At 45.8% G+C, this 60,948-nt stretch overlaps 5 protein-coding genes and 1 non-coding gene across 9 annotated transcripts in view; 2 read left to right on the top strand and 4 right to left on the bottom strand.

Moving 5' to 3' along the window:
- Positions 1–5,274: 5,274 nt before the first annotated feature.
- Positions 5,275–10,241, bottom strand: LOC117862048 (bZIP transcription factor TRAB1). Its single transcript, XM_034745558.2, has 4 exons — positions 8,970–10,241; positions 8,627–8,698; positions 7,686–7,715; positions 5,275–5,542 (listed from the first exon to the last, which is right to left on the bottom strand). The coding sequence occupies exons 1-4, from the start codon at positions 9,873–9,875 to the stop codon at positions 5,468–5,470; spliced, it is 1,083 nt and encodes a 360-aa protein (XP_034601449.1). The 5' UTR covers positions 9,876–10,241; the 3' UTR covers positions 5,275–5,467.
- Positions 10,242–13,191: 2,950 nt separating this feature from the next.
- Positions 13,192–18,052, top strand: LOC117862047 (protein DJ-1 homolog C). 3 transcript variants are annotated; one of them, XM_034745554.2, is made up of 9 exons: positions 13,192–13,512; positions 13,590–13,790; positions 14,090–14,239; positions 14,323–14,502; positions 14,975–15,052; positions 15,496–15,696; positions 16,340–16,477; positions 16,555–17,022; positions 17,769–18,052. In XM_034745554.2, exons 1-8 carry the CDS (start codon positions 13,207–13,209, stop codon positions 16,765–16,767), a joined length of 1,467 nt encoding a protein of 488 aa, XP_034601445.1. In that variant the 5' UTR covers positions 13,192–13,206; the 3' UTR covers positions 16,768–17,022; positions 17,769–18,052. The 3 variants fall into 3 exon arrangements, with proteins under 3 accessions (XP_034601445.1, XP_034601446.1, XP_034601447.1); XM_034745555.2 differs by having other exon boundaries at positions 17,736–18,052; XM_034745556.2 differs by lacking the exon at positions 17,769–18,052 and adding an exon at positions 17,134–17,187.
- A 264-nt stretch (positions 18,053–18,316) lies between these two features.
- Positions 18,317–23,650, bottom strand: LOC117862046 (uncharacterized). 2 transcript variants are annotated; one of them, XM_034745553.2, is made up of 5 exons: positions 21,202–23,650; positions 20,558–21,015; positions 19,383–19,456; positions 19,037–19,261; positions 18,317–18,581 (listed from the first exon to the last, which is right to left on the bottom strand). In XM_034745553.2, exon 1 carries the CDS (start codon positions 23,487–23,489, stop codon positions 21,264–21,266), a length of 2,226 nt encoding a protein of 741 aa, XP_034601444.1. In that variant the 5' UTR covers positions 23,490–23,650; the 3' UTR covers positions 18,317–18,581; positions 19,037–19,261; positions 19,383–19,456; positions 20,558–21,015; positions 21,202–21,263. The 2 variants fall into 2 exon arrangements, with proteins under 2 accessions (XP_034601444.1, XP_034601442.1); XM_034745551.2 differs by having other exon boundaries at positions 20,558–20,906; positions 21,202–23,649.
- Positions 23,651–27,265: 3,615 nt separating this feature from the next.
- Positions 27,266–31,623, bottom strand: LOC117861189 (uncharacterized). The gene is made up of 7 exons (XM_034744701.2): positions 31,153–31,623; positions 30,420–30,504; positions 30,139–30,267; positions 29,267–30,064; positions 28,583–28,940; positions 27,781–27,862; positions 27,266–27,697 (listed from the first exon to the last, which is right to left on the bottom strand). The coding sequence occupies exons 1-7, from the start codon at positions 31,330–31,332 to the stop codon at positions 27,491–27,493; spliced, it is 1,839 nt and encodes a 612-aa protein (XP_034600592.1). The 5' UTR covers positions 31,333–31,623; the 3' UTR covers positions 27,266–27,490.
- An 18,484-nt stretch (positions 31,624–50,107) lies between these two features.
- Positions 50,108–50,178, top strand: TRNAG-GCC (transfer RNA glycine (anticodon GCC)). The gene has a single exon. It is a non-coding gene; the product is annotated as a tRNA-Gly (tRNA).
- A 9,742-nt stretch (positions 50,179–59,920) lies between these two features.
- Positions 59,921–60,948, bottom strand: part of LOC117861481 (uncharacterized) — a 1,262-nt gene continuing 234 nt past the window's right edge. The window contains exon 1 of the mRNA XM_034745047.2: positions 59,921–60,948. This exon is cut by the window's right edge and continues 234 nt beyond it. Coding sequence (XP_034600938.1) covers positions 60,288–60,948 — 661 coding nt within the window. The 3' untranslated portion in view covers positions 59,921–60,287.

The following is a 60,948-nucleotide window of genomic DNA, read 5'->3' as shown; positions in this document are numbered from 1 at the left end:
TTGAATAAACTTTTCCTAAGGAAAAAGAAGGCTGGCAGAAGAATTATACATTGTACGGTCCAATCAGGGTGATACAACATGTACGTGCGCTTTTGTTTATGTTTTGACTAGCAAAGTGTCAATTCAATATTGCTCCATGTGAGCCGGCAAAGAATTGGTATAACACTACTAACATGTCTTTCTTTTTTTCTTTTTTGGAGGAAGACAGGTCTGACATGATGTGAATATGTCCGTGGAATTGAGTTTATTAGGACAAACATTATATTATATTGTTGATATTAATATGCAATCATCCTCCCTGTTTTTCCTTTTAGAAAAGAACAGAAATGTTAAGGGTCTGTACATAAAATACCTGTGCCAGAACTTTTATTTGAGAAGATATTTTTCATGAGATCTGCGCAAATTGTATTATAAGATTTTGCTATTTACCGTTGAATCATTGTTTGAAATTGGGGTTTTTGGATACAAAGCCCTGAGATTCAATACAAACTAGAATTAAATCATTAAATTTCTGGGGGGAAACCCGGTCTCTTTTTTTTCCAAAAGGCTCTTAATGCTGTACAATTTCAGGAAAAATCGTGCTAGATTTCTCTCAGGAAAAAGGAACTTGTTGTGATAGAGAGATGTGCATACAAACTACAAAGTGTTGGTTATTCACTCCTGGGTATCGTGCATATGTTCCTATATATGTTTGGTACACCATGGTCCATGCATGTGCCCTTGCCATATGCAACTAACCACCAATGGTGCTGGTAACATGCATCGTTATGCCTTGATCTCGCCGCAAGGCTGGATGATAACCCCCCATCAAGCACATCATTAAGCAGAAGTACAGCCGTACAGGACAGATAAGTTCCTGCATCCGGTTATGACCATGACAAACCACCGACGATCGAGAGCCTATAATTCTGTAAATCCCATGTGAATCACAGTGCTAGCTTCTGCTTGCTTCTTCAGAATTCAGATGGCTGAGCAGAGCCAGTAAGGCATGTGTTCCTTTCATCTACCAAACAAGAACTAACGTTAGTCACTTAGCCTATGCATCAGGAGAACAGAGGGGTGCATCTCGTCAGTTCTGTGGTAAGGTTGGTGAGAAAGGGATGTCTGGTTGACCTAAACTTGGATCAGATTGCTACTGCTGAACTGTTGTTGAAAGTTGGCTCCAACTACTCTACTCCGACAGAGAGAGAGAGAGAGGAGTAGCCAGCCTACACATTGTTCGTCCCAACCCTACGTGCGTGCGAACATGCTCCCTTCCTGTCCCACCAAAAATTTCATAGGCTCACAAGAATATTTCCACAAGGAAGTCTTGGGTCTTGACCCTGTCGGCCTTGAACAGACCCTTTAAAAATTTCAGCTCGACGGCTCTGTCAGCGTCAGTACTCAGTAGTCGTACGCACGTACGCGCTGAAAACTATACACGGGAATGATTGTCCAGTACTTCTACGCAGTAGTGATCTGGAGAGAAAAACACATGCAGGAATAATTGGATTACTTACATAGCAACCTGAGAAATATCTTGGGACTCCGTCCGGCCTCGTCGTCCGGAAAGTTTCAGTACACGCTTGGAGGAACTCGAGAGATGCAGTCTCTGGTTTCTGCCACTGGAGTTACACGTGCATGTTACGTTGGTGATGCCATGCCAAGAAAAGTTGCCGAGGAGCTTAGCCTCCTGATTAAGCAATGGATCTCGGTCGTAATAAAGATGTAACCGATCTCAGCTAAGGTGTTTGGAAGAGGGGTGTTAAAGTTTAGCACCCCACCTTAATCCATTTTAGTCACTTGTGCTCCCAAACAAGAGAGCTAAAGTTAAGTGTTAAAATTTAGCATCCCATAATCCATTAGTCACTTGGGGGTAGCTAAAATGGACTAAATGAGCCAAAAAGTGGTCCTCGGACCACTTTCCTCCCCTGCCTCCCTTCCTCTCTCTTCTCCCCGCACTCTCTCTCTATCTCCTGACCTCCTTCGCCCGACCCCGACCCCACCGCCGCCTCTGCGACCGCCACCGCCTACGCCTCGCCTCGCAGGCCCCGCCACCATCACCGCCGCCGAATCGGAGCCCAGCCGGCCCCGCCACCGCCGCCGCCGCCGGATCCGAGCCTAGGATGCTGCACCGACTCCACCCACCTCCTCCGGCCGGATCCGCCGCCTGCCTTGCAGAACTGCTGCACAGCGGCCTCGTCGTGCTTCTGGATGCGTCACCGCCGAAGCCGCCCAGGGACATGCCCACCATGGAGCCGCCCAGGGACATGCCCAGGTATCGGTGGTGATGAGGACGATGATGCCGAGGAAGGACGCGAGCGCGAGCTTGGCCACGGAGGGGCCGGGCTTCTTGGGGTGGTGGTCGCTGCCGTCGTCGCCGAGGAGGCCGAAGCAGGAGGCCCGCTTGCTAGGGTCAGCCCCAAGGTGCGGCTACTTCTTGGCGTCCCCAGCGGCGAGGGATAGGTGGTGGGGCGGCGAGAGGTTCTACTTGGGGCTGGGCGCGGTGTGGCCTCGCATGCGCCCCTGTTGGGCGAGGGCGAGCTGGTCTCGCGCAGGGAGCAAGGAGGTCACGTTGGATGGGATTGCCGGATTGGGATTGGCGGCGAGGCGAGCGCGAGCGGTGGAGGATTTCGCTTGGGTTTTTGGACCAATTGCACGAAGAAGTTGAGAAGGAACAAGCAGAGGAGGGGTAAAGGAGAGGAGAGAAAACAGGGGTAAATGGATCTTTTGTCAACACAAGTGCTAAACTTTAGCCCCTCACCCAAACACCCCAAGGGCTAAACTTTAGCCCCTTCATTTGAGTGGGCTAAACTTTAGTCGACGGTTAAATTTTAACCCCCTCCTCCCAAATAGGACCTAAGGCTAGTCCCAATGCAAGGTTTCATTGCATTGTTTCTAAGGATGCCACATCATTCCATAAGGTTTATTCTCATGAATGAAACAGGGAGTCCCAGTGCACAATTTCATTTCACGATTTCATATGCCATGACATTTAATTGTGAGGCATGTGATTGGATATGGTTAGATGAAATGAAACTCTATAGCTCCCAATGGAAGTTTCAATAGGTTTCATAATCTTGGAAACAGTGTATACACAGTTTCATCCTGATGAAACTCCTTCCCTCTCTCACTTCATAACTACCATGCCATGTCATCACATATGTTGATGTATCACCGTATTTAATGTGTATGAAACCTCTATGAAATTTCCACTGAGATTAGCCTAAGATGAGTGCTGCTGGCGAAGTCTCAGAGTAGTTATGATGCCATGCCAGAGACCGGAGATTTATTTCTCAGTCCCACCGGAGCCCGTGGGAATCTTGGGCCGCATGCTTCATGGAGCTTTGGCCCAACTTCATAGGACACTTTCCGTGTTCCCGTTTTTGCGCGCTAACCTGGATAGCAGTAGACACTGAGGCGGACAATTCGAGGAAGCACGTAACTGCATTCTTACCCGGAAGGCACAATCACACAAGCTGGAGCGTTCCCAACTCCAAAAACCCAATGGCTACAAGGCAGGGAGGGGGTCGAAGCATCGACGTGACCGCGACGACCCGATCCCCTCCGCTACCGCGACGCCGATGCACTGCTCTGGTTGCTTCAGACTTCGAACCTAAAACCTCCAGCTTCCAATCTAAATACCAACAGAAAGAGATAGCCAGTGGCATCATAGGTTGCATACTGGAATACTTGTGCATGCTAATTGTATGACAACGAGAAGCTTCAGTCTAATGACAAGAACCAATATTTCGACTTCCAACCCCTAAATTTTACAACTTCCAATTAAAATATCAACAACGAGCTTCAAATCTCACCGCCAAAGAGTCCCTTGTGAATTGAACTCGACTACACATTAGATGCTTCACCGATATTCCTTAACAAGTAAATTGCACTCACCATACAACAACTTGTCAGATAGGTGCAGATTGATCAAACAACTTGAAGAATGTTTAATATAGTACAATAACTTGCAAGGTGGGTGTACATTGGTCAAACAACTTGTAAAATGTTCAATTTAGTATATAACTTGATATGTGGGTGCAGATTGGTCCAAGAACTTGTAGAATGCTAAAATTAGTGCAATAAATTGGTAAATTGGTGCATCCATAGTTTAAATGCTGTAACAAGCAATATATTTGCTAATGCCGGGTAGCCAGAATATATTCACATCGGAATAAGTTATTGAGCATTATTTGACTATTGATATTAGGGTAAAATATTTGGCACAGGACTAGAACCTTCAGTGTTTAGAAAATTAATGTTACATCTTCGTATTAATTATTCTTTATACAATGGTTTAATATTAATTAGGGATATTTATTCATCCTCACTGTATTACATTTTGATTATATGCATTTTTGTTCAACTAAAAAAACACCAATATATTAAAGCATACTAACAATACCTTTTAGAAATTTGGAATAAATATGTTTTTAAAGCCACATGTTTAGAAAGTAAAGATGAGCTAAACTAGCATAAACATATATGCTTCTCTCCGGTTGTTGAATACATGGGCAGAAGCATAGAAAAAAAACCTAAGGTCATAGGATCTCTCTTGTGGACTTTAGTCTTTCAGTGATGCCAATAATATAATTCTAAAATTTAATTCAATTTTAACTAATGAACAAATAAGTCATGTACACATGATCAATGATTTTTATTGACAAAAATAAGAATTATTGATCGGAAAAAAATTCACATGACCATCTAACGTTTAAACTGTAGCTTACAAGTTGTTGCTAAGTTATTGTACTAAATTGAGCTAAGCTATTGTACTTAGATTGAATATTTGTAGGTGTACCAATTTACCAAGTTATTGTAAGAATTTTACAAGTTGTAAATTGAGCTAAGTTATTGTATTTAGATTGAATATCTAGATTGAATATTTTATAAGTTGTTGAACCAATGTATTTTATAAGTTGTTGAACCAATGTGCTTAGATTGAATATCTAGGTTGAACCAATCTGGACCTACCTACTGACCAATCTGCACCTATTGTAATTATTGTAATTATAAGCTCAATCTTACGACTTGAACCAGAAGGGTTCGGACTTAATAATTCTGAAGCTTACCACTTCGAGCCCTAAATTATCGGATTGAGCCCCCACCTTCTGGAGCGGATAAAATACAACGCCATTTCTAGTAAGCATCAATTAGCTGCAAGATGCCCCAGAACTTCTCTTAGAGCACCGAGCACGCGACGGTAATACCCATCTACATTCCTATGAAATCATACCACAGGTGCTAGGACCATCACTCATCAGGGTATATACGGAGCATGAGGGCACGGAAGAGCAATAAAGCCAGCAGACTTGAAGAACGAACTCAAGGAGGCATAGTGACAGGATAAGAAAATTAAGCACTAGTACACTCGACTCTGTTGATCGCTAATATACAACAGAAATTCGGGTTCACCAAATCCTGACGATATGTACAAGTACCATAATGTTAAATATCTTGTCAAGTTCGAGCATCAACAACTCAGTTACCAGGGACCTGTCAATGTTCTTCGCAGGCAGCGTTTCTTCTGTGCATACGGATTGCTGACCACTTCCAGGACCTGTTCAGAGATAATAAGTCTTGCGATCAGTCATATAAACAAATCTAAACAAGACAATAGTACCATGTACATATATATCTCCAAGAGGATTTGCAAAGAAACAGCACGTGTAAACTTTATGCGCAGTACAAGGATTGAAAAGAAAAACTCTACAAAACCGAACAACCACAAAACTGATATGCACGCAAGAGCCATGCTTCATGATGCCATCAGACCTATTTATTTACAACTGGGCTCTGCAACGAGACAAAGCAGCTAGGTTGATCTAATTACCATGATAACCATACCACTTACCAGGATACATGGACAGCATGGCTACTAATTAGAAACGAAACATAGCACAGTGTGTGATATGTCCAAAGCTTTATGCATATAAGCAGCTCGGGGATATATCAAACCTCCTAGCTGCATTAGGTGTTCAAGTCAGTGGGATATTAAAACAAACCAAACAAAAAGGTGACCTAAACTCTCGATGACTTCTACTGGAACATGGTGTAACATATACTACATTGAGAGGGAGAAGGAAGAAGGTATAACTATTAATGATTAATCAATGTTTCAAAACACATCAAATATTAATGATTTTTGGTACGGCTGACATAAGGTAAGGAAGCAATCATTTAAATATCTGCACTCGAGGCATTACAGAGTCTAAGTACCCATTCAAGAAAAAAAAAAGAGAGAAAACACAAAGTCTGCTATAGTCAATTGAATTTAGCTCTTCCATTAAATGTGTTCACGGATTGCATGGCATCATGGAAGTTATCAATATGATGCATTTATTCAGTAAAAACAAAAATGTGAAAGATAGTACAGTTCCAGTTTTCAGCTAGCAGTGCTGAGTGAATTTCTGAGAACTAAATTTTTGCTCAAAATTATTGTCATGCTACACCTTTTGTAGTCATTATAAAAAAAATGACACACACTTTGCACATATCATCAGAAACTATACTCATTGGCATGAGCTGGTGCGTCACAAACAAAAGTCAGCCACCCTACAGCCAGCAGAACCACATAAGCATGACACATGGGTTCCAGTTGTCAGTACCTCCTAACTGTGTAATAGGATGATAATATGTGTAAAATATGACTAATGCCATCATAAGACTTGTGAATATGTAGTCTTGTGATAATTTTTAGCAGACTAAAGTAATTGAAATTTACACATAGATTCTCAAGAAAGATTCCATTCTGAATCATTCTGTGATTTTTGCTTTGTTTCACGAGTTCCAAGTGGAATGAGTGAACCATAAATCCATAAACAGAAATTGGTATCTAAAACTCCGTCCATCAGAAGTGTAAATAAACTGCACAAAATTTTATATAGGGCACATCAAAAGTGGTGCTTATCCCACCTTCCCTGACTTCTGTGGTAATTATCTAGGAATGGCCAAATCAACCAGAATCCTAACAAGCACGTTTAGGCTGCCTACATAAACATGATTGCCTTTATTGCCCCTGACATAATTACTTGCTCCCCATCACCTTCAACAAAGGCTGCTGCCTCAGGTACGTCACAAGAACACAAATTCCCTAAGCCTCTGGTGAAACAACCGATGGGGCTGTTCCACCAGTGTACGGCTGTTGCATTGCTTGGATGCATTTGTCCAAAATGCTGTTTTGAGAGTTACACCCTCCGCAAAGTGCTCACGTTCAATGTGTGAACCAAACTCTTAGCGGACCGTAAACAAAAGACCTCCGGCAGGCATCACAAGTTTTCATGCCATAGCTTATACTCTAAAGATCACTTTTTAGTTACAAATTATCTACCTCCCTTTAAAAGAAAAAATATAAGCGTTCTTGTTCTCCCTGATAGATTCAAGTAGTGATAAAGTTACATGGGTTAACTTTGGTCAACTAACCCATAAAAAATATAGATGCAACTTTCTGGATGAATGGTGCTATTCTTTACTGGGTTCTGAGTTTTAAACTTTTAATACCACATCTACATTATTTTCCATATGCATGGTTCACAAAACTAGTTCAACCATATGCTCGTGTGATGGACAAAAAGACACAACAACCTGTTTTCCATCAGTTTTATAACTGAGAGAAAAATACTCTTGAATTCAATAGTTGAAAAAAACAGGAATGCATGGTGAAAATAGGACATAAAAAATGGAAGTTTGACCCAAAAATCTACCTGGTTTTTCTGCATTTCCATCATTTCATCCTGCAATTTGAGAAAACAAAAAAATTACAAACCTCCAAAAATGCTAATGACATTCACAGAAATATGCTTATAAGTTATAAAGATAACAATGACACGAATTTTGAGTAGACATTGGAGAACAAATAATGGTTCCTGAAGATGTGTCTAGCATGTTCATTAAGGCACATGAATATTAATAATTGAAGTTGTTCATTCCAAATTATGATTAAAAAGTAACCACAATAGAAGTGCCATAGTTCAAATTTTACAGGATAGCACTGTGATTTGTCAATTTTAACTTGGACAGTTATTTTTGGAGGAGGAGGAAGACACATTAGTTAACAGCATAGAATGACCAGAACTCCATAAGACCATAGAATAGGATCATATTTTATTGCCTTTGACTCAGTGGACAGGACTGAGTGAAAAAACAATTTGGAATTGGGATGGGTCGGTAGACAGAACTGAAGGGCAAGGGTATATCTGGTGAGAAGAAAGGCACAAAGTGCTTCTTCTTTCAAAATTGTTGGGTCATTTCAATTGAAATGCCACTTCAATTCTTAAAATGCTTTCACCTTTTCAAATTGTTCTACAGCTCAGTTGTGCTCCTATCAATTGTGAAAATCTCAACAAATTGTTTCAGTGAGATCCAACATGACACTTCTTCAAACAAACTTCAATAAAGAACTGAACATTTTAAAAGTTGAACAATTCAATGAGAACATATTTCTCAACTCCTCCGTACCCAAATTCAACTTCCAAAGCCATAGGACAAGTCACTGTAAATACTTCACTAAAGGACTAAGCATTTCTATTTAGCCAAAATCAGTGAAATAACTGCAGAAATCAGCATTTGGACAGTTGTGCAAATGTAATCAGAATCCCTTTCAATGAAACGATAGAAAATACTAATTGTACAGCATGAAACATACCTGCTTCTTCTGCAATTCCGCATTTAGTTCCTTGAGTTTCTGAACTTCAGCTTCCAACTCCATGGTATATGCCTATAAATAATAAGAGATATCACTGAAACATAAAACTAGAGCAAAAACTTTTGTGCCAAAGTTGCACACAGCAGTATGCTAGGACAGACGTGCCTTTACCAGTTACTACCTTATCGAGTATCCATCGTTTTCAACATGGCATAGACAAGGGCAATGTGCTGATTTATCAGAATTGTAATACAATATTTTAGCTCAGCAACTTGCAATAGGAAACAGCTACTACTTAGTATGCAACACATACACATGCAGAAACTCAGGACAAGAGTATGACCTGCTTCCGGGCACGGGATCTAGCAGCAGACTCCCTGTTCTTGATCATCCTCCTCTGCCGCCGCTCCACCACCTTCTCCACACCTGCACCGCTCCTCCTCCCCCTTATCACTCCCTCAAATGGGTATGGCACCGGCGCCATGGGCGAGGACAGGTCCCCGTTCCCGTTGCCCACGGAATCCAGCTGGGCCACCGACGTATCCACGGGGCTCACAGTGACAGCAGCACTCGATATCCCGGCCACCCCAGGCATGAGCCCGTTGCCCATGGCCTGATCCCCAATCCCCACCGGCGCGAAACCCATCGCGCCCGTGCCGGCGTCATTGGCGGCGCCGAAGTTGCCGAAAAAGATGGAGGCGCCATTGCTGACCGCCTGAATCGGCCGCGGAGCCACCGGCTGCGCGGGGACCGCCGCCGCCGCCGCCATCGCCGCCGCGGTGGGGTTATCCCGGACGACGCCGGCCCTGACCAGGAACTCCTCCAGCGTCATCTCCCCGAGCGTCGGCTGCCGGTTGGGCTGCGGCTCCGCCCCGCCGCCGGCCGCCCCCGGCGCCGGGCCCTCGCGGACGAAGTCCCGCCAGACCTCATCCACCGTCTTGACGCTGAGCGTGCGCGGCAGGGTGAGCGACCCCTGCCTCTGCAGCGCGGCGCCGTCCTCCCCCGCGGCCCCCGCCGCGGACGCGGAGGCCGCGGCGGACGCTGACGCCATGGCCTGGCTCTCCTCGGCGGTCCAGATGCTCCGCAGCAGCTCGTCCATGTTCATGGAGCCGAAGTCCTTGCCGAGCCCCCCGCCCATCCCGCCGAGCGTGCTCTGGAACTCGTCGAACGTGAGCGAGTAGATCGACCCCTGCCTCGACAGCGGGCCTGGCCCCGCCGCCCCCCGCCGCTCCCCGTCCTTCAGATCCATCCGCCCCCCTCAACCTTCCCGCTGCGGCGCGGCGACGGGGAAGCCGGGCGGGATTCGCGGCGCTCTATATAGGTTGCTTCCGGGGCGGGCGGGCGGAGACGGCAAAGCGACGGGGGCGCGCGTGCGCGGGCGCAATCGATGCGTGGGACGACCGAATTGGAAGGCAAGGGACTGTGCTGCCGTGCGCCTCCGCCTCCTCCGCCTCGGTGGTGGTGGTGGGGTTCGGTGGGCGGAGGCAGGCAGCTGCTACCTGTCTCGCCTAGGCGCCGCCGGGGCTAGCCTTGGTGCGGGTGCTCTCGCTCTCCCGCGGCGTGGGCGTGGGCGTGGGCGGGGAGGTCAGAGTGCGGCGGAGGACAGGTGTCCCCTCCCCGCGGCGGTGCCTATAGTGGCCGAGCCCCCCGAGATCCTCTGCGCCCACCCACCAACGGCCACGCCGCACCTGTCGGTTGCCGCAGAGAAGGACGCTCCCGCAGAGGATCCGGGGATGTGCCGAGGCAGTGGAGTGGGGAGGGCGCGCTACGTGGCGGCCCAGTGAGGCCCGGCGCTCGTCCAGCCAATCAGGGCGCGCGACGTGGGGGCAGCAGCCATTTTTTTAAACCCCCGCCAAGAACAGGAGTCACCCACGAGGCCACGAGGCCGCCACCCTCCCGGCGGGCGCCGCCGCCGGCCGTGCGGCCGGCGGGTGGGCCACGCCGCGGCATGGGGCCGGGCGATCAGCTGGTCGCTTTGGTGTGGGTGGTGCGTGGTGGCTGGCGGGCGCCTTCGCGGAAGCATCGTACCTACCGGATCTGGGGTAACATGGGCGTGCCCTTTTTGAGCTTCCCTGTCCTCGTGCTTCGTACTGGGAGTGTGCGGGAGACTGAGAGTGTACGACTGCCAGTAAAAAAATATTCCGGCGGTTAAAGTGAGCTCAGAAGATCAGACGGTGAGATCGGGGGAGGATTTTACAGGCATTTTCTATTTTCGACGAAGGATTCAGGCCTGTTCTGTTTGGGACATGAGATGCCTTTTCCATGATCCATTTCCATGCAGGAATTGAGTTGAAATTTGTGGGATTTCTGGGATTCAAAAGTTTCGGACGGGCTCTGGGGGAGTGTTGAGTAATTTTAACAGTCGTTGTCTAGTTAGCTTTGACGGTGAGTTAGGAATCTGATTTCCAACAGGGAGCTAAGATGCTGGTAGCATGTGCGACGGGGATGGGAGCTCGCGCATGCTCTTGGCGTGAAGCGAAAGGCTGCGCCACGATGCAGTCGCGCACGCATGTGGCGTACAGATCAAAGATGCCGCGAATTCAAGAGGGTTACTTTTACCCAGGTCTGTGTAACCGTTTCCAAATTCATCGTACACATCTTTATAAGAAAACCCATCATGCATTCTTTTTGCAAGAAACATGTATACATGACCGCTCGGAGTTTGCAGTAACTGTAGGAAAAAATGAATAGGAGTACACACGTTCCGGCTGCCAATATGGGAAAAAGATAATCCCACTTTATACAAACAACTAACGCTTTTAAACCACAAAAAATGAGTACATTATTTTTTGCAATTTTTTTCCGTTCCGAGTGGACATGATACGTTACTTTACCCTTACACGACAGCGAGAGGTATAAAGCTAGCCAGAGAATAACACAATAAGATATGGGCTAAAGGGTGCAACGCAAGAGATATTTATTACGTACGCTCGTAGCGACAAGAGTCATTGTGGTGTTGATGCAAGGTTGAATCAAAGATAGTGCAGAAAGAGATGCATTGATGTTATGTCAGTATAGATGCACACTTACCTTGTGATTGTCGAGAGTATCATGTGTGTCTAGGTGACTTTTTCTCAACTTAGTACTCTAAGTTACTAGACTTTTCAAATGGAGACTTATAATGTATGTTTAGTTTCTTAGCACAAGCTACAAAATCATTTTTAAGAACCGTGGGTCTTCTATGCAGGGCTGAGCCTGAAGGCAGGACAACATGGCAAAAGCTTTGCGCCGGCAAATGATTAGGCCTGGATACAATGGCAAGGTAAACCATGCCGTGAAAAACCAAGTAGCTAGGGTGCTGTCGCTGGTTGTTTTATGGTCTTATCTTAATACACCAATCCTAAGAGACTCCCCATAGAATACAAATGATTTTTTGAGGCTTATCTCATGACAACGCTAAAAAGCAAGAGAGGTAAAATGTAAAGATGAGCAGCTACGAAACTATTGCTTTCTTGCGACTAATTTGTCATAGACTTCTCCATCAGTGAGGTGCGGAGGTAGTATACATATGGCGAAACATAACCCATGCCATTGAACGTTTTAAAACTAGTAAGTAGCAAGAACCGACTACAATGTTGATAATTTGGTATTACCAAGGAGGGTTAAATAAAAAGATAAATTATAGACTATGTTTATTACACTATTACCATTGCCTTCTAGAGAAGTAAATTGGACTTCTTAAGATGTTTTTAACGCAGTTGAAAAGGAGTTACAAGCACATAGCGAAAGGACATTTATACAAAAATGCCGGTGTAGTATTATAGGAATGTAAAATAATTTAGAAGCAGTTCTTAAAAATGTTTTGTAGAAATTTGAGGACAGCTGTATGAAAAAAGAAATATGATAACATGGGCTTGCTCCATGAGACGCTGAATCTCCTTTTTTTTATAGTGAATCTCGGTTTGGGTTCACACCATAATTTGAAATAGCGGGCTATGAGAAATAGCAGCATCTTTTTCCCAACAGCTAAAAGGCTATAGCGAAGCTATAGCGCAACAGCTATAACAAATAGCATTTTTATAGAAAATACAAAAATTGATCACAAAACACATGGTAATTAAGAAAAGTGATGAACACAAGTCTTCAAAGAAAGGTCTCCTGTTGAATTAGCATTAGCTCCAGCAATTTACATTGTTGTGGCTGAACTTGAGCCAATAACGCCGCACCTATCCATAGCATTGTTGAATTGAAGCAAAGTATAGATTAGGAAAAGGATCGTGTGTGTCAAGGTGAGATAACATTACATCGCATGGTTGGGAAATGGCCATGGATGTTGCTGGCCTTCACATTTTTATCTGGCAGTATAGAAATGGAAATAGCGGTGCTAAATTACTGCTAGCGCTAACCTATTTAGCACGGCTAAAGTGTCCTTTAACAGTCGTAGCTGCCATAACGGCACAAATGATAATAGCTTAGCGCGGACCCTTCCTAAACGCCGGCTAAAGCGGCACCATAGCCCGCTTTAACCATAGTTCACACAGCAGCAACGGCCTGCTATTCGCGACGAGCGGCAGTTGGAGGAAACGCGACACGGTCCGACACTGACAGGTGGGGTCAACTCGGTTTTCATTCACCAAGAAATGAACGCCACATCGGACTTCTCATTGGAGCGGCCGTTATCCATCTGCTCCCAGTCCCAGCCGACGCTCGTCGTCTTCGCTGCTCCGACGACCCCGCCTTTCACGATGCTCTCTCCATGGCACTCCCTCCTCTCCCCGACCGCGCCTCCCGCCACGGAGGCACGGTCACCGCTGCATCCACCGAACCGCTCCCTGCACTCCTCCCTTCGGTCACCGCCACCGCGTTCCGTGGCGGCGCGGGCTGCCCCCACGCTCTCCGCCACCGCAACGGCCGTCTCCTCCTCGCCGCCCTGTCCGAAGAAGAAGGTCTGGTCTCCATTCTCTACCTCCGTCGATGGAAAGCATCAGGAGGCTAACTTTCGGCGCTCTGTATAATGATGAAGGTTCTCGTGCCCATCGCCATGGGCACGGAGGAGATGGAGGCGGTCATCCTCGCCGGCGTCCTCCGGCGTGCCGGCGCCGACGTGACGCTGGCCTCCGTCGAGGATGGCCTCGAAGTGGAGGCGTCCTGCGGCTCCCGCATCGTCGCGGACACGCACATTGCCTCCTGCGCCGACCAGGTGTTCGACCTCGTGGCTCTCCCGGTAACTCGCATTCTCTGCTCTTACTGATCTACTGTACGTGGTATAAATGGTTCCTGTGGAGCTTGGTGTATTGAGGATTGGAATTAGCAGGAAATTGATTTAGGAACATTCTAGTGTTTGAGACAACACTGAAATAGTGAAATGTTGACAATACTTCACTCTTGTGCTATTGTCTTCATGATTGCTCATTTTTGGTGGCTGACGACAAGTGGTCAACCTCTCACCTTTTTGTGCTGTGGTGTTACACTTGCTGGCAGTGTCTAGAATGTTTTATTTGATTCTTGAGTTGATGTGCTCAGGGAGGAATGCCTGGTTCAGTGCGTTTGAGAGACAGTGATATCCTTCAGAGGATCATGGTTCGTCAGGCTGAGGAGAAAAGACTGTATGGTGCTATATGTGCTGCACCTGCAGTTGTTCTAATGCCGTGGGGTCTCCACAAGAGAAAAAAGGTGGCCATTTTACTATATGGATAAATTCAGTCTCCCAATGTTTGGGTTCTCATCTACTGACATTTTTTCCTTCTTTTTACAAGATCACCTGTCACCCATCTTTTATAGGATATCTCCCTACATTCCGAGCTGTCGAATCAAATGTTCAGGTTTCAGGAGAGCTCACTACAAGTCGTGGGCCAGGGACATCATTCCAGTTCGCTTTATCATTTGTTGAGCAAATGTTTGGGCCTCATGCAGCTGAAGATGTGGACAGAGTTTTGGTTTGTCAGAAGAAACTTTAATATCTTTGTTATTTCACATAATAGCTTTTAATTATCAATTTATCATAGTCTTTTAGCTGGTGAGAGAACCTAGTGATAATTCAGTTGGTATAGCCTCCAATTGAGAGGCTGGCAACCCAGGTGCTTGCAGGCCGTGTGAATACCTCCATAAAGCATTCCATACTCTGCTCTCTTAAGACAAAGGGGGACATCTTCTCCCTGCGTCGAGTTTTATTTTCTTTTAGATGATTAGGTTATTTTACATAGAAATTAAGTTTGATAATTGTGATGGTTAAGGTCATGGTTTCTATTCCCCAACCACCTTAAATTAATAAAAATTAAAGACTTGAAATTCCTCCTTTGCATTCTCATTTCTTTTTTCTTAAATTCAGTTTATTCAGGCCGACTGGCTACTCAAGCTACTGAGTTTTGGTTTATTAATGCTGATGGTTCTTTTGTATATTCCCTACAGATGACACAAATTGATGGTGACCTTGAAAGGAGCACAGAAGTCAATGAACTTGAGTGGTCTGTTGATCACAACCCTCATGTGAGTACACCTTAGAATGCATGCTCTGTCATGTCAAGCATGGTTTCATCCTCCACCAAGGATTTATGTCATACTGTAGAGGGCGTCATACTTGAATAAAATTTGACCAAATCTTGGTTTGCTTAAATCATTTGTTATTTAAAAACCACTAAATCATAGTAAATTATTGCACAACTTGGTCTGCTATTCTTACTTATTCTTCTTTAAAGGTATAGCCTTGATTTAGCTCTGTTCGGTTGCACATTCCCTAGCACACAAAATAGTTGATCTGTCTGTTCACATTCAAATGCTATTGTTTATCATATCTAGTTATCTTGGGAAGTTCAGTCATGCTTGTATGCATGGGCAAAATACTTGAAATTGTTTGATTGGCTTCAGGTATATTTTGCTGGAGGGTTGACTGTTTATTATATCATTGATGTTAATTTGACATGGGGAAACAGGTTCTAATTCCAATCGCAAATGGGTCAGAAGAGATGGAGATCATAATTCTGGTTGATGTTTTAAGACGAGCAAAGATAAATGTGGTATTGGCCTCAGTTGAAAAATCTCCAAATATTGTTGGATCTCAAATGATGAAGATTGTTGCTGATACAAGCATTATGAGTGCGTCTGATTCAAATTACGATCTAATTATTCTTCCTGTAAGTTTTCTTGGCAGTTCATCTTTTTATTTGGAAGATCATAAATGGCACCACACATTTCAACAAGATATCTGCCATTTAATTAATTCACAGATGTGGGACAAAATTGTCCCCACCACCGCACCTTATCCTTTTGATGATGTCATGTTATTCCAAAGTCGGTGCGTGTCTAACATATCATGGTCAAGTTTAGCTCATTTTGTACAAGAGTTGATCTAGATATATATTAGATGTGAGCTAGTTTACTATGAAAGGATCCTATTGAACAAAAGCTTAAAAAAGATAATATCATTCTTGCATTTTCAATAGAGCCTGGTTTTCAGATGTCGCTTATAGTTTTTATGGCATCAGTTGTCTGGCATATTGATCTTGTGGTAGTAGTTTTGTCTTGTTTTTAGTAGAATATAAGAACTGTGCGTAACTTTGTTCGCAACTTCATGCTAGTATGCTGTTGTATCTCAGCATATTGGTTGTCCGTAGCAAGTTTGTGTGTTTCTCAGATAAAATATGTGTGTTCTTCAATTATGAATCCCTATCTTCTTATCAAACTATTTTGATGTGTTTAGGTGTAGTATTGGGGACTTAATGTTAAACTGACTTGAACTTAATGCTGTTATGTGCAACTGCATGCTGTACCTTTCAGGGAGGAACTGCTGGAGCTGAGTGGCTGCACAGGTCAAGAATCCTGAAGAAGTTACTCAAAGAACAAAAACAAGCTGGCAGGATGTATGGTGGGATCTGTTCTTCTTTGAAGATCTTGCAGCAGCAAGGTTTACTCGAGGTGAGATTCTAGGACTCAAAACTCATGGCACCTCATATTCCGTGGAAGTGGAAAATGACATTGGGAATTTTACCTAGGATAAAATAGTGACAGCTCATCCTGATGTAGCCAATGAGCTCACATGCCAAGTTATTGACCAATCAAAGATTGTGATTGACGGGAATTTGATTACTGGGAAGGGGATTGGGACAGCTGTTGATTTTGCCCTAGCTATCATCAGGAAATTTTTTGGCCATGGACGAGCCAAAAGTGTGGCGAATGGAATAGTTTTTGAGTACCCTAAGAGCTGAAACACCAAGAATTGCTGAAACTATGACATATGCAACACATTTATGGTTGTAATCGAAGACCTGGCTATCTGTGCTCCTTAAAAAAGTGAGCTGACGCTTTTGGGACAGCAAGAGAGTCCTCTATTGTTGCCTTTCTGGACAGCTGGACTGAAATTTCCAGATCCACTATATATGTTGGGATGGACCAAATTTACACTGGGAAGCTTCAGTGGAAGTCATTTGTTGGTGGATAAATGACAGAGTCATTACTAACTGGTAAGTTCTATGTGATGTTGATAGGCATGAATACTTCTTGCTTCCACATACATGATCTTTCTTAGCTGAAAGTTTTCTTTGGTAAAAAAGAAAACATATTTTTGTGTGCAGAAGCAGCATATATCTGTAACTTGAGGTCAACAACAATCTGGTGACATCTCACTATCGAAATAATGCACGTACCCTTCTCAAGTGCTTAGGGCTTGTTTGGCAGAGCTCCCGGAGCAACTTCCAGGCTCCCTTTTCAGAGGGCAGAGAAGTGATTCTAGGATGATTCCATAATGTGATTCTCTTAAATGAACTAATGAACTAGAAGGGTTGGAAGCTGAAAAAGTACTTTCTCCTGATTCACTTTCTGCTAGAATCACTTCATTCTTAAAATTTAAGCTAGAGAGAGAATCACTTTCAGGCACATAATTACTTCTCTAAATATTTAACCTAGAGAATATAAAGAATCACTTTCAGACACATAATTACTTCTCTGAATATTTAACCTAGAGAATATAAAGAATCACTTTCAGACACATAATTACTTCTGAATCAGAAGCAAATTAGCCGCAAGAGCTCTACCAAACAGACCCTTAAGCTTTTTTGAGGAATTTCAAGCTCTTAAATTTACAGAAATGAAAACCCTGCGGCTCTACCAAACAGGCCTTAAGCTTTTTTGAGGAATTTCAAGCTCTTAAATTTACAGAAATGAAAACCCTTTGCAGGAAATTAACTGATGTACTGCATGCTATGTGCAGATTATGCGCATCCAGAGGAAACTTAACTGTCTTCAGTGCGCCTGTATTGGTTTGGAGGAAATTTCCTGCGGTTTGAAGCCCTTAAATGTTGCTTTGTACAATCAGCGCATTCGTCTGAGAAGCTTATCTAACTCTGCACGTTCCCAAATACTGGATTTTATGAGTGCAAGCTAACAAAAGAATCAGTATTTGCTTAAATTGGAACTTGCGCATCGCGTTTTTTAATGATAAGTTGTTTTGACCTCACTTGATGTGTATTACTAATTTATCAGTAGTTGTTTTGACCTCTCTGTGTACTGCTGATGCATTGTGTTTGAGCGGGACATGAGCTCCACACGGGTGATGTTACTGAATTTAGCAGTTAGCATAACAGAATCTCGCTTATTTTGCATGCGCCACTCTTAAGGTTACAACAATATGCCTTTTGGGGGTGAAGCAAAGTGTGTCTGTCCTGCTCCTGACCCAAGTGACAATGTGATTCCCAGCTCTCAGACTGGAATGTTATGTGATATACTCGGCGATAGTTAATGTAAAAGCAATACCGTGGAAGACCAGCAGAACAGGGGCTCTTTTATTATTCTGTGGTCAGATACCAATAATCACAATTCACAAAGAATGCATGAGAAAAATATTTCCTCTTGTTTTGCCTCTACTAAAATGCTCCCCTGGTAGAATCAAAACTAAAGGAATATCCAGAATATGAACCCTGTTGTAGACAGACCATTTGATAGAAAAACTGGCAGGCCCCCTTTTTTTTTTACTGACAAGGCTCTGATTTTCCTCTACATTCCATCTGGAGAGGTATAACAGTGCCTGTAAACAGCAAAAGACATGTTAAGATTAAAGCACGCATGGATCCAAGGTACAGAATTATGTGGTTCTAATATCGTACTGTGAAATTCAGATTTCAAGTCTAGTGATATTAATTCTCTCACGTCTGTGCTATCACCAAATTGTTGCCAGCAACATGGCGTGAACTATGTGCATTTTATTCCTCTATGGTAGGGAAGATGTCAATTATGTCATGTTCATATTGCTGGCTGATAATCTGCTGTAGCATTGTTCTTGGAATCATTTCTGAAGAAAGATGAACTGCAGATTTCAAATTCAGTGCTACAGCAAATTCTATTATATTTTTATTATGATAGATCATGAGAAAACACTTTGGACAGTCATTGCAACCAAATATGCAGAAATGAAAGACCATATCTGCAACTACAAAAGTAGTGAATGCTATTCATCAACAGTAAAAACTGAATACGTCTTACTTGAGCATGGAACTATATCTCTAGAAAGCACAACATGTGATGCATCCACCCAACAAACTCATTTGACCATTCTTGCTGAGGTGTGGTGCCATTTGATACTCCTGGAAAATGCTGATCTTGAATTTGCAGCTGATGTACTGCGTACCACCTGCGTTTTCCTAGGACCAGACCTGAGGGTGTTGAAAATCCTCTCCAGCAAGTATGGTCTTTCTTTTCAAGTTTTATCTGGAGAATCACATATATGAGCGGATATCAAAACTCCTATCAGCCAGGAAACAAGAATGAAGCTTGCGGGCGGAAAGAGAAAAAAAGAAAACTAAACCCTGAAACAGAGAAACAAGCATACCTCAAGCTTTTTATTCGGCTATTGCTTTCTGCATATGCTTCCGTGCAGTCATTTTTGCTCCCTCTCCCTCGATCCTTGAAAGAAACAAGCACATCCATCAGCATTTGACAGAATATGGTAAATCCCTATATTTCATGATTGACATCCAAAAGAGATAAGAAATTGCTGCAGATTTTACAGCACAGGTGACAGAGGAACTTCTAGCTGCACTGTGGCTGTATAAACTATGTACTCACAAGGCTAGTTTGAAAACATTATATTAGTTAAATACTCGTCCTCATTCTTTTGTATGCATCAGTAAGTAATTTTAGGATGAGTATAGATGCAATTCACAAAACTCAGCATAAGTAATAGGAAAACAAAAGTTCGAAGATCACCCAAGAACCGCATCTGGACTGCCAACCAGCTCCAGATCCATGGTTGGCCCGTCCCAACAATTATTTCTGCACCCCGTGAATGGAACCTGGAGACAGATTCACATCTTTTCTCAGAATGCATGGTAGCCAAAGCTATCATGGATTGGCCACGAGCCCACGACCTCTTCCTATCTGTAAGTTGGATCTACACCTCCTCCTTGGTGGACTGGTATTTGCAGCTTATGCACAGGTCAAGTACCAATCAGGCAAAAGGAACGTGATCCCTCACCTTGCTCATGATATAGACCATTTCGAAAGAGCAAAACAGTCAGGCCAGTGATGCAAATTATCTCGAAAATACAAGATGAAGCCCAGAGCTAGAGCATTGCTGGGGCCAAACACCTTGCCATGATGCTCCCTTTACCCCTTTCTCCCCTTTTGTCCTTTCGGTTTTTTTTTTTTGCCTTTTTGTACCATGTTTTTACTGCTGCTCCCCTCATTATATAAGCTGGGTAACCGGTTCTTTAAAAAAAGATCACCCAAGACCAAGAAGAGGTATTATTAAATGCAGTATGAGAAGAACAAATTTGAGGCAGGCTAGAATTTTTTTAAAAAAAATGTATGTAAATTCCTGGCCTCTGCATCGTCAGCAGGCTAGCATATTAGAAGAGACAATCGGGGAATATGTTGCTATTTTATGAAGTATCCGTGTCATGTGTCTAATATTTTTTGAACAGAAAATAGTTACTCTAATAAAAGGTAGTGCATAGAAATAATAATATGCCTGAAAAGGGTTAACAGTAATAATAGTCCCCTTACTTTGATAATACCTAGCAGTTTCTGTTATTTCCCAGGCAGAGGCTTTAGAATCCAGTGTTTTTCTTCCACTCTAATATTTGTTGCATTCTTGTCAGAGCCTTGACTGACATGTTTCATGGACCTAGTCAGAGTCACCAATCATCCACCTGCACATCCCTGACCTTGAGCTTAGAGAAACAACTCTCCAGCTCTCTGACTTGTTGTGCTGATAGTGCATGGGAGAATGAAGATCTCATGTTGGGAGAAGACGACCTGCTTATATCGGGGCTTGTTTGTGTTGCAACATCCTTCCTCACAATTACAGGGGCACTGCTAGTGCCGGAGTCTTCTATGCTTTCAATTCATCCATCTGCACAACCAGAAAGCGCTGCTTCAAAAGGATATCAATGCCCCCCAAGAAATTTGATCGCACACAATAAGTTTGAGTGCATTGCGTGCTGAATAGCATTAGAATGAAGCTGGCCATCAAACATTTAACCCGTTTAAAACTGTCTGGTTCAATAGGAAAATCCGGTACATTAACCATAGACGTATTCAAGAATCAATGCTCTATCATCAACATTTAACATTTTCAACAGTAGTCTAATGCTAACCAAAACATAAAGAAAGAACATACACAGTGCTTGAAAATATGAGGCATGTACCTTGTATAGATTCATAGGCCATCAAAATCAACACTAAGGTTGGTTGGTTTGTCCATATGAATTCATGTAGCAATTTCCTGAACTTCACTTGCAACTGTTATTTCACCTTTAAGCCTTGCATATATTGCAGCATTAGGACGATAATTCTGTTCCTCCATGAACGATAGCAGACTAGAGCAGTCAGCAGTATTTCCCTTTTGTAATAAACCATCAATCAAAATCTTCCAAACAATCTCATCACAGTTGTATTCCTTTGATAGTATGTCACCAAAAATGCTTTTAGCAGTATGAAAATTTCCCTCCTCACAAAGAGCACAAATAATAAACCTATAAGATTCTAAATGTGGTAAATAGCCATTTTTGGCCATTGAATCAAGAAACCTTAAAGCTTCTTTTAGCAATTTCAGTCTGCAGCAACATTCTATGATACAAGTATACACATCCTCACTTGGGGTCAAGTTAGCACTCTGCATCCCTGCAAGAAAACTTTTTGCTTCCTCCAATCTGTCAAATCTGCACAAGCATCTAATAAAACAATCGTAAATATAGCTGGCTGGGGTGCCCTGAAGCTTAATCAGCTCCTCCAGAAGTCCATCGAGAACTTTCATGTCAGCTATTCTCCATGCATTAACAGCGTTGGCAACTATGTCACCAGAGGAATTTTTCTTTAGCAGCAGTTCCAGAAGAACTGTGTAAGACTCCTCATTTGGCTTGCACCCATTATCAACCATGATCTTAAAATATGAAAATGCCTGATTGACTATTCCAAGATTTGCATATCCTTTAATCAATGTGTTATACGTGACTAAATTAGGGCAAACACCAAGATCAATCATCTGGACCATCATGGATTCAGCATCATCCATCCTTTCCTCTTGACAATAGGAACGTATAAATACTGTATAAGTGAAAACGTCAGGCTTTATACCTGCTATAACCATCCTATCAAATATCTTCTTTGGACCTTCAGACCCAAACACCTTCAGTAACTTATCAATAAGAATGGTATATGTGACAGCATTTGCTTGTACTCCATTCTCCATCATATCATCCAACAGCAGCATTGCTTCCGACAGCTTATTTTCCCTGCATAGTCCATCAATAAGTGAACTGTACACATGGGCATCTGGCACAAACCCCTCCGTGGCCATTTTCTGCATCAGATTATGAGCAGCATCAAAGTTTCCCACCTTGCACAATGCATCGATCATGCTGGTGTGGACAACATAATTCACCTTAATTCCCTTCTGAACAAGAGACCCCAGAAACTGTTGAGCTTCCTCAATCCTCCCACGTTTGCACAAAGCATCAACCAACACTGAGCAAGTCCACTCATTAGGGACCAGCCCACTAGCCTCCATCAAGTGAAGCAGCCTAAAGGCACATTCCAAGTGCCCCTCATTGCACTGCCCCTGAATTAAAGCTGTGTATGTCACCACATTTGCAGCTAAACCTGCCTCAACCATCCGACTGTATAGCACCATAGCCCTCTCTACTTTCCCGGACTTGCAGAACCCACATATCAGCTCAGTATATGTACGGATGTTCGGCGAGCACCCTTTACTCTGCATCCCCTCAAAGACCCCAACTGCAAGCTCCAGATCCCCAGTACTGCAGTAACCATCGATCAAAGCATTGTATACAACAACATTAGGCACAAATCCATCCCCCATTGCCTCTGTGAGCAGCGCATCCGCCTCTCCAGTTAGTCCTGCCCCGCATAACCCGTGCACCATCGTGCTGTACACGTGCTGATCAGGGGCACAGCCATCCGGCCGCATCCTGGAGAAGACCGCCATTGCCTCACGCACCATCCCAGCGCCACACAGCCCCTGGAGCAGGGCCGCGTACGTGAACGCAGTGCGCACGCACCCCCGTAGCGGCATTAGCACGAACACCCGGCAGGCGTGCGTGAGCAACCCTGCACGGCAGTACCCGAGGACGAAGGACGTGTAGGCGTGGGAGTCCGGTGCGAGGCCAGCGCGCAGGAGGGAGGAAAGGTGGCGCTTGGCGGCGGGGAGGTCGCCGGCGAGGCAGTGTGCGTTGATGAGGGTGGTGTAGGTGCGGAGGTTGCGGGCGGGCATGCGGGCGGCGAGCGACTCCATGTCCGGGAGCATGCGGTGGCGGGCGAGCGCCATGAGGAGGGTGTTGAGGCACCGGATGGGGGGCGGTGGCGCGGAGGGGGCGAGGAGGAGGTGGGAGAGGCGGCGGAGGTCGGCGGGCGATGAGGCGGCGGCGGAGATGGCCGCGAGAAGACGGGGGAGCGCCGCGGGCGCGGGCGGGGGCATCGCGCGGTGACCTATGGCGCGGCGGCGGGCATTGCCGGGCCCGTGTGATGGAGATGGGCGTCGGCGGCGGCGGCGGCGCCGAGGTGGGGAGGTAGAGAGACGGAAGGCCGGATCCAGGGCCAGGGTTGTCTAGTCAGTAGACTGAAAATTGGGCCCGGTGTTGGAATGGCTGAGCCGATCCGGTTCGGGCGCTAGGGGAGAATGGGTTCATTTGAACCATAGTCCATGTTGCATTAATAATAAAAAATAAATGTGTAAAATAACACAAAACTTGGTTCAAAATGTACCTGACAGGCCGGATGAAATTGTCTGGTATTGAACTGCTGGAGCGCTCAGCGTACATAACAATATTTTTAGATTGATACAGCACGTTCAGTGGCAGTTCAATCTGGAAAGCTCATACCGAAAGAAAGCATAAATTCTTTGCATGGTTACTTGTGCAAAGTAAGATTCTTACAGCTAACAAATTGGTTGCAAGGAACTGGCCCTGCAACACCACTTGCTGTTTGTGTGATCAAGAGGAGGAGATAGCATCGACACCTCTGTTTGCATTATGTGTTCGCGTGTGAGGTTTGGATGCACATGAACACCTAGTCAGGGGTTTGATCCAAGTGCCGAAGGATGGAATGGCGATTGAGGACTGGTGGCAGCGTTCCCTCGGTCCATATCCGAAGAATTAGAGAAGCAATGTGGCGGCTTTGCTTATGTACACTTCCCCTACAATCTTGAACGAAAGAAACAGGTGTATTTTTTAAGGAAAAAAAACGGCGAATGCAATGCAGGTGTACAGATCAAAGAGGAAATTGATGTGCGTCAGCAAGCCGTGGGAGGGCCGTCTGTACTGTAGTTCTTGTTTGAACCACATGGGACCTCATTAGCCTGTTTATTTGTTGAAATTTTGTAGTTCCTAATTTTGAATGCTTTTTGTTGGTAAACTTGCAATAGTTTTAATGGCACAAATTGGTATATTCTATATCATTTTCCATTTTTAGACTCGTATAAGATATGATCGAGTGCATTGCCAACTCCTTGCATCCACTTTTTTTCATTTTTTTTCAAGATTTGGTTTGACGATGCATCTTTGATTTTAGAATGTTTCAAGTATTATTCGAATGTTGCTTTTAGATACTTCAAATATTGCAGGATTTTAATAAGAAAAAACATAAAGTTCTATTTGGAACAAGTTTGATTGTTGTGGTGTACTTTTGTGATGGAGATCCTGCTGGCATGAAAACAAATAAGGTTGTTGTTGTTGTTTTATTTTGTTTTCTCTCTGTAAGAATTCAAACAATTGAAATCTATTTATCCTTCTTGATACAATAAAACAGAAGCATATGATGCGCTCATTTTCTAAAATTTATAGATGGAAAATTCCAACATAAGCGTCCCTGAAGAAATAATATAACACCTGAGAAATAATTTCTAGGATATTTATTGGTTTCTATTAAAATTTCCCTTTTCGAAAAAATATTGGTTTCTATAAGGAAAATGTGTGTGCAACTACATGTTTATTGTTCCATTGTTATCTTGTTCAGCCTCTCTTTAATTTCATTGTCGTATTATATTCTTCAAAATCTATGAAGGACCTACTTGTATTGAGCAACTACGTCTAGGATTTTGAAGAAGTTACTCAAAGAACAAAAGCAAGATAGAAGAAATGGCTATTGCCTATTGCCATGAAGTTCTTTGGCTATGGACAAGCCAGGGGTGTGGCTATCAATAAAAAAGAAAACCTAAACTGATAGGTTAAGGTAGACCATCACTTATATTTCAACACATCCCCCTCAAACGTGGAAATATAAGTTAGGTATGATTATTTTGTTTAATTACACCTGTTAGAATTTGAACTCGAGATCTTTGCATGCACTAAATAATTCATCCTAAATGGCTAAGATAATAGTGAAGAGTGACACTTCATTTATACTTCAATAGAAATATTTAACATGAAATTTACTGAAAAGAAGACCCAAATTGGGTTGTACTTGAAGATCTAACTAAATCTATGTTGTATCGCTCCTAGTAAAAGGTGACATATTTAGGACATCTAAAGATCTACCTTTTGCCTCGTGTGACATCTGGATCGGATCATTTCATTATGCTCTTGATAAGATTCAATCTACTCCACAAATTGAATGCCATTAGTGTGTGTCGGTGTCTTATATTTTCTTTTGTAAGGGTGTTTGCATCCTAGTTATGTAGAGGCAAGGACTATTTTAAGTTCCTTGTATCATCTTAATGTGATTATTTGAAATCAATAAAACTTGCTATTTTTTTAAAAAAATAGATAAATGTCTAAGTGATTGCTAACTGGTAAGTTCTGTTTGATGTTGAGACGTGAACCCTTCTGTTTTCCACGTGATCTTTGAGATAGTTTTCTTTATGCCATTGATTTTTTTTTAAAAAATCTTCAGATGTCATAGAAAACATCCAGTGCCTTGCACGTCATAGAGTCAGTTTTTCATTCTCTTCTACTACTACTATTGGAATTTTCCCAAATGCCTGGTTCTTCCAAAAGCATACTTATAGAAGCAGGGGTGGATCTAAGAGGGGCTAGGGGGCTCCACTCCCCCCCTCCCCCCCCCCCCCCCCCCACCCCACTACATGCGTGCAGCCCATGAAACCCCTGTAAATTTTGGATGAAGAAGAGGGAGAGGATGAAGAGAAAGAGAGGAAAAAATTAGGAAGGATGAGGTGGACAGGCTCCCACCAGGAAAGATGGTTTTTCCTTTGGTTTAATTTCTTTTTCCTCTTCCTTTGGATGAGGACGCCGACGCCAAGCTCAATCTCAACTATGCCGGCCATGAGCCTGCCTGCGCTCGCGCTGATCTTCAGCCACGCGGACGAATTCGTCGACGTGGCGCTCAAGCTTGTCGTTGCCAGAACCTTGCTCGAGCTCGTCGTTCCTGTGTGAAGCCCAGCCACTCAGCCAGTGTGTCCGACTGCTTACGACCTTACCCAAGTCATAAAATGGTTCTCATCTTTCCGAGACTATAATTCCTACACTCCGGTAGTTTCTGTAACAACAATTCACTGGAAGACTAGCAGAAGAGGAACCCTTTTATTGTTATGAGGTGAGATACCAACAATCACAATTCACAAAAGCACACATAATAACAGCGGCTCCTCTCATTTTGCGTCTACTATGTTACCCTGGCAGAATCAAAACTGAAGAGGAAAAAATCCAGAATATGAACCCTGTTAAAGACAGACCATTGGATGAAAAGTTTGGCAGGCCCCAGTTCCTTACTGACAAGGCTCTGATTTTCCTCTGCACTTCATCTTGAATGTAATAACAGTGCCTGAAAACAGCAAAAATTATGTGAAGGGTAAAACACACATGGATTCAAGGTACGGAATCGTGGTTCTATTATCTGAATGTACATAAATGTGCCTGAAAACAGCAAAAATTATGTTACAGAGCACTTTTAGTTTTATGACCAAAATGTAAAGTTCCCAGGAACAGGACATGTCATACAGGTACAACATAAATGTATGCAAGTGCAGAAGGATAGCATTTTCAAGGGCTAATAACTCTTGCCTAAAATGATATGTGGTCTTTATAGTTTAGCAGGACTATCCAACCTCTCGTTTTCAAAAGCACTTTTTTGGTTTCCTCATGTTGTCTATAGCAAATGTTTGTTCCCTGAACCTATAGCATACGAGTTTTCATTTGTCAGTTTATTTGCGTGTTCAATCTATTCATATATGAGATGGAAAATTAAATTATTCAAGAACTGACAAATGTTTTGTCATAGAAGGCAAAATAAATGCAAGTGTGAGATTGAATAGCAACATTTACTGCAATCATCTTCCCACACAAATATGGTATACTATTACATAATTCCTGAAGAACTAGAAAATGAAGATTTGAAATCCACTGGTACAGATGATTATATTACATTCTACTTATAATAGAGATGGGGAAAGCACTTTGGACAATCATTGCCACCAAGCATATGGGGAAAGAGAAGATCATAACTGCAAAGACGTGAAAATTGGAATTAGAAAGCATGACATGTGAAGCATCCACTCAACGAACTCATTTGACCATTCTTGCTGAGGTGTGGCGCGGTTTTGATAGTCCTGGAGATATGCTGATCATGATTGGCAGTTGATGTACTGCGTAACACCTGCATTTTCCGAGGACCAGACCTAAGGGTGCTGAAAATCCTCTCCAGCGAGTATGGTCTTTTCTTTTCAAGTTTTATCTGAAGAAACACAAGTATGAGGGGATATCAAACCTCCTAGCAGCCAGGAAACAACTATAAAGAAATACAGAAAGAAAGCATACCACAAGCTTTTGTATGGCTGCTTCTGCATTTGCTTTTTGCATATTCTCCCATGCAGTCATTTTTGCTTCCTCTCCCTCCATCCTTTAAACAAACAAGAAATGCATCCATCAGCATTTGATAGAACACATCAAATGTATTACAGCCTCATTATCTTCTCAATCCCTATATTAGATGATAGACCATCCACCAAAGATAAAAAGTAGCAGCAAAATTCAGTGAACAGGTGATAGAGTATAGCTGCACTAGCACAACAAGTGTAAATCAAACTCAGATGGGCCCATATGTGATGGAAAGAGGAACAAATAAAATAAGCACACTGTTGCTGTATAAACTATAACTGACATGATCCATGTACCTACTCCTAAAAGCTAATTTGGACACTATTATATTAATTTGAGCCTTTGAGGACAAAATTCATTCTTTTGCTTGCATCAGTAAGTTATTTTAGAACGAATATGAATTACAATTCACAAAATTAAACCCAAATAGTTATGTCTTAGTAACAGAAAAACACGAGAGTTTGAAGTTCACCCATGAAAGGTTACATAAAAATGTAGAGTGAAAAGAACATATTTGAGGCGTGCATATTATTTAGATAATGGAAGAGAACTTCTGGTCTCTACATACGCAGGCTAACATATTACTATATTAGAAAGGATAATAAAAGAATATGCTGCACAATTTTCATGAAGTAAATATCTAAGTAGTTAGCCCAATACTAAAATATGATGCATAGAAATAATGTTATGCCTGGTTCGAGTTTATATCTGAAAAGGATCAACAGTAATAGAGGCTCCATACTTAGATATACACTTAGCAGTTTCCTTAACTTCCCAGGCAGACGATTTAGATTCCATTGTCTTTTTCTTCCACTCTATAATATTGGTTGCATTTTTGTCAAAGCCTCGGGTGACATGTTTCTTGGACCACCTAGTCAGAGTCACCCGATCATCCACCTGCACATCCCTGATCTCAAGCTTAGAGAAACAACTCTCCAGCTCTTTGACTTGTTGTGCTGATAGCGAACGGGAGAATGAAGATCTCATGTTGGAAGAAGAGGACCTGCTTATATCAGGGCTTGTTTGTGTTGCCACATCCTTCCTCACAATTACAGGGGTACTGCTAGCGGCAGAGTCTTTTATGCTTTCAATTTGTCCATCTGCAAGCAGAAAACGATATTTCAACAGGTTATTAATGGCCCTTGAGAAATTTGAGCATACTTTATAAGGAATAAGGTTGAATGCATTCTGTTCTGCTGAGTGCCCAATAACATAAGAACCAAGGTGGCCATCAACATAAATTACGAGCAATATTTTACTTCAATAGGAAATTTTGTTACATTGTTTTTTTTTCATCAAACTTTGGATGCATTCAAGAACCAAATAATGTTTTATGGTCTAAATTTTTCAATGGTACTCTTAACAATAACGGAAAAGTTGAAGAAAGATTGAAAAAATATAGTGCTTAAGAACATAAGACGTGTACCATGTATAGATTCATGGGAAGTAGGCAATGACTGATATGACTCAGTTGCACTACCAAATTGCTGAGAAGCCCTGGTAGACTGCATAGCAGGGTACCGACCATTCGTTTGACCGGACCTGCCTCCTCGTCCATTGCTGCTATCCTCACCCGATGCTCCACTCAGATCCCTTCCAGAGTCCATGACGCCCGCACAAACATGCTCTGGTAGCAGAACTCCAGCCAAGTAAGGTGAGTTCACAGTGAGATTTCCAACTCTACCACTCTCAAGGAACAGAGCCGATGATGAAGAAGACGAGTATGGCCCACCAAATCTGCCAGTAGGTCCAAGAGGTCCACTTTTGGACTTGGGCCGCCAGAGTTGCGGGACTGACCTCCCAAGTGCATTACTGGGGTTTGGACTGAAGATCCACCGTTCTGCGTCCTCCCATTTTGATGGCAGTGTCCTCCCACTGCTATAAGGTAGCACCATGCTGCTTCCTGGATGCCTTCTATGTCGGGCCGAAGGCGGGATCACTCTTTCGGAATTCGGACCCTGCTGATACCCAACAATTGTCGTCCCACGCCGGTGGTAGCTCGGCGTCCCTGGACTAGACAACACGTCTGGCCTGCTGTATGACGAATATGACACACCCAACCCCTTGTTCATCACCCTGACACCGTTGACAGGGAACCCTGGAGAATGTGTCGAGGATTTGGCAACACCAGAGCAGCCAAAATCAACCGAGGCGGGCCGCTGTGCCCGGTCCTTCCTACCTTGGAAAAGAACAGCCCCCAGTCGATGCCGCTGGTCTTGGCATTCTATCAAACAGGATAAGAGCATAACTTATACCCATGAACCACCAACAGACCATCACCAAGTTCAAGAATATTACCTCCGGTAGGACGGGGCACTGCATTCTTGGCCTGTCCTTGGAGCCGTGCACGTACCCACCTGTTGTCCTTGCCCCCCTGTAATGACCCGTCGTCCTCCTCGTCATGTGGCTCCGTGGAACCTGCAGAAGCTTCAGAAGGCAAAAGTCCATCAGCTTTAATGGCTGTGACGTTGTGCATTAACAAGCAAAGAAACAACAACAGTGTACAAGCAAGACAATGAAACAGTGTAACAGTACACAAAACTGTAAGAGCGATGAGCTGTTGACCACATGGTACTCACCGTAGGACGAGGAGGAAGTGAGCCTCTCGTCAGGCTCCGGACCCGTCCCCAGCCGACCGCCCCGGCGCACGAACCTGGTTAGAGGCTGCACTAACAATTCTCTTAGACGAAGCAGCACAGCCTACACTAGCCTAAAAAGTTGCAATTTGCAAAGAAGCGATCGGTCTGAAGAAGAGCAACGCAGTGAGGATTTCAGCATCCAAGGTTTAGGGCCCCCATCTGTTTCGTCACAGTGGGGTTTACCAGAGATGGAACTGTATCTGCTACAGTGTGTAGCTGGACAGTATCTTATCTAACCCTGTTGCTTCTTGTCCCTACCATCGGGGCATTGGCATCTCTAGGTGTACTGTCTCGTTGACTACCTAGATCAGCGTGACACCACTTGCATAAAAAAGAATTTGTCACTAATCCGTAGTCACCCAACATCGATCCCACCTCGGATACCGGGAGTCATCAGGAACAGGGTAAAAAAAACAGAGGGAAACGACGCATTTATGCTATCTGATCATGATGCCTGCCTGGTTCGTCATCTCGATCAGAAAATGCTCAGGGAAATCGAAACGATCAATCGAGCGCGCCGATTACCTCCCTGTTTCCATCAAAATCTTTGGCACTTCCGCCATGATGGTAGTGCACTAGTGCGTGGAGGTGGAGCAGCAGCGGCTGCAAGGTAGTAGCAGCAACGAACGCGAGCGAGCAAACCAAGAAACGCAGGCAGGAGAGGATGACTGACCGAGTCGCCGCCGGACGATCCACGCGCGCTGCTCCCCCGGCTGGTGGAGCTCGCCGACGCCGAGCACCCGCTCGCCTCCCCCTCCCCTTCCTCCTCCACGGCCCCGCGCCTCCCACTCACCACCGCCCCCTCGCCTCCGCCGCCGCCGCCGCCGCGGCCACCTCCATCACCAACCATCATCTCTCCTTCTCACCGCACAGGGACTGCGCGAGCAGCAGCAGCCGCAGCGCCGAGAGGCAGCGGAGACAGCACGGCACGGCACGGCGCAGCGAGAGGCGCGCGCGGTATTAAAAATGGCGGGTGGCGAGGGGGTGGCGTTTAATAGCAGAGGCGAGGTGGGAGGGAAATGAATCCGTCCATCCACGGATCGATCGCCCTCGCCCTCGCCCTCGCCCCCGCCCCGCTCGCGCGCGGTGGCCACGCCGCCACGAGACACTACCGGCAGAGGCGCAGTGGGGGATCTCGAGGCCGACGCCAACGTGGTGGGCTGGGCAGGGGCTTGTCCTAGTAATAACTGCGATCACGCTGGGATTTACGCGGCCTATGCCTACCACAGTCATTGCACCGCCGTACTTTTTCACCACCCTGATGATCAGCGGTGAAACCCTCCAGGCACCGAGATTCCTGTGCTTTTTCACGGCGTTGGCTGGAGTTTCTCAGTCAGTCAGTCGAGGTGGCAGGCCTGACCTTGCTCACCGGGGTGCACGGCCGCGGCCGGACGGTGGTGGCTCACCGCTCACCGGCCAGCCACCAACCAGCCGCTGGCCGACCGATGCTGCTACGTATACGGCTATACGCCGTACGCGCGGCGAGGGCGTGGCAGCGTGCGTGTGCCGCCGCCGGGTGACAGGTGGGGATCGTCCGTTCTCGCTGCAGGCTTGACACCGCGGCGGGGCATGCAGATGCAGCAGTGTGACCACAGGGGGACAGGTGCCAACGGTGCCCGACGGGCCGGGGAACCTCGGTGCCTCCGCCTCCGCCGAGCTGACGTCGGCGCCGGACCTTGATCTGGTTGCAGGATCCATCGACGATCGATCACCTTTAAACCGGTAGGGTCGACAAGAAATACAATGAAGGCGCGACGCTGATGCAAAAGTGAAAAATGTTCGTGGATTTTGGCGGCACGCGCGCAGTAGTGTAATCCAGCGACAAATCGACAATGCCATTGCGGGGTTTGGTAGCCAATCAAGGGCCTGTTTCAATACCGCGGAGCCACTATGGGCGGGGGCGGTCGGGTTGGTCAGGCAGGCCGGCAAGCCACCGGTACGGCGCGCCGGCTACCGCGCTGTTGCGTGGCGAGCCGGCAAGGGAACGCCACACGGGCACGGGGCCGCCGCGGCGAGCGGCGGCGGCGGGTACCCGTGCCGTGCCGTGCTCGTCCCACCACCGCGCGCGGCGGTGGTTCACGGCCTTCTCACTCGCCACGCCCTCCGGCGGCGGGTAGTCTGCTGCTCTCTGCACATCGATCACAGGCGCAGCGGGTATGGGTACATCAGCCAGCCTGACCAGTCCGTCAGGTCGTGCGTACGCGTCGCGCCATTGAATTCGTGACGCGCACACACACCGTAGAGGCGTACGCCGTACTCCACCGTTACTGCCGGTGCGCCGCTCCTATCAATGCTTACGCACCTCTACGAGACTACGAAGAACGTGTGTTACTGCAGTCTACAGCAGCACGAGGTAGACCGTGGACAGCGGGTATAGAGATACGGACGTCCGGCGAAGACGTGTCCTGCAGATCGTAGCTGGTACACGCCCGGCCTGCCGACGAATTGGCATCCCTTTCTGTTCCAATCCTGGATTCAATATTCTGAACACGAGGGACTGAAAAATAGGACGACCATAACTGCACGATCGAGAAAAAATGAGTGCTTACCTGACGCTGAGCGAGAAGCCCTCGTAAGTACTCTAACCGGACCGGTCACTGGTGCGGTGCACCGTGCACACCGCATTAGTCAGAGTGGCCATGTAGAGAGGGATGGACCAAAGCGACAGCTTAACCAGGGACCGGATGGCCAAAGCGATCGGGGTGCCGGCACCAAGACTCCCTGACAACACATGAAGCTGTTAGGCCTGTCAGCCCAAGGACGAGCGAGTGATGATTGCATGATCACGCTTTTGCATTCTCTGGCGGCCTCCTCTGTTCAGGTACAGCTCGGTTTCGCACCTGCTGACCTGCACACGACCAACCCACACCAAACGCTGGATGCAAATCCTGCAGCAGGGAGTTGAAGTTAAAACAATGTTCAGGTTCAGGGCAACGCTGGTACAACAGGCTTCGATCACCATTATTGCCACAACGCGAAGATGCTTATTACGGTTACTGTGCTTCTGCAGGCCAACTCTGTCAAAACACGCACGGTCAGAATGAAGTACAGTGAGCAAATCTTTTTTTAACGAATCGCTGAGCAAATAAAATGTGTGGTTGGTTGGGTGCCTTAACGCCAAGTCACAGATTCAAGCATGTTATTGCGCATATGTTGAGTAGATCCAAGAAGAAATACGCGTGGTCCATGGGGGCTTCGTATACATCACACGGAAGAAGGGAAGCTAACCATCGCACGGCCCATTAGGCCCCGGCCGTTCCCGACCTGCCGCCGCCACCGTCGAATCGTCTCCACCTCCGATGCTCCCCCGCCCCCGCCGGCCTACTCTTCGGCTTCGGGGGCGATCCCGCCGCCGAATTCGCCATCGCCACCCCCGCCCAATCGGCGCTTGACTCCCCGCCGCTCGCCTCCACCACCCGCGGACGGCGACGTCGTCACCGCCTTACCGCTCTGCCCCGCGCCCACCACCGTCGCATCGGTTCTGGCCAGCACAGCTCGTCGCCCCCGGCGCCGACCCTGCCCATCCGGTTGTCTCCCGCCGCCGAGCTCACCGCCGTCTCGCCCGCCTCCACTGCCGGACCGACGAGCCACCCCAAGCCTCCTTCTAAGCCGGCAGCCACACTGGAGAAGCCCCACCCCGGAACCCGAACCCTAAGGTCCACGGCGGCGGCTCAGTCGTGCGTGACGGCGCGCTCGCTCAGGAGCGGAGAGACGCACGGAGGAAGAAAGAAGCGCATCCGACGGCGCACGAAGTACGCACGCATCTCAAACTTTGGAAGATGAATGGCCTTTCTACCTTCCGGAAGATGGATAGGTTTTCCGTGGTCCATGGCCGATGAGCATACATGGCTACAAAATCAACGTATCAATGTATGTCCAGGTCCTCTTCAAACAAAAGAGAGCAAAATAGTACGCACGTGTGGGCTTAGAGACGAAATAGTTAGGCGATAATGCTGCACAAGCACAATTGTGTTCGTGTCATCTCCGATCCTTTGACTTATTACGCCTTGGTATTAGGGGTCTATGCTAATTGTTGGCTGATGTAGAAGATGTGAGGTGGTGTCCATCTAAACCACAAAAACTTGGTCCCATAACTGTATTTTATATCTCTAACTAATTTCAGAATTATCTAAACAACAATAACTTGATTCCACAATGGTTAGACTGTTAAATGCATTTAGTTTTCTCTTATTAATGTGAAATTTTGGTAGAATATGTTATAACGTAAGTGTAGTCTTCAAGAACTTACCCATAATTTATATGAAAGTATCTACTTGGCAAAATATATCTCTCAAATGTCATAAAAAATACATCCAACGCCAGAAACTATGATTGCTCATTCATGACAAAAGTCAACCCAAAATTGCCCATTTAGTGGCAAGGTAGACAACAAAGTGGCAAGAGAGCGAAGGATGGAATTCTAGTAGAAAAAAATCAAACATGTGGAAGTATCTAGAACTAAATAATTTGATGAATGACAAATTTATAGATAACAAGTAACCTTATGGCCTATAATTATATTTCAACTGCTTGAAACAATCTTATGTTCTAATCACTATACTAGATCTTTAGGTCCAACCACACCATTCTATTTATTAGTATTATTCTTTGATCAAGGGTCTAGGATAATAATCATGACAAAGAAACAAGGGGTTGTTCCATATTTTTTTAGAAAAATAGCAAAATGGAAATAGATAATACTATCTGCATGAATATTCTAATGCTAGAAACTTAAAGAAGAAGGTATTTGATAGGTTGTCACATGGAAAATATGTGATGATTTGTAATGTTGTCTAAGGATAGCCATAATAAAGTTAGTGCTGAGTGAGAGATATCTTGTGTTGTATTGGAGTTCTCAGAAAAAAATTGACATGCTTAGCATGTTGGGCTCAATCACTGTGAAGCTTGATGCTTAGCATTGCCATCTAAAAGACCTATGTTTGATAATGTTAAGTAAATCATATAGTACGAGGAAAGGGTAACAAATATAATATTATTGATGTAGCAACATGAGTATTGTGATCTTCTTGATGTACGCAGGCATCGATGTATATCAAAAATCAATATCATAATTTATATTAGATTCTATGTAAAAGTTAATGATAAATCTTGCAATGTTGCGGTTAAAATTTTGACATAGTAATATTGCAAAGCGCACTGCCTAATTCATCATTGCGGTTGTGGGTATAGATGAAAATAATTGGCGGTGGTAGGAGGAAGAAGGGAAAAAATAGCTATGGAAACAATTGACCTATAAAGCATAAAAGAAATTATAGAAGAATATCTTCATAAGATAGAAAAGGAAATATAATATGAAAAATAATTTGTGATTGTGATCTGACATTACAAAAGGAAAGGAGCAGGATGCGATTGTTGTGATGGAGCGAGTAAAGCGATGGCATGGGTATAAAGGGCAGGTTGATATAACACGTGTAAATTCGTCATCCTTATTATATAGATTGTAAGAATAATAACAATGTTTATTCATCATTTTCATTATTATTTACCCTTTATTTTAAATAAAGTTATCTCTTCTACGCATCATGTTAACTCATATTATTTGACAAAACAAAATAAGAGAATCTATAAGAAAAATTCTAATTTGATAAGTTTTAGTGATTTAGACAAAGTATCATTCGTATATGAAATTTCTCTTTTTTACTGTAAATGTTATTGATTAAGCTTAAACTTTGTGCCAAGGTAGATCATACCATGCTCTACAATGACATGTTTTTGTTAGAATTTTGAAAACAATCCTATATGTCATGTTGTTTTGATTGTGGTTGCTCATGAAAATTTCTCTTGAAGGGGAGGTATGTGAAATCAAGTTTTGGGTGAGAGATGAAAGCATGATTGAACATGTGATGTTTTACACCATGTAGAATGGAAACCAACCTACATAGTAAAACCATCACCACAAGCCTCTTTCAAATAAGTTTGAATGGTCTTAAATATATAGTTTGAATAGTTTAAGGGCAAAATTTGTTTGGTATTATTGGCAAAAAAATGGACCTCTCTTGTTTTCTTTTGTAGCTATATATACTTCCTTTACCAAGGAAGGGCTTTCTACTGAAATTGAGAAGTGCCTTGAATACATCTTTTTGCAAGGCAACATCAGTAGCGAGAGTTTTAGGTATGTTGAAGAGCACTTAAATCATCATCAAGCAAGATTCCATATTCAATCATCCAAATTTAAATTTGATTCTATAGAAAGAAAATCGTTGTATCACAAAATAAGTAGGATAGATTTTATCATAGAATATATATATGGAATTAAAACTAAAATCTTATTACTAGAATCAATCCATTAACTAGGATACAAATATGCCTAAAGAAATGTCTCAACTCTCAATATCCAAGAACATTTCCATGCACAATATATGCCCCATGGTCAACCCAACCATTGATAACCTTGTGCATGGAATTCTAGTCATATATACCCTTCACCGCATGTGTATCCCAAATGAAAGCACTCTAAAGTGTTTTTTGAAGATTAAAGCACTCAAAAAGGTTGAGGTTTTTTTTAGCAATTCACTAAAACTCAAAATCAGAGTTTTGAACAATTCTATAATTGCTCTGCAACTATGGGTAAAGGTACATTGCATTTACATGAAAGATTGATAATGCAAGTTTGATTCTGTTCTTGAGAAAAGTGGCGACTAACTTCAGATTCCATAGCACTACATGACTTTAGTTTTTGTCTCGCCCAATGCTAATGCACGCCATAAAGTAAAAATAAACTCACCTACCCATCTTCATAACATTTTACAACTTGTATGTGAGGCTTCTAACAAATTCACCTAAAATGTAACTTTTAAATTGAAACTGCATTAATCATTACTCCCTCCATCCCAAATTGTAGATCATTTTAGCTTTTCTAAGTGCATAATGTTTCCTATGCACCTAGATATAGTGTATGTCTAAATGCATAAATGATATCTATGAACCTAGAAAAGCCAAAATGACCTACAATATGAAATGGAGGGAGTAGTAGAGTAACAACACCACTTCATGAGGCCTAGTGTCCATACATACACATATGTGAGGCTTTAGTTAGATTTTCACAAATTATGATTGCGAACAACTTAACGAGCGAAATATGCATTCATGCCTAGCTTTACAAGAACAACAGATTTTCAGGCCGAACTAGCTAGGCAAAGCCAATCCTTTTTTGAAAACAAAGTTGGATAGGAAGGATTTTCCGAGCACAAGTGACCATGTCCACGAGGCAGCTGAGGTCATGACTCGTGGACAGTGTGTAGGGTGAACGGGTCACCATGCTCAATCTCGATCTTGGCACCGGCACCTTTGTCGAGCACCCTGTCCACGAGGTGCCTGAGGTCCTCCCACACCTTGCCCTCCTGCCTTGCCTTCTGCTTCTGCTCGTGGTCGAACTAAGCGAGCGCGCGCCTCTCCTCGGCGCTGTACACCTAGTTCTCCTTCTGGAGCCGCATGGCGTTGATCCACGCGTGCCTGCTCCCGCTCATCACGTACCTGGTGCCCTCGTTTAGGAATCTACATTACTTAGATTAACTAAAACCAGTGCCTTAACATCTAGAATATGAACACATCTTAGTAAATAAGTTGAGTAATCAACCGACGGCAACGTTGTGCAATGAGTTGGCCATCTCAGTCAGGGTAGTGGCCGGTGAAGGGGACGCCGGTGTTGGGGTAGCACGTAGGAGATCGCGTCGTCCTTCGGGTCTCTACCTCATATGTCTGGGGACGACGACGGTGAAGCGGCAGCGGCCTTGAGATGGCTCCAGTGTCACCAAGGATCGGTTGGTGTGTTGGGGTGTGCGTAGGATTTTGTGTGCGTTGGCCTAACTCAAAACCCCCCCAGCTACCCCTTTTATTATGGCGCTGCGCGATCTGGGGCTGCAACCACAGTCGGTTGCGCCTCCGATCAAGGCACGAGGTGGGCATCATGAGCCCAAGTCATAGGCGAGTTTCCTTATCCTCTCACTTCTCTCTCAGCCTTTTGACCACCCCTAAACTTTTTCCAACATTCTTCCCTTTGGTCTAAAGGCCTATAACTTATGCCATTCTTAAAGAAGAATTATGCAGGGAGACAATGTGTGACAGTGGTGATTAAATTCCCACTGTGACACAATTGTCTATAATGTATGAAACTCCCTATCATAATGGGAGGCGGTTGTCTTATGACCCTCCAAGATTACAGGCTATCCGATAATCCCATGCTGGCAACATGTTCATTGAATATAATGGGAGGTAAGCCTTTTGTTAATGGATCCGCAAGCATCTTCTTAGTACTTATATTCTCTAACTCAATGGTGTGATCTTGGATTCTATCAACAAGGTACTTAATCTCAATATGCTTTGTAGCATTACTTGACTTGTTGTTATTCGAATAGAAAACTGCTGACTTATTATCGCAGTATAATTTTAGTGGCCTACTTATGCTGTCTACCGCTCTTAATCCTAGGATGAAACTCTTAATCCATACAGTTTGCCCCACAGCTTCATAACATGCCACAAACATAGGTTGCATTGTCGATGCAGCTGTCAGTGTTTGTTTGGAGCTTTTTCACGATATAGCCCCATTTGTAAGTGTGAAGTCATAACCTAATGTGGACCTTCATGTGTCAACACAGCCCGCAAAATTAGCATCTGATAGCCGATTATCTCTAATTTCTTACTTCTCTTATACGTAAGCATGTAATTCTTAGTGCCTTGCATGTAACACAAAGCTTTTTAACTCCTTTCGAGTGGCCTACTCCTGGATTAGACTGATATCTCCCAAGCATCCCACCAATAAAGGCCAAGTCAGGACGCGTACACACTTGTGCATACATTATGCTTCCAACAGCTAAATCATAAGGAATTGTTCTCATTTGATCAATTTCTAATTGATTCCTGGGGCTTTGGAATGGCCCAAACTTATCGCCCTTAACAACTGGAGCAGCTGTGCCTAAACATTGGTGCATATTGTATTTTTTAAGGACCTTCTCTATGTAAGCTCTTTGAGAGAGTCCCAATACACCTTTGGACCTTTCTCAATGAATCTCAATGCCTAAGACATAAGCGGCATCACCAAGGTCCTTCATGTCAAAGTTCGATAAGAGAAAACTCTTCATCTCATGCAGCAAGTTCTTATCGCTGCTCGCTAATAGGATGTCATTCACATAAAGCACTAGGATGATTATAAAGCTCCCCTTGGTCTTAACATATATACAATTATCCTTGTTATTTTCAATGAAGCCAATTCTCTTAATCACTTCATCAAACTTAAGGTACCATTATCTGGACGCTTGTTTCAACCCATAAATGAATTTTCTTAGTTTGCATCCCATATGTTCCTTGCCTTCCACGACTAAACCTTCCAATTGTGTCATGTACACATTCTCATGCAAGTCACCATTAAGGAACGCAGTCTTAACATCCATCTGCCATTAAGGAACGCAGTCTTAACATCCATCTTATGCAGCTCAAGATCATAATGAGCTACTAAAGCCATAACGATTCTAAATGAATTTTTCTTTGAGACAGGCGAGAAGGTTTCATTATAATCGACTCCTTCTACTTGTGTGAAGCCTTTTGCCATGAGTCTTGCTTTGAACCTTTCGATCTTCCCTTTAGAGTCATATTTAGTTTTGTAGGCCTATTTACAACCTACTATCTTGGCTCCTTTAGGAATTTCTACTAAATCCCATACTCTATTTGCTTTCATGAACTTCAACTCTTCTTCCATGGTCTCACACCACTTATGCGAGTGCTCATTTCTTATGGCTTCCTTAAATGAGTTTGGGTCATCCACCTTGCCCATGTCGTGTCTCTCTACACTTATGTACACATACATGTAAATAATTCATGCTAGGCTTCCTACCAGTCCAAAGTTCATAAGGAGTCTTAGAAACTGACTTACTAGGAACACGTTATTAATGTGTGCGACAGTCTTTAAAACTTCCATCCACAGACTCACTGGCAGTGTAGAATTACTGAGCATACTACGCACCATATTCATAAGGGTGCGATTTCTTCTCTCAGCAACACCATTTTGCTGAGACTCACTAGGAGTGGAATACTGAGCTGCTATGCCATTATCTTGGAGAAATATGGCAAAGGGTCCAAGAATTTGTCCATATGTGGAGTGTTTCCCATAATACTCCCCTCCCCTGTCTGATCTTATCACTTTGATCTTTAAGTCATGATGATTTTCTACTTCAGCTTTGAAGATTTTAAACTTATCAAGTGCTTCAAACTTTTCACATATGGGATAGACGTATCCATAGCGGGAGAAATCATCAGTGAAGGTAATGAAATAATCATAACCATCCACTGATCTTACATTAAGTGGACCGCATATATTAGTATGAATTATTTCTAATATTCCTGACCTGCGCTTAGCTCTATCCTTTTTAATTTGTTTTGCAAATTTTCCCTTAATACAGTCAACGCATTGATCTAAGTCAGAAAAATCTAAGTTTGGAAGTATCTCTTCTCTAATGAGATGCTCCATCCCCCCTTGAAATGTGGCCTAAGCGGAAATGCCACAATTTCGATGAAGTCTCAATATTTTTCTTTCACTTATGGTTGACATCACTTACATTCATCACAGAAGAATTAATACTTAGAGGCAACAAGTAAAACTTATCATGTAAAGGGGCATGACCAATAATCTTAGTATCAAAACTTATTACACACTTGTAGTTCCCAAAGTTGCATGAATAACCATCACGATCTAATGATGAAACAGAAATTAAATGTCTCTTAAGCGATGGTACATAAAGAACATTATTTAAATGAAGCTTGAAGCCACTGTTAAGTTCTAATGTGAGATCCCCAACAGCCTCAACTTTAGCTTCAACTCCATTTGCAACTCTAATGGCGCGAATCCCCTTTCTCATAGTCCACGCCCACTTAATCCCTGTGAGGAATTAGTAATATGAATGGTTGCACTAGAATCAATCCACCATGTACTTAATGGAAAATCAACATAAAGGGACTCATCGACTATAGAAATAAAGTCATTATTACCATTTTGACGCACCATTCCTTAAACTGATCCCAGTGCTTCTTAATGTGTCCAAAGCCCTTGCAGTGATGGCATTTAGGACCCTTAGATGAAGATGACCCATCATTCTTTGGAGGAGGTTGATAAGGCTTCTTATTTTTCTTTATTTTCTTAAAAGGGATGATTTGCTTAATTTTTCTCTCATTCACCTTGTGCCTAATGAGGTTGGCAAAATCGTCGTTCTCATATCTTAGCCTCTCTTCCTCTTGATTGCACTTTGCGATTAGTATGGGAATATCCCACTTCGTGTCGCTTCCATTATAGTTGATCTTGAAAAGATCAAACACTAAGGGCAACGAAAGCATGATGTGGTGAAGCAGTATATCATCATTAAGAGGGCACTTCAAGTTCTTGAGCTTATCCCTTAGGTCAACAATGCTCATGATTTGCTCCCTGACGCTGCCTTGCCCATCATACTTAGTGTTCATTAACTTAGATAGGAGGGTGCTAGCATTAGCCTTAGTGGAGCCTTTGAAATACTCCTCAACATTTTACATAAAGCGTTTGGCATTTTTGGAATGCTTCTCAATAGCTCCCCTCATTGCCGGGTTTATGATCTTATTGTCGGGTTTATGGTCTGCTCCATTATCATGAGGGACACCCCGTCTTATCGCTCCCACCTCTCCTTTTCTTTCTCATAGGTAGCAGTGCGCTCAGGAAGGGTAGTATCATTATCCCCTTGAACAGTAGTAGCAACAGGAAGATCCTCCCTCATGGAGTGGTCCTGATCCATAATGCATAGGACCAAGCCAATTCGATTCTTCCAGTTAGTGATGTTGTCTCCTCCAAGATTCTCTATGCCATTGATATAGCTTATGACGCTGGATGGAGAAGTCTGAATGAAGGAATTTCAATCAGTAATGATGACAATAATAAGCAATGAATTTAATCTGCATTGGCTCGATTAAAAACATAAATAAACAATTTTGCATCACCGTTGGGCAGAAGTAAAAGCAAAATGACATGATTAAAATGACATGAATTAATTTTGTATCACCGTCGGGGAGGAGCAAAATGACTTAAAACTTAAGTAAAAATATTTATGGACAACCAATTAATAACAATGTTAGTTAGAAATTAATTATGTGCCCAAATAAACATGAAATAATTCTGGATAAATTTCACGTTGGTTCTATTTACTCAAAATTTCATCTGTTAAAATTAGTTTAATTATACATAACTTAGAAATTAATTAGCACAATTAAAATAACTAAAATAAGGGGATATGAAAAAATTTAAAGGATAAGCTATGGATGGGCCAGCAAAACTTAAACTAACCTAGACTCAAAATTTAGTCCGCAGCTACCTCCCTTATTAGCTCAAAATAGCCCAGGTGTGCATGGCCCAACTTAAGTAGCGCAACTAATGGCCCAGGCTTCGAATCAACCCACGGTGGCCCATTTTTGCCTTGGCCAAAAATCTCAGCGACTCATCTTAGCTCAGCAGCGCAAAACAGCCCAGCTCGGCTTGCCAGCGGCCCGTGCAAGCGCAACTTTTCTTTAAAACGTGAAGCCAGCCCAATGCCCCGTCCCGTGTCCAGCTTACGGCCCGACCTGCGCCAGTCCGGGCCTTAAGCCTAGCAGCTAATGCCTGGGCTCCCGAAGCGGCCCGCACGCACGCTCTTCTTGCCTAGGCTCGGGGCCCAGCAACCAACGAACGAGCCGCCAATTCAGCCCAGGGACCGCACCCACCTGCATCATGACCGTCGATCTGATTTGACGGTCGAGTGCGTGTTTCGGCGGATCAAAACCGAATCGACATTGTTCACCCGAAACCCTAGCGCCATTCGTCTCCCTACTCCTGCAGCCTCTTCGCCTTCACCTCCCGTCTTCTCTCCTGAGTCGAGCCGCCGATGTCCATCCGCGCGCCGCTCTCGCCTGGCTCCGCCTCAGGCCCTCTCGCCGGTGGCCGCGTGCGACCAAGTCGTGCTCGGCGCCGTTGAGGGGCTTCGGGAGTGGTGCATGAACGGCGAGGCAGACGCATCTGAGGCGAGCGCGTTGACGGTTGTGCACGGTGAGTCAAGCTGATGACTTGCCATGCCAGGTCACGCTGGAGGCCGCCCATGGCACGAGCTGAAGTCCGCGGGTGCTCGGGACGACAGTCGAAGGCGTGCTAGTGCGGCTGCGGCGGGTGGACGCGCATGGTGGTACTAATATCGTGCGCACGCCTTGCTGATGCAGCCGGTCGGGAGGTGTTCATCAACGGCCATGCCCATCAATTCTCATGGAGGTGAGTCCTCTAACCTTATTTTTAGGGTTAGGGTTCTTCTGATTTGGGGATTTTGGGGAAAATTTTATGGTTTTGACTTAATTTTACGAGATTTGCCCAATTCCTCTCCTTCTAAATGCTGATGCGCATTCAATTTTTGCTAATTGAGAGCTGATTGCGCTAGTTCGAGTATTGATAGTGCGGAATTGGGATAAAACAATAGCACACAATTAGACTAACTGAGATCTAATTCGGCACTAATTTTGACTTAACAGATCAAGTTAATGAACTAAAACTTGAATAACATTGACTTGTAACCGAAGTAGATTAATCCTAATACCATAGTGTTGACGTAAAAAAATCAAGAGCCGACTCCCGCGCACTAACACATGAAGCCCGGGAGAATCTACTTCGCTCCTGTTTGGGTTGTAGCCCTATCGATCCGCGGCGTGCCAATCAATCTGACCTGTTGATTGACAAGGAGAAGTAAAATGTCAAATACAAGAGCAAATTGGCTGGTGTTCCGAATCGCTCCACAGGGCGTATCGGCAGGACTGCCGACACGAACAAAAGACAATCGGTCAGCCGATGTGGTTGTAGCAGATGTAAAGGGAGCGTGAAATACAACCTAAACAGTACTACGTGAACAACACTCAAAACAGATCTAACCGGCTACGTGATAGTAGATTGATACGAGAAAATAAAGTAAAAGCCGATCGGAACGTGTTCTAAGCTGGATAACTGTGATAAAAGCTAAAACAAGATTTAACGAATAAAACTTGCAAATCTAGCAAATATCGATAACTTGTGAATAAATCTAGACGAAACGACAGTGATGCGCCCGAAGTTAAAGCCTAGAAAGTATTCGGTAAATGCGGAACTTACAGTCTAGCCGGAGATCGAAGCGATGCAGCCCAACTAGCTTCGAAGAACTCGTGAAGAAAAGAAAATGATGGCGAAGTCGCCGACTTGAAAGTAAATTGCAAAAATAGTAGATTTGTATTGATTATAATGTGTATGGCTCCAGACCTCACAAGGCTCCTATTTATACCCTATACATCAAGACTTCTAATCCTAGTCGGTTATGACAAATCAAAAGATCTATCTCTAAAGAAACAAGCTCTCTAAACAAAATAAAATAAAAACGACTTGCACAGGAGTCGGAAACGAACTTGGCCTCTTATCAGCCAAAACCTGCTCTTCATCGGCCGAACCTCCAACATTTCCAATCGGCTGGAACCCTCCTGCTCGCATCGGCTGACTCCATCGGCTATGCCTCCATCATCTCCCATCGGCTACACCCCTGTGATCCCATCGGCTAGGCTTCTGTCTTCCCCTATCGGCATAGCTTTCGCCATCATCGGCCAATCTCTCGTAACTTCATTGGCTGAACCCTCTGCAACCTCACCGGTCGATCCCACTAGCCATTGTCTTTCCACTATGCATTGCAATCTCTGCTTCCTTTTGACGCCATTTTTGACGTATGTCAAAAAACGGTATCAACACATAGCAAATTTCTCTAGAAACCACTGTGTAGACCAAAGAGCATAGAAAATAATACAATTCGACTTAGTTGCACACTAAGAATCAATCTACACAGCCTTAGGGTCCATGTCTAGATGCAATTGGCTTAACTGATACCAAATGTAGGAATCTATGTTACTTAGATCAACTAAAATCAGGATCTTAACATCTAGAATATGAACGCATGATGTAAATAAGTTGAGTAATCAACCAGTGGCAATGTTGTGCAAGGTACAGGCTATAGCGGCGCTATAGCGTTTTTGGGGGTGCGGCGCTACAATACTGCGATTATTGCCGATATTGCTGCTACGTGCGGTATTGCAGCATTTTGCGGCGCTAAAACGCGTAGCGACGGTAGCGTTTAGCGCAGCTCTACCTTGGCTCGACGTTTATGGGCCAAAATCGAAGCCCATACATCTTCTGTCAAGTTTCCAGTCCAACAATGACTAAAATAGCTGCCGGGTGTAGAAACCTATCCCTCGCTATTCGCGAGTCACCGACGAAACATTCGTCATCGGCGGCAGCGGCTGCTGCTTCGCCTGAGCACAGTAGCTGCATCACATGAGCCTAGGACCTGCACCTTCTAGCTCCCTCCTGCAACCGAGTGCGACATGTTTCTCCCTACGCTGCGGCAAGCTGCTGGGTGTCTGGATATAGCCTGGGTGTCAGGCAATTACTACTCATCGCCTTCTTCCTCTAATTTCTGGTGTCCTGCTTCCTCTCATGTTGTGACTTGATGTGAAATTATTTCGTCATCATTTGTAGTCTGCTTAGTGATTACTGTTTACAAATTTAGTGATCTAACCTCCCATATGTGAATGTGCCGACTACTCAGAACTGCAACTTGCGAACTGTTATGCTCTTATTTGCTTAAACAAGTGCCATGGTCTTATGGAATATCAGAATCGTCAAATTACTGATGTCATGGGCTATATTATGCCTTTTTTTTTTTTTGCAAAACGCTAAATTGGTGTATCACCGCGATAGCTTAAGCTATAGCACCCATAGCGTTTTTCCGGATCTTCCACTAAGTTCATAGCCAGCGATTTCTTACCTTGACGTTGTGCGATGAGCCGGCCATCTCAATCGGGGTAGTGGCCGGAGAAGGGGATGCCGGTGTTGGGGTAGCATGTAGGAGATCACGTTGTGCTTCGGGTCTCCACCTTGTCTGTTCGGGACGACGATGGTGAAGCGGCAGTGGCTTTAGATGGCTCTAGCGCCGCTAAGGATCAGTTGGCGTGTCGGGGTGTGCGTAGGGTTTTGCACTTTTGCGTAGGGTTTTGCGTGGGTTGGCCTAACTCAAACCCCCCGCTACCCCTTTTATTATGGCGTTGTGCGATTTGTGGCTGCGACCACAGTCGGTTGCACCTCCGATCAAGGCACAAGGTGAGCGTTGTGAGTCCGAGTCATGGCGAGTTTCCTTATCCTCTCCCTTCTCTCTCAGCCTTTCGACCACCCAACTTTTTCCAACACCTCGAACCGCTCGATCTCGTCGGCGGACAGGCCCTCCTCACCGCGCCGCGGGACGCGCTTCCCCTGCTGCACGAACCGCGTGATCGCGTCGCCCTCCCCAGGCCGCAGCGCGCCGCCGTACCTGGCCTGCGCCGTGTCAACGTGAGGCAGCGGTATCGGTTTGATCACCAGCGGCGCCGGAGCCTCGTCGCCGAGCGCCGGCGGGCTCCTCGCCTCGGCCGTCTCCCTGTACCTGATCCTGATAGCTTCTTCCTTCGCCACGTTGCTGCTCTTGGCATAGGCGGTGGCGCGATCTGGTGTTCCCGAATCTTCGGAATCTGATCTCTTTCTCCTCTTCCTCCTCGATCCACCCCTCCTCGTCTTCCTCGACGGGCTCTTCCTACTTCGCTTGGAGCTCTTGTGACCTTTTGATCTCCTCCTCTTCCTATCCCTGGAACCGTCGGACTCGTAGGTCTCCGAGTCACCATCGCTGTCGCTCTCCGACGACGTCTCCGTATCATGCGACCGACGGCGATGGCGGCGGCGCCCCCTGCTTCTGCTGCGGCCGCCGCGCTTCTGGCAGCGCCGGTGCCTCCTATCCCTCCCGTAAAGCTCCGATCCGCTGGAGATGAACTATCGGAACAGTCATAGTCTGGAGAAGGCGGCGGTTCCGGCAGGGGCTACGAGAACGGTCGCGGCGCCGGCCAGTGGAGAGGGCGGAGGTGGTGCCGGCGGTCGACGAGATATGGGACTCCGACTCCCGGCGCGGCATGGCGGTGATTGGGTTGCTGGGTTCGCGCGGCGGCGGTTTGGGTTGTGATTTGTGAATTGTGCGCGCCGTGGGTTTATTGCCGTATTATTGCCTTATTGGTGTCAGTTTGGCCTGGCCCAGGCCGTGTTTTCCGGGCGGAGTTGGCGGTTCCACAGGCTTGGTCCTGGGCCGCAAACTATGGGTGTGTTGGGCTGTTGGCCTGATGCAGAGTTCGCCTCACTGTGTCGGCCCATAATAGCTTCCGCTAAACTGTGGCCCATATAATCTGATGAGCTGCTTCTGGCCGAGAAAAAAAAAATCTAGCTCCAATGACACTTGGGGTGTGTTTGGTTGGGCCGTAACTTTTGAAAAAAGTGTTGTTGCTGTGAGCTGTGGGTTATAGAAAAGTAGCTATGGGAAAAGCAGAATGACGTTTGGTTAGAGCAGCTATGGCTTTTGAATAAACTGTCGAGTGGACCCTACATGTCATCCACAGTCCACCCCACTCAACTCTCTCCCTCTCTCACTGACAAGCGAGTCCCGCTCATCAGCCCCTTCTTCTTCCTCTCGCAAAACACTTATCAACATTTTGTAAAAAATATACTACATTCAACATTTTTCACCTTCTATTACAGTTTCAACATTTTCCAAATCAATGATCAACATTTTCGAAATTTCATGTTTTGCTCCTTCCTCCTCATCTCCGGTGACAGCGGCGCAAGCCAACAACACCATCAGGCCGCACGCCGGTGAAACACGTTGGCGGGCCCGCGGGCAGGGTAGCAGCGCTCGAGTGGCGGAGCATGGTGGCGGGGCGGCACGAGCAACGTTAGTGCGTGGAGCTCGGGCCCCTGCTTTTCCCACAGTCCTCTTCTCTCCCACCCTCCGATGATCTTCATGGCCGTGGCGTGAAATTCGCTCCTCCCCTGTCGAATTCCCTGGCTCACGCGGCGCGTCTGCCACCGCAGCCATCGTCGTCCCGCACGCACCTCCACGACTTCACCTTCCCAACCGTCAGTTAGGGCACGCATTGCCTGTTCCGCTGCTCCAAGAACGGGCCCAGCTCGTCAACCCCGTCCTCGACCCCGGTGGCCGGCGGGGTGCGGTGGGCAGCGGGGGCGGGCGGCGGGTGACGGGCGGCGAGTGGTGGGCGGGCGGTGGGTGACGGGCGGCGAGTGGTGGGCGGGCGGCGGGCCGGCTGGGTGCGGCGGGCATCCGGGTGCAGTGGGCCACCGGGGGCAGCGGGAGGAGGCGGACGAGTGCGTGTGCGGGAGGAGCCGGACGGGTGCGGGAGGAGAAATAGAACGGGAAATGAACCGGTACCTTCATAATCAGTGGCAGGTGGGTATTTTTTTGCCCCAAAAGTAGCTGAAAGCAGGAAGGAAGGTGCTTTTGGTTTTGTACTAGAGCAAAAGCAGCTATTGACCTAAAGCACCTATGGCTTTTAAGCCCTTTGGTTGGATTTTTGCTTTTGCAAAAGCAAAAGCAAGTTGAAAAGCCCAACCAAACACACCCTTGGGCCATTTCGTGCATAGAATAAACAATGAAGAGCTCCGCGGTAACGAGGGTGTTCCTAATCTTTACTTTGTGCATATTGTAGGAATTCTTCAGAGGGCGTTGTTCAACTTAGCGATGGAGAAAAACTTAAAAACTGATATAAGATTAGGGTTTTCCGAGATCAGTCCGGCCTTTACTTTTTCAAACTTGCTCATATACTCCCTTACATATCTAGCCTGATGTCATTTTCTTAATTCATCAACTGGGTTACAGATTTGGATGCACAGAAACCTATTCTTGACCTCACTAATCAAGACTGCGGAGGCATTTATCACGTGCTTCTAGGACCTGAGACTCTTGAAGAATCTTTTCCATTCTTTGGTTATGTATGGAAAGATAGAAATAAAATGACTACAATTTTGGGTATTCACTTAATTTTGTTAGGTCTAGGTGCTTTTCTTCTAGTACTCATGGCTTGTCCACAGGTATGTAAACTGCTTGGACCGAAGTTATAGATCACTTTTTGGTAGAAGTTATTCTTTCTTGCAAAGAACCCATTTCTGTACTAAGGGTAGGTTGATAACCCACCCAAAGAAAAGGATGTTTTTTTTTATATATACAAGCGCTCCTGCCTTTCACTTTCATAGGAACCCATTCGAGTCAATCTTATTGATGGTTAGAAGCATAGTTCATGCTTTGCTCTAAATTGAGGTCTAGCCAGTAGATAGTAGAGAGGAGGGCTAAATTCAGGTTGGTTAATGTCCCATCGCTCAATCCATCTATTTTTCTTTCTTTTCTTTTGATAAGAAATTGCCAGAAAAGAACTGTCTTCTCTGTATACTTTTCCCGTTCTATTGCTACTGCGTGTCTTATGCAATCGATGGCTTTGTTTTTCAAAATAAAGGGTTTTGTTTTTAGACTTTTCTAATTGCTAAAACTCGAGCAGTTTCTTGAAAACTTGCTTCAGCGGCTTTGTGAGTTGTTTCTTCCGTGATGGACTGTCGGCACCAGTCCTACATTCGCGCCTTTTAGAAAGAGCCACTAAATTAAATTCTCTTTTAGGCAAAGGTAGAAAATGAAACGGTCGACCCAGACATAGACGGTCGACCTAGGTGGATATACCCTATAAAATATAGGCTGTAGCGGGCGTAGTTCAATGTAGCGAGCATAGTTCAGTGGTAAAACATCTCCTTGCCAAGGAGAAGATACGAGTTCGATTCCCGTCGCTCGCCACCTTAATTTAGTATTTAGTAAGGTACTATGATAAAAAAAATTAAATCTAAAGCAACAGTAGCATTTATATCATTTGTGGGCGTGGCTAATTCTCCATGAAATAACTCTATAATTTTCCAAGGTAAAAGAGCACCTGGCCAATTCGAAACAAAAATAAAAACGAACATAGTTCCAATAAAGGGAACCCAGGGACCATATTCTTCTCCAATATGAGTTTTGCTCAAGTCTCGAATAAACTCAAGGACATATTAGAAAAAATCTAGATTATCCTCTATACTATCTATATTATTAATGAATATGTACCCCAATCCATCTAAAGATATTTGTATCAATATCTCTTCGGTAGATCCTTTTTTTCTGTGCCAGGAACCAGAATTGAAACTTATGTGTCATTCTCTTCAACTTTTAGTTGAATGTTTCTTAACTCATCTTGTGAAAGAACTTCTCTCCATGAGGTTTTGAGAAAGTCAAAGACTTTTTCAGTAGGTTTAACTGTATCTTGGATCTTAGAATCTGATTCGTAACTTTGAATAACACATTATTTCTTTCAAATAGAACTATATGACTATCTTCGGTGCTTACTGGCACAAAGCAAGTGGGAAGATCTGTAGTCAACTTATTCTGGCCTAGGTAACCAGGACGAGATATGTTGTAACTTATATAAACATATTATTTGATTACTTTGCTTAAGACATGCAATCAACAACTTGATTTTAATAGGAAAGACAGAAAGAACACTCCTTGCTTTGTCTTGTCATGGAAGTTCGTGTTCGAATGTTCTTGTTTTTTGTTAGAAAAACCAACGGCGACGTTAAGATCAGTCTCCTTTCTCTTTTGTTTTGTGAGCAGAGCTGAAAAGATGTTGTTACCCACCCGATGTTGAAACGGATTGCAATTGAAGTTCTTCATTTGATTACTTGTGGGATTTGTAAAAAGAATCCTGCCTCTTCCACGCTCTTTAGCATGAGATTTTGAGTCTCGCGTGTCTACCATTTCACCATCATAAGACCAAAGGGATGGATATTAAATGATAGGAAGTGCTAGGAAGTGAAATAGAATGAAATAGAGCCACTTTGGACTTTCCTATGAAACGAGGCATGGAACGGAGCCACTACGAAGAAATTCCAGAAGTTACGAAAGAAGCTTCAGACGCATATTGTTCACGGGTTGAGAGTGGGAGTTCCGTTTTAGTGCAAGTTTTAACTCTTAAATAAGATATGAATTTAATAAAATTAGTCTACTGTGTGTTTAATATCCTTGTTTTTATGGGAGTAGGTGTTATTGTTTGGTATAGGTTTATACCTGGTGAAATTAATCAACCACCAGAGGAGTCGGTTTTATTAGCGGAGAAGAAGCTATAAATTGGGGCTTATCAGGCCCAATGTTACGAGCTTCTGGAATGCAATGGGATCTTCGTAAAATTGGATCTTCGTAAAATTGGTTATTTACGAGTACGATGACCCCGGTTAAGCATCCATGGATGAATGTAGAATAAGTTACATTAGCAAGTTCATCATTTGAAAAGTGCTTTTTGACTGACTATTAGACTGCTCCTTTATTATGATTTCCCATTGAAAGAATGTTTTGTTCCTATTGTTTCTCTTGGATACCTCTCGAAGAAGAATAATGGGATTCTATAGAAACCTCCACCTCCTAGATGGATTTAAGTTAATATAGATGGATGCTCGAGAGGTCAGCTAGGACCATCATCATGCGGAGGAATCTTTCGAAACTGCAGAGGTACATGGATGCTTTGCGCTTTCATTGGGCAGTGAATTCGCATATCTTCTCCAAACCTAGAAGATAGATGGGATTCTAGGATTATCTTTTTGGGCAAAGACTTTTGGATCTCTCTGTTGTTTCCCTTTCCTCCCGAACCTTTTCCTCAAAATGATAAATAATCTTGTACACTCGAATTGTATTATTTAAGTGCCTCTCTCCGGTTTCACCGATGTGTTGTGGCATGAAAAACTGTGTACATGCACGCTTAGACGCCCTTGCTTAAGGCATTCATCTATACTCTCCCCCGGGGTCGTTTCAGGACCTAAATAAATGCGGACACTTAAAAAATCTGTTGGGTAGGTGGGCCCAGCCTATATCAAATTTTGGAAAGAAAAAACAAGAATTGATGGAAAGGAATGCATTCGTGAAGAACCTCTTCTTACGATAGACGACGTCAACCGAAGCGTTATTTCGGAGGCATAGCCCTTGGTTGAATGGGAAAATAAAAAGCAGCGGTCTCTTTCTTGTTGCTTCGTAAGAGTGAATCCATTTTATGGGTGAAAGGACAGAGGACAGTCAATATATATATGGCTCCATCCACGAATTCCTCGTGCACGGTCATTGGTCAAGATGGGTATTGACGCAGTGACGCCAAGAGGAAACACTTATCCTCAGTAAAGTTTTAGTGCTAAAGTCTCAGTATTATTTTTTTAACAAAAACATTGTGCCAATGGTAGAATTGTGCCGAGACAAACACTTATTCGCTTTCACAAAAAAGATTTAGTACGACAGCCAGGGCTGTTACTCTTCACTGTTTACTCTTCGGCTCTTCGCACCAACCGGTGTGCATGGGCAGACAGTCAAAGCCAGGGAGGGCTCTGCAGCTGCACACGAACACGAAGGGTCAAGCGCCAAAAACCACAGGACCCTAATGGTCGGTATACCGTTGGTCCGCATGCAGCAGCAGCAACCGTCGAGCACGCGACCACGTTCCCTTCCCATTCAATCCAATCCCCATCCCCATCCAACGACCTGAGCACGACCCACGGAGCCTCCCGTCCAATCACCCGCCCCGACCTGCGTCGCGATCCCTCCGATCGTCAGTTGTGAGGGACCAGCCTGCCGGCCGCCGCCCTACGAATTAGCCGCCCAAACGCCCGTCGTCATCGCGCGCCTCCCATGTGGCCGTCGGCACGGCTCACCCTGCACCTCGCCGTTGCCAGAAGCGTTCCGCGACCACCACGGCCAGAGGCGGAACATGTACACATCTACCTCAGTCCACAGCAGCGAGACCACAGCCTCGGCGCGGCCCACGGCCACGGCGGGTGCACAAGCGCCGGCCACGTACACGGCGGCGCCACGACCGGCCGGTTCGGTACCCGGTCTCGTCACCCGCGCGCGTGTCCGGCCAGAGATCGCCCCGAGGTCGGTCTCGCGCGTTCCTCGCCCCGCTCTGACAGGTCGGAGAGTGGCGGGCGCCGCTCGATCGATCGAAGCGATAACGCGAGGAGAAAGGAAGCTTTGGTGTCTTCCTCCATACCCTCCGCGCCCCCTCCCCGTATCTCCCGCTCAGGTGTCACTCGGCCGGACCTGTGCACGGGGATGGCGCCGGCCGGCCGGGCACGTTCCGATGCGACGTCGTCACGTTACCCCCTCCACCCCCCCCCCCCCCCCCCCTCTCCCTCTGCGGTTTCACCTCCTGTGCGTATCTCGCCGCGGTTTTGGCTCTACGTACACGTGCGCGACCGGGGCTCCGCCCGCCATGTGTGCCGTGACACCGATCCCTTGTCCCGTCGTCGTCGCTGCCGCCTCACTGGCCTGGCCTCTCAGCGCCGGCCGGCCGGCCGGTCTGGGTGGCGATCGGGTCGGGTCGTGGAGCGCATGTGTGCTGTGTGGCGAGCAGCAGGTCCCGTCAGTCAGAGGCCGCTGTCCCTGTCTGGAGGCCGGGAGGGCTGATGCCCTGATCTGACGCCGGGCGCGGTCGCTCTCCCGGCTCGGCTCACACTGATCTAGCTTGCAGCGCAAGCGTTTGGCGTCGCGTCCACGTCTCGGCCGGCCTGGAGAAGAAGCCGAGCCTGAGACCGGCGTGTTCTGGCGAGGCAGAGGCAGAGTTGAGTCCTGATTTGGTTGACAGGGCTACCTGTCACGAAAGCTAAAGCATGCAGGGCGTGCGCTTTCAGCAGGTGCCGCGTCGTCATCCTCCAGCCCTCAGGCCTCCTCGGCACACCTATCCCCAAGAGGATATGCCACACCTGTTTGCGAAACAAAAACACTCGTCAGTGTGGGCTCCCACACGATGCTAACTTGGTTGTTGCAGAGAGCCAGACTTGCAGTTGCAGCTAGCACACACAGGGTCATGCATGATATGGTCTGATGGTTCATGGTCAAGCAAAGAAAGAGAGCTAGGTTCATGCACCCCCGGCAACAATTTCCCTTTCCCACTGTACCACACAGGATCCGGGGCATGTCTGTGCTGCCCGGAACCGGATCCATGGCGGAAAACAACGTCGCCAAAGGAGAAACGAAAAGCGATGAGCACCCAACGATGGCGCAATGAGAAACCAATCAGCGGAGGCCGATCCTCTCGGAAGATGCCAACTTTGTTGGAGAGGGAGGTTTTGGTAGGATCGGCGGAGTAGGACGGGCTGTTTCTATTCCCGCGCCCGCGCGTGATGATGCCGAGGCCGACCCGGCATTGGCGAGTCCTCGGTGTTTGGCGCCAGGAGGGGCGCACCTGGGCGCTCTGAATCTGCCGGATTGCCACACCAAATCACAAAATCTCGGCGCCGTGGGGCCGGATCCCCCCGCGGCGCGACACGTGCCCCCTACCGCGACCGGTTCGACGCCGGCGGTGATCCGGTCGGTCGGCGGCGACAGGGGCTGGGCGTGGCCCGTGGTGGGCGCGCGCGCACCCCGCGCGATTGCGCGCGACAACGAGGCCCGATCTGACGAGCTAGCGATCTCCCCGGCTTTTCCCACTGATGGGAATGTCTCCCCTCGCAGATCCCGTGCACTGTGGTAGATCGACCGGACGCAGGTTCAGAGCACGCGTTTTCCTTTCGTTCCCGTGTCCGTGTTCCTCTTCCGAGAACACGTATCGGCGGAGACGACGGCAGGGCGACGACCTGCGATTCTGCGAACTGTGCCTGCCGACAGGGCAGCCGAAAAGACTTCTCCTTCTCCATTAGCCTGGGAAAATCCAGGATAGTTCGATCCGGGTGAAGGTACCAGACGATTCTTCGGTCGACGGTCTTGTGAGGGGAGGGGACTGAACTGAGCACGTCGGCCTCGCGACAGGTCAATTTGTCGAGCCGGGCCGCCGGGTATACCACGGCGCGCGGAGCGAGAATTCCCCGCACATGGCTGCGACGGGGGCACCGGCCGGGCACATGTACAAGGGTTTTGGGATCTTGTGGTAGAGTTGCCCTCGCGCGCCCCGGTCTTTTCGCGGCATTATCACGGTTTCACGACGGGCATTGGTCGCGTCCTCGTCTTCGCTCTCTCGGATATGCCAACGTCTCTATTTTTTACCTGTACTTGCATGTGCTTGCCGCCCGGCCGGTCATTCAGAAGTTTCAGATCAACGACTGACGACGTGAGAGCCAGGGTGTGGGGGTCTAGAGGACGGTGATTGAAATCGTGAACGTGTGTGCCGCTTACATGAACAGTGCGCGAGGAAAGGATGGGATATGCATTTGCACGGTGGATGTCTATCCAGATGTCAATTGTTCGTCTTGATTGTTCGACGGCTGGTAGTTAGTTCGGTGGAGAGAGCAAAATATGCCGCGCTCCTTAAATTGGTCACATGATATTACTCCTTCCATTACTAAATGTTTTTAACCATAAACTTTTAATCACGATGTTTGACTGCTCCTAGCTTATTTAAAAAATTAGTACAAATATACAAAAATATAAATCATGCTCACATTATCCTTAACGAGAAAACAAAACACAAATGGTCAAAACTCATGAACAAAAGTCAACCTCACTGCTGGGGAAAGCGCCTTCAATATTGATTCCTAACCCCCCCTTTAGTACCGGTTGTGCAACAAGTATTACTACTTCGGTACTAAAGGCGCCTTTAGTACGGGGTCAAATAATCGGTACTAAAAGGCAGCCTTTAGTACCGGTTGTTTATACCAACCGGTACTAAATTGGCCTACGCCACGTAGGCCAATTTAGTACCAGTTGGTATAAATAACCGGTAGTAAAGATCTTTTTTCCTTTCTGTTTCTTTTCTTATTTTCTTTTCTATTTCTTTATTCTATATTAGTATTTCGTATTTGTTTCCTTTACCTATACTATATATAAAGTTGTATTTATCTATAATATTACATTTGATATAATATTATATATATAGACATCTTCTGCATTCATATTTATGAATAATATTACATTTATATAATGAAAGTCCAGAATGTGACATTAAAGGCATCACAATAGAAACACATTATACATATCCTAGCTGAATATAATCCATAAGCAGCTCAGCACTTTGACCGGCTTAACTTGTGCCTAGAACTCCACCTAGAAGTTCCTGAAAATCAAAACTGGAAAACCAAAACTGGCATGCAATCAATGACATCCTACAAACCTACATTCTCAATGCATAGAAACAAAGGTAAAGATGTAGGATTTTTATTATACTATAACCAGATTAGTTCAATTTCAATAGGAAGATAGCACAATTTTATTGACACTCATCCAAGCTCAAGCCATGTTCCAAAACACAGACCATAAATTAAGATTTCAGGTTGCTAGTCTTATTTCAGAAAGGAAGTGATTATACTTCCAGAATCTCAGCTTAAACTAATCTAAGTTTCAGGGTGTTGTTCCACAACAAGAACACTTGGCTCATTAAGACCTCATTTTAAAATAAGCTGGGTAAAATAGAGCAACAAACAGAAGAAAATATGGTATACATTTGCTGGTGTCATCAAGCATCCAAGCCTTTTGTGCCTTTTTTGCATCAAGTTTGTCATATTCCCAATATGACACTTGAGGTGTAAAATTGTAAATGTACTTAAAAGCTAGAGGCACTGAGCCTACACAGATGAGAGCACACTCCTTAGTAGCTTCAAGAATCTGGGCAAGTAAAAAGAAAAATTTGTAGACTATATATTTGGAGAATGTTAAAATGAATAAAGAGCCTAATAGTAGTGGTTAACTGCTGATAAACATATAATCTATACAATGCAAAACTGAAACCGTATATGCTATCTCTCCTACAACAGCAGGGACATGCGATTGGAGGGGCTCACCTTGGCGGGGTGCCTCAGTATGCACGGAGGAGGAGGAGGAAGGAGTGAGTGGGGCGGAGGCGCGGCCATGCGGGGCCGCTGTCGCCTTCCAGGAGCTCCCACCACCGGCTTCGGGCCCTACACGGTTAGCTTGCGTCGTCGTTGCGGGGGCTAGCGCGCCCCAACGGCCGGGCTACCGTGCCGCTGCCGGACTGCACCATCGCGCCTCGGCGACGCACTGCCTCGCCAGTTGTCGCGCTGGGCCACTGTCGCCGTCCTAGCCGCACAACCCTAGCCATCACACCTCTGGATCCGTGCATCCCCAACTGCCGTGCCTATGGATTTGCACTGCGTTGCCCTGAGCTACTTCGGATCCGGGCCGCACTGGCCTGGTCACCGCTCCTCGGGGCTGCGCCGCGCGTCGGCTGCCGCGCCACTGGATCTGGGGAGAAGGGGCTCCTCCGTGGCGTCGCCCATGGCCGTGCCTCCCGCAGCTAGGCCTCGGCAGTCGGCACCCATGGCTGCGCCTCCTGTGGTGGCTCTGGTGATGAAGGGGAAAGAAGACGCGCGCGCGCTAGAGAGAGAGAGAGAGAGAGAGAGAGAGAGAGAGAGAGAGCAGGATGGCGGTGGGTGGATTTTACCGGGTGAATTGAGGAAGGATGGATGCGCTAGGGTTAGCACTGGGTGGGCTCTGATTTTATATTTAGGATGGTGTCATCCATTAGTACCGGGTGGAGGCTCTACCCGGTACTAATGGGTGACATTTAGTACTATTTGGAGCTCCCAACCAGTACTAAAGAGGGTCACGGGGAGCTCCTGGTGAACTAGCCGTTAGACCATTAGTACCGAGTCAAAACCAACCGGTACTAGGGCTAGGACCAATGCTCAGTTTTCCAGTAGTGCCTCCCTTTCTTTTAGGTTATTAGAGCTACTCTAGCAATAACCCTAATTAAAATCAAAACTTCCAAATGCCAAATATGAGTTCTCTCTCACAGGACTAAAAAATATCTCTAACTCCATGAATAGAGGGCACCTTGGAGACCCTTCAAGAATGGAGGGTACGTGGACAGAGGAATTTGGAGGCATCCCAAATTAAAATACAGAATCTAGTAAAGAATCTGCTAGAGTGTGTCTTTTTTATTTGATCCTCTAAACTTCGGGTAGCGGGCTAGTTAGAGTTGCAGATCGACCTGAAGCTCATTAAAAATAGACTAATTCATATTTCAAAACAAAAAAATGAGATAAGAATGAACTAGCTAACTGATCTACTACTACCCAATAGTAGTGTCACCACCACTTACATCCCTAACGAGCGGTCCATTACTTAGTCAATTTTGCAACGACACATTTCCTTTTCGTTATCATGGTTGTTAATTAGCTAAAATATACCTGATGTTGTAGTTGTACCCCTGAATATTTTTTTGTAAATCTTTTAAAAAATATTATTTTTGTTAATTAACAAAATTTCCGGTTCTTTACAAAAATGTTTAGCGATTCGAATATGCATTTCAAGATTCTTTTTATTGCTCAAGACAGAGGGGAAAAACTCTTTCCCACCTGATTCATTGCACAGGAGAATAATTACATAATTGTGTCTCGAAGGGAAACACCGTAAAAGCATTTTAAGAGCGGAGATTACATGACGTGGGGGGTCGAAGGGAAACACCGTAAAAATGGCGCTGCTAGCGCTCGGACGTCCGATGGGAAATTTTTTATTGGATGCTCCGACCAAACATTAAAAATTACCTAGTGCAACATTAGCGGTTGTTCGCAATATGAAAAAAAATGTGTAAAAATGACTACGTTGTTCGACTCTGAGATGGAAATTCCCGCCGCAACATGAACACTACGTTTCATGCAATATTCACTGTGAAACATGTAGAAACAATAGTTGCAACATCGATACATGCTTAACTATTGTAGCATCCAAATTTTTTAAGATTCCAGACGTCAGTTGTGTAGCATTACCGTTTGACACCGTACGTGTTCATAAGTTTGTTAAGAATATGGATCATGCATTTTCATTCAACCGAAAAAAAAGATGACTTCATGAACTTCAGTCCGAAATGAATCGAGTGCAGTCCAAGTAGACACACCTGTTACCTAGCCTGCACGTACACTATGATCTAGTACCAGGTACTCTCGTCTGAGACGGGACGGATTAGGATAGGATACCGGATACGTACCGACGGGAGTCAGACACCAACTGCCGAGAGGCATTAACATCAGCCTGACACGGGCACATGGCGATGACCGGCGCCAGAAACGGTCGCGCGCCGGAAATGGCTCGCCGTCGGAAAGCGAGGCCGAGGTCGCCCCACTTCGAGGCGGCGCTCCGCCGTCCCCACCGCCGGCCGGCAGTCCGCCCGGGCGCGGCTGTGCTCGCACAGCGCCGGGTCCTGTGCGAGGTGACGAGGAAGGGGGCAGGCCGGGGCGCGGCCGCGCGCGCCGAGGCGCCGCCAGGTTTCTCGTTTCGTGCCTGCGGATCATGCAGCGCGAACAGTCTTTTGCTCGTCGCCGTTGAAGCACGCCCTGTGCGCGGAAAGTTGGATCGCTCGCGTCCTCGATCTCTCTTGATCTCCCCTGCCCAGCTACGAGTGTGATAGGGTTTCATGATGGATAGCATCCTTATTTTGACTGGGCTGTTTTTTCTTTTCTTTCTTCGTGTTTCTAACGGCTGGTGGTAAAACCTCTCATAACATTCATATATGGCAGTAAAAATGAAACGATGAAGAAACGGTGTCGAAGCTAGGTTAAGTTACGAGGGGAAAAAAGAGTGTGGCAACGAATGGAAATTAACACGTTCATAGCATGAGATGCGTGCAATGTACAAGCTACATGTGATGTGTCCATGTGCTGCGAGTATAGTCGCAAGCATGCAAAGGGCAGTCACAAGCTACATTTCTAGGTACTTACTAGTAAAAATGTAAGGCGTCGAGCCAAAAGTGCATCATCTTAATAATTTACACTACATATGATCGTACAAGTGCTGCCGACGCGGGTGTTCGTCGTAGTACGTACGTGCAAAGCTCCAGGTCCAACGGCGATTAATGATCACAACATGGCCATGCATGCCGCCGGACCGGCCGTCAGCTGGACACGGAAGGGTGGCCGCCCGGCGCGCGATCGTTCCATCATCGGTCGATCTACCACTGGCCGTTGACGCGGCCGGGGTAGGGTGCGGCGCCGCCGTCGTCCGCCGGTGGCGCCGCCGGGCGGCGGCCGCTGGCCGCGGCGGCGCGCTCGAGGGACTGCACCTGCGTCTTGAGGAACTTGACGTAGTGGATGGCCTCGTCCAGCATGGACGCGGTGTCCATCTTGGTGCCGCCCGGGACGAGCCGCTGCAGGATGCGGATGCGCTCGCTGATGCGCTCCCGCCGCATCCGCGCCGCCACGCTCTGCGGATCGGTGGAGATGCGCACGTTGCGCCGCTTCGGGGGCCGCACCATCTCCGGGTCGATGTTCACCGGCTGCAGCGCCGCCACGCGGAAGATCATCTCCCGCATCGCCGACGACCCCACGGCGGCGGTGGCGCCGCCCTGATCCCCGCCGTTGTCCCCGCCGCCGCCGGCAGGGTAGACGTCCCGCGCCACGTACGACTCCGAGCGGGCTGTGACCGTGGAGTACTGGTGGTCGTCGTGGTAGGTGGCGCGGCCGCCGTTGGCGCCGCCGCCCGTGGACATGTGATGAGGCACCGTGGAGAAGTGGTGGTGAGGAGCTTGCTGCATGCACGGCGGCGACGGGGGAGTCGACGGCACCATCATCATGGCGCCGTGGTCGGGGAACGCGGTGAGCTGCTCGAGCTGG

The sequence above is a fragment of the Setaria viridis genome, chromosome 6 (assembly GCF_005286985.2).
Source record: "Setaria viridis chromosome 6, Setaria_viridis_v4.0, whole genome shotgun sequence".
Classification (NCBI taxonomy): domain Eukaryota; kingdom Viridiplantae; phylum Streptophyta; class Magnoliopsida; order Poales; family Poaceae; genus Setaria; species Setaria viridis.
Note: the sequence above shows the minus strand (reverse complement) of the source record. Positions and strands in the feature narration are given on the sequence as shown.

Coding starts and splice junctions, on each gene's coding strand:
- LOC117862048 (XM_034745558.2), bottom strand. CDS start 9,875: ATGGATCTGAAGGACGGGGAGCGGCGGGGGGCGGCGGGGCCAGGCCCG. Junction 8,699..8,969: donor GATCCCGTGCCCGGAAGCAG/GTCATACTCTTG, acceptor TATTATTTATAG/GCATATACCATGGAGTTGGA. Junction 5,543..7,685: donor TGGAAATGCAGAAAAACCAG/GTAGATTTTTGG, acceptor ATCTCTGAACAG/GTCCTGGAAGTGGTCAGCAA.
- LOC117862046 (XM_034745553.2), bottom strand. CDS start 23,489: ATGCCCCCGCCCGCGCCCGCGGCGCTCCCCCGTCTTCTCGCGGCCATC.
- LOC117862047 (XM_034745554.2), top strand. CDS start 13,207: ATGAACGCCACATCGGACTTCTCATTGGAGCGGCCGTTATCCATCTGC. Junction 13,513..13,589: donor CGCCCTGTCCGAAGAAGAAG/GTCTGGTCTCCA, acceptor ATAATGATGAAG/GTTCTCGTGCCCATCGCCAT. Junction 14,503..14,974: donor AAGATGTGGACAGAGTTTTG/GTTTGTCAGAAG, acceptor TATTCCCTACAG/ATGACACAAATTGATGGTGA.
- LOC117861189 (XM_034744701.2), bottom strand. CDS start 31,332: ATGATGGTTGGTGATGGAGGTGGCCGCGGCGGCGGCGGCGGCGGAGGC. Junction 30,505..31,152: donor GATCGTCCGGCGGCGACTCG/GTCAGTCATCCT, acceptor TTGTTAGTGCAG/CCTCTAACCAGGTTCGTGCG. Junction 30,065..30,138: donor AGTGCCCCGTCCTACCGGAG/GTAATATTCTTG, acceptor CCTGTTTGATAG/AATGCCAAGACCAGCGGCAT.